The sequence below is a fragment of the Vigna angularis genome, chromosome 9, assembly GCF_016808095.1.
Source record: "Vigna angularis cultivar LongXiaoDou No.4 chromosome 9, ASM1680809v1, whole genome shotgun sequence".
Lineage (NCBI taxonomy): Eukaryota > Viridiplantae > Streptophyta > Magnoliopsida > Fabales > Fabaceae > Vigna > Vigna angularis.
The window spans coordinates 26,729,840-26,801,928 of record NC_068978.1 but is presented as its reverse complement, the minus strand read 5'-3'; the positions used below and the strand labels follow the sequence as shown (position 1 = coordinate 26,801,928).

At 31.7% G+C, this 72,089-nt stretch overlaps 7 protein-coding genes across 9 annotated transcripts in view; 5 read left to right on the top strand and 2 right to left on the bottom strand.

Annotated features, from left to right (window-relative positions):
• The window catches only part of LOC108346376 (uncharacterized), a 6,116-nt gene extending 1,389 nt beyond the window's left edge, over positions 1-4,727 (top strand). Inside the window, exons 3-4 of one of the 2 annotated variants that reach the window (XM_017585458.2) lie at positions 3,170-3,274; positions 4,163-4,727. In XM_017585458.2, the coding sequence (XP_017440947.1) occupies positions 3,170-3,274; positions 4,163-4,443 (386 nt within the window). In that variant the 3' untranslated portion in view covers positions 4,444-4,727. Of the gene's footprint in view, positions 1-3,151; positions 3,275-4,162 lie in introns of both variants that reach the window. The other variant, XM_052868225.1, reaches the window with a different exon arrangement.
• Positions 4,728-16,968: 12,241 nt separating this feature from the next.
• LOC108347228 (membrane protein of ER body 2) lies at positions 16,969-21,898 on the top strand. The gene is made up of 6 exons (XM_017586391.2): positions 16,969-17,107; positions 17,214-17,756; positions 19,117-19,158; positions 20,030-20,215; positions 20,752-20,813; positions 21,206-21,898. Exons 1-6 carry the CDS (start codon positions 17,065-17,067, stop codon positions 21,683-21,685), a joined length of 1,356 nt encoding a protein of 451 aa, XP_017441880.1. The 5' UTR covers positions 16,969-17,064; the 3' UTR covers positions 21,686-21,898.
• A 1,062-nt stretch (positions 21,899-22,960) lies between these two features.
• Positions 22,961-27,051, bottom strand: LOC108346388 (uncharacterized). 2 transcript variants are annotated; one of them, XM_017585471.2, is made up of 7 exons: positions 26,729-27,051; positions 26,579-26,635; positions 25,102-26,038; positions 24,570-24,800; positions 24,195-24,362; positions 23,778-23,839; positions 22,961-23,403 (listed from the first exon to the last, which is right to left on the bottom strand). In XM_017585471.2, exons 3-7 carry the CDS (start codon positions 25,931-25,933, stop codon positions 22,963-22,965), a joined length of 1,734 nt encoding a protein of 577 aa, XP_017440960.1. In that variant the 5' UTR covers positions 25,934-26,038; positions 26,579-26,635; positions 26,729-27,051; the 3' UTR covers positions 22,961-22,962. The 2 variants fall into 2 exon arrangements, with proteins under 2 accessions (XP_017440960.1, XP_017440958.1); XM_017585469.2 differs by having other exon boundaries at positions 26,579-27,051.
• Positions 27,052-32,678: 5,627 nt separating this feature from the next.
• LOC108347035 (cytochrome P450 81E8) lies at positions 32,679-35,348 on the bottom strand. Its single transcript, XM_017586138.2, has 3 exons — positions 34,783-35,348; positions 33,798-34,164; positions 32,679-33,445 (listed from the first exon to the last, which is right to left on the bottom strand). The coding sequence occupies exons 1-3, from the start codon at positions 35,295-35,297 to the stop codon at positions 32,837-32,839; spliced, it is 1,491 nt and encodes a 496-aa protein (XP_017441627.1). The 5' UTR covers positions 35,298-35,348; the 3' UTR covers positions 32,679-32,836.
• Positions 35,349-44,729: 9,381 nt separating this feature from the next.
• LOC128193953 (nonsense-mediated mRNA decay factor SMG7-like) lies at positions 44,730-46,256 on the top strand. Its single transcript, XM_052868153.1, has 2 exons — positions 44,730-44,744; positions 45,339-46,256. The coding sequence occupies exons 1-2, from the start codon at positions 44,730-44,732 to the stop codon at positions 46,254-46,256; spliced, it is 933 nt and encodes a 310-aa protein (XP_052724113.1).
• Positions 46,257-47,780: 1,524 nt separating this feature from the next.
• Positions 47,781-57,017, top strand: LOC128193951 (uncharacterized). The gene is made up of 8 exons (XM_052868151.1): positions 47,781-47,837; positions 47,921-47,969; positions 55,117-55,556; positions 55,630-55,756; positions 55,852-56,130; positions 56,217-56,321; positions 56,399-56,890; positions 57,003-57,017. Exons 3-8 carry the CDS (start codon positions 55,120-55,122, stop codon positions 57,015-57,017), a joined length of 1,455 nt encoding a protein of 484 aa, XP_052724111.1. The 5' UTR covers positions 47,781-47,837; positions 47,921-47,969; positions 55,117-55,119.
• LOC128193952 (uncharacterized) lies at positions 50,109-53,795 on the top strand. The gene is made up of 3 exons (XM_052868152.1): positions 50,109-52,411; positions 52,489-52,747; positions 53,058-53,795. The coding sequence occupies exons 1-3, from the start codon at positions 50,109-50,111 to the stop codon at positions 53,793-53,795; spliced, it is 3,300 nt and encodes a 1,099-aa protein (XP_052724112.1).
• Positions 57,018-72,089: the final 15,072 nt, after the last annotated feature.

The following is a 72,089-nucleotide window of genomic DNA, read 5'->3' as shown; positions in this document are numbered from 1 at the left end:
TATTTTTAGTATAGCCCTATTAATACGCCCTACTTATAAATAAGTGAAATATGCTATATTGTGTTATAGAGAATCCAGCCATAAATTGGAGCATGGGGGTGACCTCCATTTTCCCCCATCACCTCATATATACATTTACTGTTAGCCTTATGGAAAATTTTGATGAAGTAGATTGGTAAAATTTGAAAATGGTTTAGTGCGGTAACATTTTATCTATCAGAAGTAACATACCTTCATAAATAATAGGAAGGCTATTATTTAGATTTGCTGTGAATTTAGAAATGACTACAGCTTTTTGAATTAGCAAATCTTTATTATATTATATTTAAATTTTTGGCAGGGTTGTTTATACTTCAATGGCATTATGTTATGAAATTCTTAATTAATTACTAATAATACCCAGGAAAAATGTATTTTCCGTTTGGAAGTTTGTTTCCAAAAGAATACTTTGTTAATCAAACAAGTGCTTTGTTACTGAGTATTAATTTTATAAAATGTTTCACAGATTAAATAATCTAATAGTAATAGTTATAGTAACTCTTTGTCTGTAAACCCCATTTTGTTTATCTATGTGGATGTGATATTGGTATCAGTATCATCTAGTGAATTGTCATAGAGTGTGACACAGTGAGTTTTCAACTCTCAGAAGTGATGTTATGATATGGATTTGGATACTATTGAGTGTCTAAATTCCACATTAAGTAATGTAAGATGTTATGTAAAACATTTAATTGCTTGGTTTTTCCTCTATAATCCTTATCAAATTGAGGCTCTAGAATATTTGATTTTATCTTTGGACATAATGTGTCAATTGCAAAGATTCAACACCAATTTGTCTATAAGAAATTTTGTTAAGATATAATGCTGAACCCATGAATTTATCTTGCTCTCCTTGTGGGAATTTTCTAGGAGCCATGAATTGAAAAGAGAAAGAAAAGAAAGATTTTTATTGAATAGAATGAAAAGAATGAGAAATTGGACAGCACTCTCTCCTCCAAGTTTTCACCCTTCAATAACAAATCTCCCTCTCTCCTATCTTTCTTCCCCTATGTTTGTCTTACTACCCCTCTAGCTAACTAACATTAGTATTCTAATTATCCTAACTAATTTCTTCTCATCCTTATATCCTGACAATACACTCCTCCAATATCAACCTTGTTCTCAAGGTTAGAATGGTGGAAGCTTGATCTCGTGGCTCTTCATAATCACCATGATCTTTACCCACTCTTCCTAGAAGTAATTGCAATGCTTTCCTGGTGGCATGAATGATGGTGGAGATAAGGGTGGCTTTTGTATAACAGCCTTTGAACCTTCCTTCTGCCTTGGCTCCATTGCCGAGCTGTCATAGATGCAATGAAGTTTAATGCTGAAGGCTCTCCTAACAATTTGAGATTCCAGGATTCCAATGTTATTGATGTAACTCTTTGTATTTAAGAGCATAACAGTCAAGATGTCATTATTCGATTGTAACTTGGTCACCTAGCCTATGTCATGGGACAATTGATGCACCCTGCAAAAATCTCTCCCTCAGCAATTGTTCCACTAGGAATCAAATTCTTTGATTGTGACTTGACCTACCTAGCCTCGGGATTATTGTGCAACCTACGCAACAATATCCCATTGAGCAATTGCTACATCGGAAATTGAACTTGTTATCTTGGCTTTAATAATAATTATTGGATCAAATGTTGACCACTAGGCCAAAAGCTATAGTTGATAATCAAGGTGCAACTCTTTTTACTTATGAGCGTAGTGGTCCAAGTATCACTATTTGATTGTGACTTGACCCACTTGTCCTATACCTCAAGACAATTGATGCACCCTGCAACAATCTCCCCCTTAACAATTATTCCACTAAGAATCAAACTTTTCGATTGTGACTCAGTCCACCTGGTACAGTAGAGGATAATTGTGCAACTTAACACAATCTCCCTTCAAACAATTGCCTTACTAGGAGTCAAATTCATGACATTGACTTAGATATCAATTGTTGGATCAAATGTTTATCACTACGTCAAAAGTTATAGTTGATAGTCAAGAAGAAACTCTTTCTACTTAAGAGAATAACCACCCAAGTGTCACAATTCAATTGTGACTTGGCCTACACCGTGGGACAATTGATGCATTTTGCAACACACTATGAGTTTGATTCTTGGTTAGTGAGCCTTTTTTACTTCTACCTTTTGATTTCAAGAAATGAAATATATTTCTATCACACTCGGCTGCCACTCTTTGAATCAATTTACCCTTTTATGCTTCCATTAAAGGTAAGCTGTTCAAACATTTTCACCAAGAGCTAGCTTTTGCTTCAATGCATTTTGACCCACTTCCCTCCGTGCTATTTTTGTTGCTCTGTCAAATATGGATCACCCTCTTCATTCAATATCTTTTGCAGCATGTGCTTCAAATTTAAAATGTTGGCCCTCTCTTTCAAGAACGTTGAAAGTCTTCATTTCTTTGCAGTAAGTTTCCATCTTAGTTTGCTCTTGCATTATGGCAGCCAATCTTTCAAAGATGTGGCTACCATATCTATCTTTGAATCTTTTTATCGTAGCTGTGAAAAATGATCCCCAGTCTGAATGTGTTATCTTGGTGCCAATAATACAAACTAAGTATCGCCACACCGTCCGTGTTCTTGAATGTGTGTTGCAGCTCGTGGATGAATGAATATCTTGTACCACAGTATTTTTCAACCATAACCAATTGGGTCTACCCACTCAAATGTTGATTGCTCTTTTCTGCCAAATGCCTCCATCTCTAACACTTGCTCTTCCTTGAAGATCCGATAAGCTGGACCAATTTGGTAGGAACCAAGAATTGAAAACAGAAAAAAATAGAAATATTTTTATTGAATAGAATGAAAAGTACTTGAAATAGGAGAGCATTTTCTCCTCCAAGGGTTTCTCCTTTACAAAGGATTAAAAACAACAAACCTCCCTTTCTCCTATATTTCCCTTATTTATGTCTCACTGCCCACTAAGCAATCTATTAATTTTCTAACAATCTTAACTAATTTCTCCTTCTCTATCCTAACAGAATTAAATTGTAACCCTCCTCTGTGTAGATAAGTTGATTGATTCATTAGATCCTAGGTTGGGAATGGGGCTCGAACCCTAGTAGATGACTTCTTACCTAATTTAATAAGATCCAGTTCTGTCTAATTTGTTAGGTGCACGAGAATTTGTGGCTGCAACTAGAAAAACAGGACCTGACGACATATGGAACTCTGGATTAGCTGGATTTGGAACTGGTGCTCTTCTTGGGCGACTGCAAGGTTTAGTTCTGCCCCTCTCACTATTGCTGCGTTCTTGTGATTTTTGTCAGCCATTAACCATGGTGAATTATCTATCTGTTCTTCACCTTAACTTTTATTATGTATTTTAAAAAGAATTTTCTCTTGGATCTTACTCTCCGTTACACTTTTTTTTTTTGTATTTTGTGTTAACTATTTGCTGCAACTTGTTACATATATCATTTATTCAGGACATTTAATCCTTCTCAGCAATTTAGACTGAAATAACTTTGCTTGATGAGATCTGAATTGTTTCCATTTTCAGTTTTCTTTCTCAGTTGTTTTTCTTTTTTGTCTGTGAAATCTTTTTCTGATTTCTTATGTTTTTTCTAATGATTCCTACATTGTCATAAAGTTTTGTAATAATACCTAAAGCATGTTTTTCACTAGGGTAGTCAATGACAAATGGATTTCTTTTAAAAATAGAAATTGATCAATATTTTTATCTTAAAGAACTTGGACGTGCTATAGCATTGTCAATTACTTACAAGGAAGTAGAAGATGTATCATGGTTATTCCAAATACATTTTTATTTTTTTTTATCTTAGATTGCCTCGTATTTTTAATATTCTAAGGGTAAGGTTCTTGGAGATTACCACTGGGATTGATATGGAAGTTACACACCCTTGGAGAGGATGAAAGTAATGTTGAGAGCGTCTCTTAAATCTAATGCTACCCAAGGGATTAGTCTCATGAAAATGCTTGTGGGAATAATTTGGTCAAAGAGAGAGTTTTCCCAGATTGTTTAAATTTTGATAAATGCATTATTTGAATGTAAATTGAATGTAATAATTCTTGCTTAAATGTGGTCAATAGTTACAGAGGATCGGTTACAAGCCCTGAAAATTGATTTCACTTGTGAAATTTTAGGTGGTCAACTGGGTGCAATCCGGTACTCTGTCGTCTTTGCTGTTGTGGGGACAGCGGCAGACTTTACTTATTTGAAATCGAAAGATGCTTTGAGAGATTACACTAAAACAATATACCAAGACATTGAGAATTCAAAAAACAGTGGATCTTGGTTAAAATTGCCAGAATGGTTTCCAGTTCAAGTACTCGATGAGGAAGCCCTTGCTGCTAAACGAGCTCAGGAAGAGCAATTCCTTCAACAAAGGGCAAGGATCCGCAACCTTAAAGAAGAAGAACCTTGAGAACTAAATTTTTGTGGATGTTTGCCTGATCCTTGAGCGAGGCAAACTTTCACCACGTAAAGCATTTTGTATACCCAATTTTATTTTATTTTATTGAGTTAGTTTGTAATAATGTACTTTTCAAGCTAAAAAGCAATGGCTTCAGCTGAGATTTTGAAAATGTTGAGATTGAAATTCATGTACTCATTTGGATTGTCTAATGATTTTTCCCTTCTCAGGGTAGACAATGTCCAATTACTATGTGAGGAAAATCTATAAAAGTATAAATGTTGTAGTTTGACTTATGCAATCTCGAGAAAATGGCTTCACATGACATTGTTTTCTATTCTATTGTATCATTTCACCCTTTTACTCTTGATGTTGTCGAAAATAATTTGGCTTCACAAGCCCATGATCATGACAAGCCCCGAAAACTCCATTTTCCACGTTTATGCATTGATATTTACATCCTTTCGTGTGTAAACAAAGCCCTGACCAAGTTTGGCTACGACATTGACATAGTTGTGCTTCAACCTCTGCAAATGACAGGGAAAACAGTGAGAAAAACCCATCAATATTACACAATTCGAATGCTTGATATGTGTGACTTGTGACTTACAAAACCTGGTAATTTTTTAATACATTTGAGTTAAAATGCAAAAATATTCGAAGGAGTATATATCAAACAAAATGAAATTTGGTGAATGAAGAGTATTCAGTTGTGATTGTACCCCAGGTGGATAGAAGGAGTGCAAAGAACACAGAACTTAGGAGCAGAGGAAGCCATTATTGCTAAATGCAAATACAAAATGTAAAATAGGTAAATGATTTCTCTTGTGATGTGGAATGCATGGACTGAGTTGTGTTATATAGTAACACTAAGTCATTGCGACACTATTGTTTCATGCTTTGCTTGTATCACATTTGACTTTTTACTCTCTTTTCTTTATTTTGTAAAATTTGCTACATTATCTTGGTCAGGTTATCATTCTCAAAATTGGATTATTTCTAACATTTGTTTATGCATGTTGTTGGACGGGTAGAGCACATGATCTCTAGTAAAATACGATTATGTTTATTTTATTGATCAAATATGTTTTTAGTCATTAAATTTTAATATAAAATTAAAATTCTTTTATGTTTTAAATTTTGATAAAATTTAATTCTTAAATTTTATAAATGAATAAATCTAGTAATTTTAATCAAATTGTATTAAATTCTTTTGACATGTTAAGTTGTGTTTTTTTTATGATATTTGAGTTATTAATATTATTTAATACATTCTAACTTAAATATCAATATAAAATATTGTCTAACATAAAAAAATCAAAATGATTGGATTAAAAAAATTATATGTATTTATTTTTAAAATATGCAAATCAAAATATATAAAAATTTTGATAAAGATAAATTTTAATTTCATATTTAAATTTAGGGACTAAAAATATATTTAGCTTTTATTTTATTGACTTGGCTTCGTATACAATACATCTTCTACCTTCCTTGTTCACTTGTAAGGGTTTTCATAAGAAAATTAGTGTTGCATTAATCTGTTAATCTTAGGAAAAAATATTTCAAGTTGAGTATTTATATTATGGATAATGCTCAGAAGCAGGTACATGGTTTCCCTTTATTTAAGTCTACACTCACAAACTCTACAAACAAATCTTCGGCCGTTGCTTCCTAGACCACCATCTTTTCTTGAGACAACCTCATACTTTTTGAAATTTCAATAATACCCTTGATGAAAAAGTAAAAGTGGATATGACTGTTGTAGGGTTTGAAGGCAGTGGGTGTGTTCGTAGTGAGTGGTGGTGTTGAGTAGAGGTGAGTGGTGGTTCATAGGTGGTTCATAGGTGGTTCATAGGTGGTTGTGGTGTATGGTGGTGATCGTTGATCATTGGTGGTGATTTTTCTACATTGGTTAATTTTTGTCTTTCAATTTAAGTTTTGGATTTTGCATAACTTTTGAATTTCACAATTCGAAACGAAAAAATATTGTATTTTATATTTTAATTATGTAATTTGAAATATAAATTTTACAATTTATATTATAAATTGTATAATTCTGAATACCAATTTATATTCTAAATTTGAAATTACATATTAAATTATACATTCTAAAGTATATTTTAAAAAATACATTTTAGATTGTGCCATTCTATCCGAGAGGCATTTGAAAGCATATACATTTCCACATTTTGTAACACAAATTCCAGAATCACTTTCACCTACACCAAATAGGAAAATATTCAGGACGTTTACCTCTTCAATCGATCTGGTTATACAACACTCTTCTTGCCAATGGAAAACACCTAAACAATAATTCAGATTACGTAACATCCATTCCTAAACTACCTTCACCAACATCAAATAGGAAAAATTCAGAATACTTACTCTTTAATCGGTCTGGTTATGCTACACTCTGTCAATGAAAAAAAAAATTATCTTCTTGGGCAACTACTTAGACAAGGAGGAAAACGAAAATGGAGATAGAAATATATTTTAGCTTTTTATTATTTTATTCAGTAATGGTTAAAAGCGTCATTTCAGCATGATTATGGGGTGTCTCAAGAAAATATGAGATGGAGGAAGCAATGGCCCGAATCTTAATCTTAGGAAATCACACTTTCGAAACTTCTAAATTGAAATGTAATTATTAAACATATTTCAAGTTTATAAAGAGTCTCAAGTCTAAATCTAACGTTCAAATACAAAATAAAAAAAGTTTAAATTTAAAAAAGAAAGAGTATTAAATATTAAATTACATAAGAAAACCATAAAGGAGAGAAGTATAAGATTCATGCTAAAAAGAAACTTGTTGATAATACAATATTATCTTATACATTAATATAAAATGTGATTATTGTTAAACTTAGACCATATCTAAATAATTTTATTGAACTTTAGGTGTGTGAACAAGATGAATTCTTAGCAGAAATAAATTATAAAAATAATTTTCACATTATTTACTTTTAGTACCGAAAATTTTGAGTGTTGCATTGTTGGAAAACTTTTATATGTTTTTACCGGTCTCTTTTGGATATGTTGGTTGGAAAGTAATTAGGTATTCTATAATGGCAAAACCATTTTCTATCTATGAAGCTACTAGCAATGTCAATTCAAGTAAGGAATGATAGATTAAGTTCAATTCAAGCAAGGAATGATAGATTAAGTTTATATAGTACCTTTAAATTATGCTTGATCTATTGATCTTGATTGTGAAAATTTGATTGGTATGATGAATTCTAATTGCTTAATTTTGGGATTATATAAGTATTTGGTGCTTGAGGCATGTTGTTACAGTCTTTAAGTTTGTAATGACCAAGTTGGCCTATTCTAGGTGCTTTGGATATACAATTTGGTATCTTAGATTAGAAGTTAAAAGATATACTTGAATCGCTTGTGTTGTATTGTTTTGGTTTTGGGTAAAAAAAATTCTCTTTGAGATATTAAATTGATCGAAGTGGTATTTTCCGAGTTATAACGTAACTATATTGAATTCAAAATGAAATATAATAAGTGGTAGAGAACTGAACGAAAGTCATACTAATCAATCAAAACAAATAAAGTACTTAGCTTTTTTTTATGCAGAGTTGGGTGTCCCTATTGTGTCGTTAAGTGCCGATCAAACATTGTCTCATTGTCTCAATTATGCTAAGCAAAACTTTAGTACCGCTTGTCGCAAAAGTGATAGTGAACTCTTTGTTTTACTGGCGTTGAGTAGTGGATAAGTGTCGTTATGTGCCATTGCGAAAATGGAAGTCATTGAGCTCTAAGAGCCAAAGCGTCGAGTGTAATCTAGGTACCGTTAGACGCTCACTTGATATTGAATCCTTGAGAATGTTGTCATTGGGTGCTAGAAACCTAGTTTTGGGCACCACCTCAGAATTTATGTTCCAATGGTTTCAAGGCTTATGTCGCTGGGCACTAAGGGGTGTTTAATAATTTGAAACTTTATGAATTATATGTGAAAAGAAAGAAGCATGAATTGTATAAATCTTGTATATAGTTTGAAATAGTTGTAATTTTCTTTAGTTTTATATGAATGATATGGAATGAGAGGGTAATTATTCCTAAGGTGGGCATACTACTATATTGATGATATGTGGAGTATATTAACGTCTAGTTGAAGTGAGACTATTCTAATTCTACTAAATGTTGAATTTATGTAAAGGAAAATATTTAGAGTGATAGTCGAATGAGGTTCTCATCTGCAGATTTCATAAGAAGACCAAATCTTATAAATTGAGATTTACCTTGTGATACTCTTTGGTAGAGGATGTGACCTTATCATGATATAACTATAATCATTGAAAGATAGGGATGAGTATGACAGGTACGTGACCTTAAATTTTACTCAATATATTAATTCTTTAAAAATTGTGTCAGTTATATGATGTTGGATAAAAGAGCTATGAGGACTTTTATAGTTAGGTTATTATTTAGACTTTGTTTATTAACTTTGATGTATGGTTTGTGATAATATGAATGTCTTTTTTCATTAATTGAAATTTAAGCATTATTAGGATTTTAAATTACTCTAGCTTAGTTTTGTGTGATTTGTTGTGATATTGGTATTTGTATGTTATGATATAGTATTTCACAATAATGATAAAATATAGGACTTGAAAAAAAAAGTAATATCTAGGTTCCAAAGTTCATATATTGGAGAAATCATAATCTTCATCCTCAAATTAATAATAATATAATCTTAGTGGAGGAGAGAATCCGTACATAGGTAAAAAGAAGGCAAGATGTTGAGAGAGTCTTGAAAAAAGTGAGAAATAACATGGTGATTAAGACGAATAAATAATGAACAAGGAAATAATAAAATTTAGCCTGATCAACATAATTTTCAATTGAATGAATTAAGGTAAGTTGAGTAAAATTATGAATGTTACCGAAGAAGGATTGAGAAAGTGACCACCGGTTGCATTGAAGAGGAACCATTTATTGAACGCGTTTACCTGCACACAACCAGACAATTATCACGCAGTGTAGGTTTTAGGTGTATTTTGTGAAAGGTATATTTTGAATTTGAAAATTGTGAAAGGTATATTTTGAACGCGTTTACATATTTTCAGACTGAATATTGTGAAAGGTATATTTTGAATTTGAAAATATATTTCAAAATGGTTAATTTAGAATATAGAAAAAAAAATTAAAACAAATATTCTAAACATTTCCAAATCTAAAAATATTTTGTTTTCGGAATATATCTCTCACCCATTTTCTTTTATAAATACACGACTTTGGGCTTAATTATTTTTTTATTTTTTATAACTTTTTTTTAAAATTGAAAATATAACTTAAATTTATTAAAGAGAAAGATTGTTTAAGTATTTTTTTTTTAAACTAAAGAAGATGAGAGGTATTTGAGGGCTTCAACTTAGTCAAAACTAATGTTCTATTAGCAAATGATATTGTGCATGCGAATTGGCGGAGATGGAAATAAAAGATATTTGGTGTTTGCATTAGAGCTGTCAAAATGGGTCACAATTCGCAAGCCAACCTGATCCACCATGGGTTTGAACCGGGTTAGGTTAGAAAAAATTGTATTTTTTTTATGCGGGTCAGATTTCAATCCGGCTCGTTTAAACCCAGTTCATGCGGGTTGAACCCGTGGTGGGCCGGGTTGGCCCACCAACCCACCTACCTAATTTTATTTTATTAAAAATTAATTTTAATTTTATAAAAAAATATTTATTATTTTGTTTTTGCTTGAAAAAATTATTTAAGTTTCTTATTTTCAAAATTAATTAAACACCCATGTTGGAAATGAAATTTGTTTAGATTTGTATTATAGAAAGTTTGTAATTTTTTTTATTTAAAAAAAATTGTAATTAAGTGAGCCACTGAGCCAACCCATTTACCCACCAACCCGTGGTGGGTCGAGCCGGGTTCGAATTTTTCTGGCTCGCTAATAAATGAGCCGGGTTGGGTTGACTCACTAAGTGACCAACCCGTGGTGGGCTGGGTCAGGTCGGGCCGGGTGGCCCGTTTTGACAGCTCTAGTTTGCATGGCCTTATTTGAGGGTGACATCGCTGTATAATTGTTCAGCAAAATACCCCAATCTTAAGCATGAGAGTAAATTGCTTATTATGAAGGTGTGATTGACGTCTTTTACTCGTCTTGCAGCCTCGTTGTACCTCTGCATAAATGCTCTCAGAGTTTCATCCTTCTCCTGTTTAGTGTTTACCAGCTCTGCCGGTGTCATCTCCTGTCTTCTGTTGGCGGCATACTGTCTTCGGAAGAGAGTTTCCACCATGGCAAAACAATCTACTGTATTCGGAGGGAGGGTGTGATACCACTCAAATGCTTCATCTTTCAGAGATAAGGAAAAAGTTCGGCAAATGACTGGGTCGCTATCCATGTAGAATGCCATAGCATCGATGAAGTTTATGAGGTGGTTATCTGGATCTGTTGAGCCGTTGTATCTTTCTAACGCTGGAGGGGGTTTTTCCGGCATAGTAGTTTGCATGATGGCTTCCGTAAACGGAAGTAGATTGGTGAGCCGAAGGGATGTGGGTCCCCTTCTTCCCCCCAGTAGGTTCAGAATGCCCTCCATGACGACTACCTTCGTTATCATCCTGCCTGTTTGAGGCAGACACCTCAGGAGGAGGCCGTTGTGCTCTCAACGTTGCAATTTCCTCCGCTTGTTTGCGTTGAGTCTCCTACTGCTCCCGTATGGTTTTCGCCTGTGCTTCTATCTGGGCTTGTATTTCCCTGATTAAATCTCGGGTGTTATTCTCTTCCATAGTTCTTGTGGTCTTCCTTGGGTTTATCAAATCTTGGCCCCACGATGGATGCCAAAATGTTTCGGTATGATTGTTTGGGACCGAGATACGAACCTTGTTGATGATGCTTTACTACTCTTGTATGTTTGGGACCGTTGTCTTTCCTCCAATGATATTAGTTGCTCACCTTCCTGTAACTCGTTCACACTCCTTCCACCCGTGTAATGTGGCCTCTTCAATGGAAGTGTGTGTGTGTGGGGGGGGGGGGGTACCTACGAAGATACTCTGATGCTAAAGTCAAATATGACTAGTGAAACTTTAGTTCTCTAATGAGTGATTTTCTCACAATGTGATCTCTTCAATCTTAGAGCAAAACGTACCTTTTTTCCTTAGGTCCTCCTGTATTTAACCTAAAACGTAAAATAAACTGATTACCTTAAAATCCGGTTAGTTGGTAAATCCGGTTACTTGCTCGTAATCAACGTTATTAGTCTTGAGATTCGATTAGTTGGCCCCATAATCTGCGTTATTACGGTTAGATATTTTTGACTATTTCTTCCTTAACTGGACTATCTGGACTATTGGTCCAATTATTTAAGTGTTAGGTTAATTGGTCCAATCCTTGTTTAACGTAATTGAGCGTCTACCAACCTCGTTTAACATAATTGAGCGTCCACTGACCTCGTTTAACGTAATTGAGCGTTCGCTAATTCTGGCTTGATTTGGTTGACTGAGTGTCATAATGTCGCTTGACTTTTGACGAGCGCTTTGACCTGCTTATGGAGGTTTGACGAGCGCTTTCAACTCTAGGATAATTGACGAGTGTTTGGTATAGTTGATAGATGACGAGTCGTCTCTATAGTGGATAGAGCGATCGACCGATCTGTTGTGGTTGACAACTGCTCGGTTTAGATATCATACTATACATAATGCCCCCCAACTCCGAGTTAACCAGCACGGTCTGTATGGGTAAGTTAATTATAGGACTTCAGAGTTATGTTCGTTTTTAGGAGTAGCTGCTGCGCACCATTTCATTTTGACGCTTTATGTTTTCTCGCATTAGAGGCAGTTGTAACGGCTCAAAACAGAGCCGTTGGATTATGTTGATCATGCGGCTTACGGCGCTATTGAGTCAGTTTTCCCCTCATTAATGCGAAAGGATATTTGAGAAAATACCCCGGTCTTAAGCATGAAGGTAAATTGCTTATTATGAAGGTGTGATTGATGTCTTTCACTCGTCTTGAAGCCTCGTTGCACCTCAGCATAAATGCTATCAGAGTTTCATCCTTCTCCTGTTTAGTGTTTACCAGCTCTGCTGGTGTCATCTCCTGTCTTCTGTTGGCGGCATACTATCTTCGGAAGAGAGTTTCCACCGTGGCAAAACAATCCACTGTACTCGGAGAGAGGGTGTGATACAACTCCAACTCTTCGTCTTTCAGAGATAAGGAAAAAGCTTGGCAAATCACTAGGTCGCTATCCATGTAGAATGCCATAGCATCGATGAAGTTTCTGAGGTGGTTATCTGGATTTACTGAGCCGTCGTATCTTTCTAACGCTAGAGGGGTTTTTCCGGAATAGTAGTTTGCATGATGGCTTCCGTAAACGGAAGTAGATTGGCTTCCCTAAACCCTAAACAATAAACCCTAAACCCTAATCGCTAAACCCTAAACCTAAACCCTTAACTCTAATCCCTAAACCCTAAATCCAACACCCTAAACCATAAACCCTAAACCATAGACGCTAAACCCTAAACCATAAACCCTTAACCCTAACCCTAAATCTGAAACCATAGACCCTAAACCTTAAATCGTAAACCATAAACCCTAAACAATAATCCCTAAACCCTAAGCCATAAACCCTACACCATAAACCTTAAACCCTAAGCCCTAAACCCTAAACGCATACCGTAAACCCTCAACCATAAACCCTAAACCCTACACCTAAAATCATAAACCATAAATCTTAAACCCTAAACGATAAACCCTAAACCATAAACCTTAAACCCTAATTCCTAATCCCTAATTCCTAATCCGTAAACCCTACACCCTAAATCCTAAACCCTAACCCTGAACCCTAAACCATGAACCTTAAACCCTAATAAACAAACTCGTTTCTTGTAATGCATGCTAGAAAAATGTATATAGAATAAAGAGTCCTAAAATGCATAAAAATCAAAGGTAACATTATATTGTCTTAAAATCTTATTCAAAATAAATATAGTAAAAACCCCTTAGTCTTTCGCATCCTCTCAACATGTCTACACCGCATTCGTAATATTTGTATCATTATTTGTTCTTGTATAACACAAACATTATACGATCATCACAAACAATAAACAACTAAAAAGAAATGTTTGAGTAAAAAGAAATGAATAATTCATCTAACAACAATTAGTTACTATAACGAGTTCACTTCTAATATCATCCCTGAATTGATCTACTCACGACCCTTTCGAACATACTAATACCCGCGATAGAGTGGTCGAGTCATCCGACCATCACATTATAGACCTGTCTCTTCTACTTCCTAAAAACTTACGAGTAAGAATTTAAGTGAATCTGATACTGTACAGTACATTAAGATACGAGCCGAAACTATAGAACAAAACATTTCCCTCTCTACTGTCTCGTACAGGCAAGATGGTATGATACTCAAACACATCCTCTAATACAGTCTCTCATTGGCGAAGATAACATTTTTCCACCTCACGTAGGCAAAATGAACTCTTGAACTCATTGGGTATCACAAAATTCCACCACCAACCCGCTTCACTGTTGTACAACACACCAGCCCGAAACATAGTACCACACTCTGTTTATATGTTGAAAATAAAATAAATTTATTAACTTATTTTTCATAAAAATACAAATAATGGTTGTTAACTGGTTCTACAGCTATACTAAGATTATATCAAGTTGTGCCTAGATTGATTTCGCTTTCGCTGTTTCTCGTTGACCCTTAGGCCCTTATTATATTCTTCTCCATCTTCTTTAATAAAATAATAATTTCTTTTCAAAGTCGAGAAAAGGATAGTGATGGCGACGTGATGTTTTTTTAATTCGTTTTTTCTTTGTCTGCATAAGTTTCTTTTTTTTTGTATATAAAAGAATTTAGAAAATAAAATAATTTTGACTATATATTAAACGAGATATTTTAGATGACTTTCCAGAAACTATGAGATGTTGTATTATACTATTCTATTATTGTATTATAAAGCAAAACATATTCCTCAAATCTTATTAATTATGTATCTTTGATGATAGTTAAAGATCCAACTGGATCCATTTTCTGTTGTCCTTTTCTTATAATTTTGGGATTAAATATGTAAATAATAAGGACTTTGATTGTTCTTCGTCATAGGTTTCAATAATTATATATATATATATATATATATATATATATATATATATATATATATATATATATATATATATATATATATAAAACCTCAGTTGCACAGCTCATGTTTTGATCGTGTTTTTATTGCACTAATCGTGCTATTTAAACAACCATTAAAAAAAAATATATGATTAATTAAAGGAAAAAGTTTTGATAAAGCATATTTTTAAATATATTTAGTTTTCCTCGATTAAATTTATATTTCAGCAAGCTATAGAATAAAGATTCGCATTACACATAAACTTTGTTTAATTTATAGCAGAGAATTTTCGATTTTAGTTAACAAATAGTACCAAAAAACTAAAAGATTACACTCAAATGAAACCCTTAATTAAAAAACAAAATTTTAACATCAATTTTTAAAAATGACTTTATAAATTATAAAGTTGAACTTTTTTCATCTAAAATAATAATTATTTATATCGATTTACCGTTATGATAAATATCAAAATGCAGAAATAATTAATGAACTGCAAAGTAAAATATAATTATTTTAAATAAAAATATAATATTAACAATATATTATTAAATAAAAAGCTAAAAATAATATATTCAATTCTTTACTTACAGCACATGTAAGCATATTACTTAATTAAATTACATGTCTAATAGATAGTATTATCTTAATTTGAAATGTTTTTATATTTTAATTACATTCATTAATACTTTTATTTTTAATATTAAAATAGCTATTAACAAAAATAATAAGTTATTAGGAAATTTAAAGATTTAAAATTAATAAATATTTTTTAAAGACTTAAAAATATTTAAACTTGTACGTATAAAGAAATATATCTGAAGTTGATAGGTGTGAATGAATGTTAAACGTGTGATATATATTTACATGTGTTCACACTTTACTATCACATTCAACCCGAAAAAGTCTTTCAACGCAGCCTATTGTAGGGTTAATAAATTTATTTCTTATAATATTTATTTACGTTTTCTTTGTATAAATTAAAAAAAATATTTTATTTTAATATTTTTAATATAACTATAGGTGAGTCATTCATTATATTTTAAATTTTTTGTTTTAAACTATATTTATTTTTATTTATATTATTATAATTACTTTTTTTATATCAATTAAACCACATCTACTGGACTCCTTTAAAATTTGTTGGAGGGAAAACAGGTGGGAAAGTATAATTAATATATTAAGGATGGAGTTTTTGTTTTTGTTTTTGTTTTATGAATGGAAGATAAGAAAGAAGCAAATAAAGTTTTAGATTAGTTAAATGTGTTTTTGGTATGCATTGATGATAGGTGTAAATTTTATTAAATGGTGAAGTTGAGTTGTGTTTAAATTACTTTATCAGAATGATTTATTAAAATCTAGTACAGTAAAATTGGTTAGGTTTATTGTACTAAGCATAGATAACTCTACTAATGATATTATTAAACACAGTAATATATAATGAGATAAACATAATCTTTTAATCACGAGAATCCCTGTAGAAAAGATAGCAGTACTTAGTAGAGTTCATATTCTGTCCTTTTTACGTACTTTTTCGCTATTTTGTGTTTAATGAAGCATTAAATATATACCTACACTTGTTTTAAATATACTGCTTTTCTTTCTCTCATTGATCACATCAGTTTTCACACATATTGTTGTTCTATATTAAATACATGCAATAAATTCAATAAATAATAAATATTTACCTCCTAAATTGTTCAATTGATTGACCAAGGGTATTCTTAGATTAATCCTTACTAAAATGTTCTTTTAACAGCACTTCTACCTACCGGTTGACAACTCATTTTTAGAAATATTTTAATAGTTAAAATAATTTTTTGTATTTACAAAAAAGAAAGAGAATAAAAAATAAAATAGTAGATATAAAATGTGGCAAAAATTTGTCGAATATAAAGAGAAAATAATAGGGGCATTTATTCTATTTTAGAGTGTTGACGTTGTTTGTGATTGAGGACATTATCACACTATTCACTTTTAATTTTTTTAATAAAGAATTCATTAAAACATGGTGGAACACGTACCTTAAACTTAGTGAAAGACTAATGATTCTCATATTGCATATATTTATAAGTATTTATTATTTATGTAGCATGTAAGAGATATTTTAATATTCATTCGTAAAGTATAAATTTAATTAGAATTAAATTTTAATTTATATTATTTTTTATATATTTTTTATAATTTATATTAGATTTTATTAAAAACTTATAAAATATCTTCTTTTGAATATATATAGATATTTACAAATATTTTAAAATTTTAAAATGTTCAGAAATATTTTTTAAATAGGTATCATTAATTAAGAAGATAAATAATAGATTATCCTTTGTAGTATGTTGCTATCCCTAAACGTCAACTTCCACGTTTTCCAAAGCTATATATTCTTTTAATGAAGGGTTGCGTTCACACCTTGGAAATGAGTTGGATGAGAAAATGCGTGGTGAAAATGGCATTATAAATGAAGTTGAAAGTATGCATTTAGACGCACAAGCATTTCCATTTTCTTCAACCTTGCCACAAAAATGGATGCTGAAACGTTGGTAGTAGCACAAACCAACAGAGAAGGTACAAATTTTAACTCCATTACAACACATTCTTTTGTTTTTTAAATACAATGTTATTTTCACCAATAATAGGGCTAATCGGAATTTTCAAACACTTTTATTTCCAGTTGTTCTTCCTTTTATATCCAAAACAGTGATCCCAGAAAGAGGGAATGAAGCTGAAGACGGAAAACATGAAGTTGAGGAATCTGCTAAGCTATATTTGAACCCTTCTAATTCTTCTATTTACATGAAAAATGGACCAGCAATTGGCATAGCCATGTCTCCTACAGAAGAAGTTCGTGAAATATATTTGAAAAACATGTTCGTGATGCCACCAAACCATGAATTCTACTGCCCCAGTTGTGAAGTTTGCATCAGCAAGGTCTTGCTTTGCACTACACAACCAGCTATAGCTCCTTCAGTCACATATCCTTCAGCTACAGTTCCTCCAGTACAGGTTCCTCCTCCTACAGTTCCTCCGGTTACACCTACTGTTCCTCCAGTTGGAGTGCCAGTTACAGTTCCTCCAGTTACGCCTACTGTTCCTCCAGTTGGAGTGCCAGTTACAGTTCCTACAATTCCTCCAAGTACAGTGTCTCATGAAGATGAAAGCGACGTTGAATGTCTGGTACGATGCTCAGAATGTTTCACGTTACTCATTCAGAAAGGTAACTCGTGTTTTGTTTACCGCTATGACTGTGATTGGTGTTTCTGTATATTATGAAGTAATTAAAATAGTATACTTACTAGGTCAAACATTTTAAGATGCGTGTAAATAGAAGAAAAAAAATGCAATGGCATATGCTAGGTAAAATGTTCTAAATGCATGCCTAATTAGTTTTTTTTTTAATTAGGGAAATTGATATATTTTAAATATACACAATATGGATTAGTGGTGTTCTAAAATAATGATGTTTTAAATCTTTTTCTAAACATAGTAGAAACAATTTTAAGAAAGAAGTTTAATAATACAACTTTTCAAAAATATGCAAGAAAGAATTGAATCGTATTTTAAATTATGACTACTACGAGTTAAAAAAATAAATCGTGTTTTCAAACATATGTTACTCATATTCTATTATTTATTATTTGTAATTCTTGTATTTGATTTTTTTCAAAAAAAATATCCCGAAACGTTTAAATAACTCTTCTGTAATATGTTAAATTGAAAAAAAAACGTTATAAGTTAGAAATTCATTAAAGTGAATTGAAATGTAAAATCCATGTTTATTAATTTTCATAACAAAATCATTAATATGACACCATTCATTTCAAGCAATTATTGTAGAGCAAAACATGGAAAGCTGTTTCTTTGAATTAATGAATGCTATTAGTCTTTGATTGCACTCTTTATTAAAATACTACAAAATTATCATATATCGTTGAAACAAAACTTTGTCCTTAGCTAGCAAATATCGAGACTATTGTTTTAATAGAAATTAAAAGATTAATATTATAGTTTATTAACTTTTATTAATAAAGTTAGTTCACTATACTGTTAGTGTTGATTTATAATATTTTTATAACTAATTAAATCCTTATTAAAGAAAAAAATACACTTACGAAGACATGTCTATCAACTATAATATTTTATAAATATATAACAACCATTTTAGAGAAATGTTGATTTCAACATTCATTGATGTTACTTCTCTATATACTTCCAAAGCATCAACCTGCAGCCTAATTTTACTATATTTTCTTTCTATTTTAATTTTGAAGATTTTACGTCAAACTTGTATTCGCATTAGTGTGGAATATATACATTTATATTATATTATATTATATTATATTATATATATATATATATATATATATATATATATATTCAAGTGATTAATCAGATCCGGCAACTTAATTAAATATATTATCAGTTGTTCAAACCATGTGAAATTGAACAGCAAAACGCGTAAAAAATACTCAGAAGTAGAGTACACGTTCTAGAATTTAATACTTCACCTAAGTGCTTAATTGATATTAACTATTATCATTGACTTTGACTTTTTCGTTTCTTTGTTTTTTCATCAGGCAAAGATTTCTTCACTGGGTTGGTATCACGAGCTCCTGGAGGTAATGAGAACTTAACAATCACATATTTTTTCATTTTTTACTTACGTATCATCGATTAATCGAAATTTATACTTTTTTTAATGATGTAAAAGTCAACAGAGTTAAGCTGATAATCTATTTAGTTTCTGTTTAAATTAATCATTTGAGCAATTGGACACAACACTTCTGAATTAACACAATTAATAAACTTCTTGTTGGCTGAGTTAATAAACCCTATAATTTTTTTTATTAATAATGATAATTTTTTCAATTCCATTCTAAGGTAAATTTTAAAAACATATATTTTTTAAGAATTGAGAGTGCACCTTTAGTAATGGGAATGTAAGTTTACTGAAGTCCAAAAACTCTCACTTGAACTTTAAAATTCCAAATTATGAAGTTAATTAACTGAAATATTCTAAATTTCCATAATGACTAGGAAAGGATGAATGAGATAGCAACTAAATATAGTTTTTTTATTCTTCCAGACAGGCTAGTTGCACCAGAGAAAAGGATGCGTAAATAACAAAACAAAAATGCTTAACATTTTGTGAGACTACTTGCCATAATATATATATACATATATATATGATGAAGACACCACTCATAATCTTGAAAATCATTACCCTTATAAAAGGAATGTTTCACACGTAAATTATAAAATCGATACGTATAGATATTGAGTGAAGACATTAATAAATAATAATTTAACAGTAGGTGATACAATAAATTGAGCAATCAACGAATTTTGTTACATTAGATTTCAAACGAAGTTTGTAAGTTTTTATATTATGAAAATTTGTTTTAAATCTTCTACAAAAAGTTATATTTAATTCTTATATATATTACTGAAGCATTATATTGATTATGGAGTATTTTGGTTGAAATTCAGACAGAACCTCTGGAGATATAGCAATTAATGTAAGAGATCCATCTAATACAGTTCCACAAGCTATCATCACAGAAGGGAGTAATAAGGGTTGGGAAATTCTTAAAAGCATAGTCTATGGTGGTTTGGCTGAATTATTAGCAAGCCTCAGTGTTGTAACATCTGCAGCAAGTGCTGATGCTGCCACAGGTATGAAATCAATACTTTTGCATTTTACTTTTTCTTTCGATTACAATATATATATATATATATATATAGGATGCATCTAAATCATGATTTTACTTGAAATTAAAAATACTGTTTTTTCGTTTTGAAAAAAAAAATATAATAAATAATGTCCACTAGAATATCAAACAAGTGTAATTTATGCATAAATTAACAATCCCTCACATTTTTTTTTCTTTTAATGAAAAGGGTAATGTGGATGTTATAATGAATAAAAAAATGAAATAGCTTTTTTTATACTTTAAAATTAGTTCATGTATTGAATCAACCAAGTATTCCTTATATATTAATTCATTCTTTTACGAAATTAAATAAATAATTTAATTTAAATTAATTTTGACTTATAGATAAACTAATTTTAGTATTTGAAAAAGAATAATGCTTTTCTATTTTCACTATCATGCCAAGTTTAAAACATTATTGAAATTATATGATATCATTGACCAGAAGTTGTGCTAACAATTTTATATATATTTTATTTTCACAAATTGTGTTTGCAGTGAGTGTTGTTGCTCTGGGTATTGCAAATCTGATTGGTGGACTTACAGTGTTGACTCATAATGTAAGTTTTTGTTCATTGCATGATTGCTGTAATTCCTTAACTTATAAACTTTAAACCTTAAATTACAAACTCTCAAAAAATTTATTTTAAATTTATTATTTAAAGATTAAAGTTTTCTTTTTTTAATATTTTGAGAGACTAAAACATATTCATAATTTGGAAAACCACAATTACAATTGTAGGTTAACATTCTTAACAAAATTACAGTTTTCTTTTCATTTTTTATTGTCAATAAGAACAAATATAAATTTTAGCATTTTTTCTCTAGAAAAACCTACTGAAACAAACATTTTTATTTTTGACTATCTTCAACCCTAAAAGAACACAATAGTCTCCCAAAACAACACAAATTTTCTTTTGATGAAACTAAGTGTTCCTATGCATGCATACAGCTAAGGGACTTGAAAGCTTCAAAACCAAGAGAAGAGGGAAGTGAAACAAATGAAGCAGAAGTTGATAAGTATTATGAACAACTGGGAAGGAGGGAGAATTTCTATCTGCATGCATTTTTTGCCATCTTATCATTCCTTATATTTGGGTTAGTGCCCCCAATAGTGTATGGCTTCTCATTTGGTGAGAGTGATGACAAGGATCTGAAGCTTGCAGCAGTTGCAGGAGCTTCTCTGATTTGCATCACATTCCTTGCCATTGCCAAAGCTCATACCCAAAGAACCAATAACACTTTCATGACATACTTCAAAACTGTGACATTTTATGTTACTTCTGGAGTATTGGCTTCACTACTTACTTATGTGGCTGGAGCCCAGATCAAGAAACTGGTAGAGCAGCTTGGATGGTTTCAACCAAAACCAAACTTTGCTTTGCCTCTTCCTCACATCACTGTTGAGAATTCTGGATGGGGTTCATACTGAAAAGTTTTCATGCATTTTTTTGGTAAAAGAAGAGATGATAGTGTTTTCATACTATCATGGGAAGTAATTTGTACTGTTGGACAGTGTATGCAATTTCAACCTTTCAAGCTTTCATCATTGAATACTGATGCTAGTCAAGTTTATAAATAGGTGCTTGTTCTTCTTTGTTTTTCTAATATTTGGATCGTTTTGAGGGCATTTTTCACTGTTTAATTGTTCTGTGTAAGTTTGGTGGCAATTTCAGCAGTTTAGTTATGAATATTGAGTAACTTTTGATGAATCAAATAATGCAGGCTTATTTGCAAGTTATATCTCATGAACCTCATTAAAATAAGATTAGAAACACTTCCTGTGATATAATTGATTTACGCCAGACTATTTGTGTAGTAGATTAACTCACTGAATTGATGCAACTCAGAATGTCATAAACAAACACCACAAAACTAAGAACCTGAAATAAGGTTAAGGAAAGAAAGAACACGACACAAAATTTTCTAAGATGGGTTCAATCAGAGAGTATTAATGAACTATAATCTATGCCCACACAAAAATTCACTATTAAACCAAGTTTCTCTTTTTTAACAGAGTTACATAGAAAACTCCATAAACTATAATTTAAATCCTTACTCTCTTTCACTCAACCAACCCTCACATTTTACACAATATGTTTTTATACAACTAATTCCATTAATCACTTCAACAAATCCATAATTTCAAACACACGATTTCCTTATCTAATTTGAACTATTAAACTATGATGCACAAATAGGTTAGATGTATTAGATACGACATATTTATGATAAGTTGATACATTCATATAAAAAATGATAAGACACAACATGCATATTAAAAAATACAATATGATATATGATTATTATTGTGTGAATCCAAATTAAAATTAAATTTATTAAACATTATCATCATAAATGTTGTGAAAATAAAAAAAAACTACATATTGTTGTCGAGTATTACAAATTTATATATTGAATGTTATAATTTGTATTGATCATGTATTATTTATATACAAATATCAATTAAGATTCTATAATTATGATAATACAAATAAATATTTGTCTAAATAAAATGCTGATGAATAATTACTTTAATATTTATGATAAAATTAATATTATAAATCTCCAAGATCATCATGATTCATATAATATTTGATTATGTCTAACTGATGACTCCGGCGACAACAACCATTTTAAGTAGTTACACACTCATTTTACACTGAATAAAAAATAAAATCAATCAATTAAAGTCCTTAACACCTTCTTTTAGTATGATCCCCTCTGGGTTGTTGAATGCCTATCCCCAAGAATCATCAAAGAAAAATTTGATGCTGAATCAAACCATCCAAGCTTTTCTATAAGTTCCTTCACAAGATCACCAGCTATGTAAGAAAGCAGTGAGGCCACAGCACCAGTGCTGACATAGTAAAGCACCGTTTTGAAGTATGTGAAGTAGCTGCTTGGTCTCTTGATATATGCTTTGGCAATGGAAAGCAGAGTGATGCATAGTAGAGAAGCTGCAGCAACAGCAGCTAGTTTGAAATCCTTGTCACCACTCTCACCAAATGAAAAGCCATATACCACTGGTGGCACTAATCCAAACACAAGGAATGATATGACTGCTATAAAAGCATGCACAATGAAATTATCCTTCTGACCCAGTAACTCTATGTACCGATCCACTTGTTCAGATTTCAGTTCCTCGAGCTGAAATGTAACAAATTCAAGTTTCAAGTGCAAGTAATGACCAACGTTAGGTAATATATTGATCTATATATAAAGGGAATCGATACATTTTGGTTGATTATTTTCAAACATCATGAATTATTCCATGCATGATTTCAAGACCCTGAGCGGTTTTTTTTTTTGGTGTGGTATTACATTATGGATGAGCTCCGAAAGTCATTCAAATTAACTGGAAAAGGCCTTTTTTTGGTTTTATCAAGTGAAACAGAGCTGCTAGAAGAAATCCTAGCCATCTTTTAGTGCTGGTATCTATAGTTCTGTAGCGAGTTCAGTGATAAAATAGGAACTGGAATATAAAAAAAATGTCAGAATAAGTTTTAAGATATATAACTCACATTATGACCAAGTATGAAAAGTCCACCAATCAGATTAGCCATAGACAGAGCCACAATGTTCACTGCAAAATAAAAAATTGTCATTAATGTTGCAATATTAATTCCGAAAACTTACTCTTCTGTTATTTTTTCCTGCGGCCACATTATTAACAATGTTTGTTTGAAGAGCAACAATGTTGTTCATGATGCATAAACATCTGTTGACATCTTTCTATGTGAAAATTTATGAAAATGTTTCATCTTTTTCTTGATAAATGTAAAACAGGTGTGATTTTATAAATATTTGAGAATACTAAATATCAGTTTACACCAAAAGAAAAGTATAACTCCATATAAACAAAATAGCACTGATCTTCGAGTATTATTTTAAAGAGAAATAAAAGAGAAGAATGATGAAATGAAAATAAAATATCCTACATGTGGTAGCATCAGCACTAGCAGCAGATGTCACAACACTGAGACTTGTTAATGATTCAATCAAACCACCGTACACAACACTTTTAAGAATTTCCAATGTCTTAGTACTCGCTGCTACACTTGGTTCACTAGATGTAGTTTCAGCAGGAACAACTTCTGCAGCTGGTTCTGCAGAACAAATTAACATCATCATTTCATGGCAATATAAAGAAAACTTCTATGACCGATCTTCGAAACCAAGCACAATCATCATGAAAATGAAGACTAAACTACACCAATTCCTTTTATAAACCCAAAAGTTGGATCACCCAACAGTGCTTTCTGGCAAAACTATAGTGAAATGAAAAATAATTTACTCATAGTTGGAGTGCTTACGTTTGTTATCTTCATCAACTTTAACCTCGATGTGTTCTTGCTGTTTCTCATCAGGAAAGTCAATTTTAGGTTGCTTGGGTATAGAGGCCTTAGGATCATCACCAATAACTGGCCAATTACTCCAAAAATGCTTCTTCTTTGGTGCAATTTCACCTTTACCTCGATCTTGGGAGGTTGCAGTTAAGTGACTTGATGAATCTTGTGGTTTCTCGTTTTCAGTTCTTTCAAGTCCTAGAGAACAATTAGGGAATACTCCGTCATTGTTGGTAAATTTGTAACATATCTTTTGTGTTTCTTCTCAGCTAACATCTAGACATAAAATCTACTGACAATACTCACATTTTTCAACGAAGTTTTTATTGTTAGTTGAAATTTATGAACACTCAAAGCAATGGACCCCACTATCTAATTATAGGGTCTTACTCTATAATTAGTAAATCTTATATGAATATTAACTATCAGTAAAATATTTTGGAAAAAACTAGTTACATATTAGTATCTTTTAGAAGAAGAAAATGTTCCTAAGGATTACCTGTGCTATTGATTTCATCTTCCCCTTCAGTGGTTTCTTTTTGTGCTCCTAGCACAGGAGGGACCTCTTTGTCAGTGTTTTGAAAACTTTGTTTTCCTTTGTCATCTGCACTTTTAGTGGCTGGATTTGGGATACTTTTGGCTTCAGATTGAGTGACTTGTTTCTCAGATTCATCAACAGAATCTTTGGGAGAATTCATGTAGTCAACCTCACTTTGTTTCTTGGATTGATCAGGTTCTGTAGCCTCATATTGTGGTGCATCTTTAAATGTTGGTTTAGGGTCTCTAGAGTGATCCATGAAACCAACCTCTCTGTCAGATTGATCAGATTCTGAAGTCTGGTGTTGTGGAACACCTTTGAACTTTTGGTTAGGACCTTCAGGGTGATCTATGTATTCATCCTCGCCTTCAACTTCATTCTTTTGCTTTCTGGATTCACCATGTTTTGGAGTTAGTGGACCTTTGAACTTTTGGTTAGGACTTTTTGGGTGATCAACCACACCTTCTAATTGATGATTTTTCTTCTTGGAATGATCAAATTCTGGAGTCTGGTGTTGTGGTTCACCTTTAAATTTTTGGTCAGGACCTTCAGGGCGATCCATGTGCTTTATATAACCTTCAAATTGATTCTTATGTTTCCTAGATTGATCATGTTTTGGAGCATCATGATGTGGTGCTCTTTTGATTTCTTTGTCATGACCTTTAGGGTGATCCATTCCACCAAATTTATTACCTTCTGATTGATGCATTTGTTTCTCAGGCAGATCAGGTTTTGGAGCCTCATGTTGTGGTGCACCTTTAAATTTTTTGTCAGGGCCTTCAGGATTATCCATGTAATCAAATCAACCTTACCTTCAGATTGATTTATCTGTTTCTTGCTCAGGTTCTAGGGTACTAATTTGAATTTTTTGTAAGAGACTTTAGTGCATCAACTTCACCTAATAAAATATCACTATTATTGATGTTGTTGGGTTAATTAAGGATGTGTATTGTTATTTGATGAATCAATCACACTAAATTGATTTCATTTATAAAAGAGTTACATAGTTTATCAGCCAAAATCAAACTTTGATGAGACATACAATGAATTACCTGCTATGAACAAAACTATTTTGTACAAGGAAATAATACTACTGCAATGGCCACTGTTCGAATGTTCATGACAAACTGTGTTCATAGTTTGACATTGGCATCCATTGTACAATTAAATAATCCATGAAGTTATGAATAGAATTTTGATTGGCAACACTGTAAATCATTTCACTCAATCAGCATAGTTCAGTCGGTATTCAAAATTTATATGAAGTTTTCTATATTCATATCATCAACATCTTAACAAACCATGGCATGGGGATGTATCTCTCAAGAATAAGATGCTGATTTTCTAAAACAAACATCCTTGTAATAATTCGATGTACAAATTTTGATGGCAAGAATACAAGAACAATGTTGTTAATGAAATAGACTCAATACATTACCTAGATCGTTTAATGCTGCAACTTTATCAGATACCAACCCAAGGAATAACCAAAAACCTGTTCAAAGCAAAGAAGAATTCAGAATTCAGAAATCAGGCCATTTTCAATAGAATAGATGAACTAAGAACTCTCATAAGAGAATAAACTGACAAAAACAACTAGCAGAAGTATCTGATTAACTAAGAGAACAGAATCAAGATCCGCATTATAGAATTAGTTGCTCAGTTAGTTGGTTGCAGGTGTTGGTAGTTCTGTTCCAACTAAGGGTCAACCGTTGAACTACAAACAAAAAGTAAAGAAACTGAGAGAGAAAGAGAAGTTTTTGTGGATATTTTGTAGCGATAAATTAGCAACTGATAATGTTTCCTAGTCATTTTCTGCAGAACATTCTTTATGCACTCTTTTTTTTTCATTTATTTCTTGAAAGAAAAGGACATTGTGGTACTTAAAATAAGTAAGAAAATATGCATAAATCAGAATCCATGTTCTTGAAAACTTTCCAGGCCAATAACTTTTTTTCTTAGGAAACGGGTAAATTATGTGAAAAGTTTATATATCCATGTTACAAACTTCGATATAACATGCTTTGTGTCAACCTCAATGACTTGCATGGAATAGGAAGAAGATTCTATGTTGTTGTGGAAGAAATTAAGTTGGGCCTTCATCGTCTTGGAACTGTGAAAATATGGTTTCAAACTTAAGATATTACTTTCTGCACCTCTACAATACCAGGAAAAGACTTCAATACCCTTCACCATTGCACCACATCCCACTACTGCCACGGTCGCACCACTGCTGCAAAGGAAAAAAAGAAGAGAGGAATAACAATGCAGAGGAAGAAGAGAAAAAAATGCAGAAAAAAAAAAACTCATTTTCGAATGTTTTTTCCGAAACATATTTCATGTGCCTCGAAAATCTCTTTCTGAAACATATCTAATGTACAGATATTCTAAAACAACCCATTTCGAAAGGCGTTTTATAAGTTTTGAAACACTTTTAAAAATGTCATTCCGAAAAATTTATTCCGGAAGCCATTTCATACGTTCAAGAAATTCTAGTCAAGAAGCTATATTATGAAAATTTTGTTTTGAAAATCTTATTTTAAAAGTTATGTTCTGAAAAGAAACTTCCAAAACATTATTCTGGAAATTCTGAAAAACTTCTTAAATATGTAATTTAGAAGTCACTTTTCCAAGAGAATAAGATGGTCGTTTAAAAATTTAGAGGTGCATATTGGAGGTGTTAGGAGTATGAGTCTCAAGAGTATTTTTTGTGTAAGGATGTGCTTGGTGATGAGATAAATAAACTTACTACCTTATAAGTCACTTGATCACTACAAAAATATGTGGTAAGCATCTCAAGGAAGGTTATTTCACAAACTTCCAAGTTATAAGTTACATTGAGCTTCTAACATGTAAGATATTGAATTTTCTTCCGTTATTACCTCTTATAATTCAATATATAATTTTTAATATTTTGATTTTTTGTGTATATTATTACTCATTTAAATTTTATAGAGATAATAAATATTTGTTAGGTTATTTCCTAATTTTTTTAAGCTAATATTTTATTATATGAAGTTATAAGAAAATTATATAGTGAAAATTGTACCACCCCTTGTAGGTGTTGTAGAAAAGCTGACAAAACAGTATTTTTCGAGGCGTGTTGTTTCACTATCCTTAAGAACTTATCTGCGGTGTATTGCGCAAGTCTCCCAAAATACAATAGGAACTTCCCAAAATATTTCTGAAGATCTCAAAACTAGCAATGATATCTAAAGAGAGTATAAATAAACCCGGATTTTCTTAGAAAGAAAGAGAGAAGAGAGAATGAGAAAATGAGAGGGTGAGAGAAATGGTTTTTGTGTGTTTTGGAATAGAGGAAGACCTCTATTTAAAGATCTAGAAGGGAAGAAGGAGTAATAAATTTTTGACCGTTGAAATTGAAAAAGGAACATTGCAGTGAACGTTGCCCAAAAGAGACATTACTCTCAACATATAATTCAACATTGCAAAAGTTTCTTTTGCAATAAAGTAATATTATTACAACAATCCCCCACTTTCACACACACCATAGGAAGAGACATAATTGATTAAAATCAATTTAATGCTATCAGAACTAACAAGTGACTTGTTTTTACCCATACGAACCTTATTCATGGGATCTCCAATCACAAACCATCACTTGTTTGTTTGCAAGTTGCTTAAGTCTCATTTCTCTCGATGTTTCTAATATCATTTGTCTTCCCAATGGTTTTGTTAGAGGATCTGCTAGATTTAGTTCTGACTCCACATGATCAATGGAAATAGTTTCACTCTTTAGCAGCTGCTTCATTAAATTGTGTCTCAATTGTATGTCTATTATTTCCATTGTAATTATTGTTTTTAGCTATAGCTATTACCGATTATCAATCACATCACATTGATATTGATGGGTTGGTTTCATTCCTAGAGGAATGTTCGCTAAGAAGTTTTTAAACCACTCAGGCTCATTGACAACCATCTCAAAAGCAACAAACTTAGATTTCATTGTTGATCTTACAATAATTGTTTGTCTAGATAATCTCCATGTAATCGTATTACCCCCAAGTGTGAATATATAACTACTAGTAGATTTTGTCTCATCTGAATCATAGATCCAGTTAGCATCATTGTACCCTTCTAGTACAGTAGGAAATCAATTATATTCAATGGCATAATCCATTGAACCTCTTAAGTACTCATAAGCCTAGCAAGTGCATCCCAATGTTCCTGATTTGGACATTGAGTGTACATACTCAGTCTACCTACTACATAAGCAATATCAAGTCTAGAAAAGCTCATTAAGTGCAGTAAGCTCCCAATTATCTGGGCATACTAAGGTTGAAATATAGATTTTCCTTTATTTTTTATTAATTTAGAATTAGCATCATAAGGGGTACTCACTGGTTTTAGATCATAAAACCCAAACTCCTTAAGAAGTTTCTCAATATATTATTCTTGGGATAATAATATATTATCTCCCTTCCTTATGATTCTAATACCTAAAATCATATTGGTTTCACCCATGTCTTTTATTTCAAAATTTGATCCTAGAAACCTTAGTTTTTAGAGATTATCAGATTGCATGTGTCAATCACTAGCATGTCGTTCATATATAAATATATAACGACATATTCTCTACTTCCAAATTTAGAGGAATATCATTACACTAGTGCAAAATTGGCCTTTAACGACGTATTCGTTTTCATTGTCGGTTGGAATGGAACTAGGCGGACCCAGATTCGGTTTTCGATTGAAATGTCATAAGAGGTCCAAAAGACACAACCTTTTCTATGTCGAAACTAGCAAAGGAAGAAGGTGATACTACGCTACCCAAAGACACGAGCTGTAGTAGAGGTCGGTTAATGCCATATCCGACGTCTATAGAGCCCTTAGACGTCGGTTAATGCATGTCCGACGTCTATAAAGACGTCAGACCTGTGGAGTCCGACGTCTGATTAACGTCACCTACAAAGACGTCGGGTCTGGATCTGACGTTAAAAGGCCAAAATAACAGACGTTAAATGCCCTTTCTGCATTAGTGTTAGGTGAAAAGCCAAAGTTATTTCTTCAAGTATTTAAGTAAAATTACCTATACCCCCACAATTTTAAAATATTTAAGATTGGTAAACGAGAAAATACCTAGTTGTGCTTCTCTCATTTGTAGGTAAAGTATACGGAAAATTACTCAAGTATCCAGCCTCATCTTATTTCTTTTTCTTTCTCTAGAGATGAAATATTCTTCACCTTTCCTCAAACATTACAAAGGAACGACACATGAAATTAGGATTCATCATCCTAACTCCAACGAACTCCAATTTGTCATTTTTTTCCCCTCTTCTTCATCCTCATTCGCGGTCTCTATAAATGCGATCAAAAGTCATCGTTGTTGTGAGCATCTTGCTAGCGTCCAGAAGTTCTGTCTAGAGAAGACCTCGACTTTTGACACATCCGTAAGTGGTTCCACAATTACCGTCTGAGTTTTGGAAACAAGTTTCGATCCTCCGGGATTGAGTTGTTTATGTTAGCCATAAGTTCTTAAGATTGTTGTAGAAAAGCTGACAAAACAGTATTTCTGGAGGCATGTTGTTTCACTATCCTTAAGGAATTATCCGCGGTGTATTGCGCAATTCCTCCATGATACAACAGGAACTTCCTAGAATATTTCTGAGGATCTCAGAACTAGTCAAGATCTCTTAAAATAGTATAAAATAAACCCATATTATTTTTTTAGAAAGAGAGAATGAGAAAATGAGAGGATGAGAGAAATGGTTTTTGTGTGTTTGTGAATGGAGGAAGACCTCTATTTATAGAGTTAGAAGGAAAGAAAGAGTAATAAATTTTTGACCGTTGAATTAGAAAAAGGAACGTTGCAGTGAACATTGCCCAAAAGAGACATTGCTCTCAACATATAATTCAATGTTGCAAAAGTTTCTTTTGCAAAAAAAGTAATATTATTACAACAATAGGTTGCACACATAATATATATTAAGAAAAATGAGAAATGCTTAAATGTACAAAAGATGTATGTATTATAGTTCTTTTTTCAAAGTTTATCAAAAGAAGTTAGTTTTTGTATAATTCAAAATTAAAAGAAGAACTATAATTACACACTACACAATATATATGTACAAAACCACTATTCAAGACTCATACTAATGATGTACATCCTTCTTGCTCAGTCTCATTGTCATCTGCAATCTTATTTGCTCATGTCATAACAATGATCATTGCAAAAGAGAACATTGCAACCAACACAAAAAAAAAGAGGTTAAGCTAAAAATAGTTTTGAACGTTCTAGAATTAATACCACACCATATACATATAACTTGCAAACATTTATATTAGACATACATTTAGCTCAAGAAATACTATTTAATAAAAGAAGCATAGACACAAACATCCAAGACTCAATTTATGCATTGACTTTAATCCAAGAACTCTTGCACCTGTCATAAAACCTCTTAATCGATTGCAACAACTTTGTCATTGCATCGCCGATATGGGCGATGGATGTTAGGATTCACTGTTATTATTGATCACTTGCGTATTGCTTTGTTTTCGCTTGTGGTGCATTGTTTGTGTTGACGACAAACCAAAACTCAAGGTTTAATTATTCACGGGTTGGAGAGCTAAAGAGGTTAGACCACATCGAATGACTGTTAAAAAATCTAATATAGCCTTCTTGATTAATCGGGTTAGCGAACCCAACTCACATTTTCACCCCTAACTATAATGAGCATCCAAATTAGCCTATTGTAACCTTATTTCATGTGATATGTAGGACTCCTACCTCCCTCTCTAGTGTTGACTGGGGTTTATTAAAATTTTAGTATACTTTAGTTTTCAAACAACATCTAAATAGAGAAAAAATTAAGACCCAATCAAAACTCCCCTGTTCCTCTATAAATTCCTACAAATACGAAAACTACATAGATTTTTATACAAGAATAAAAGTCCAAATAATCTACCTTCCTAAGTAAAAGATTTTTTTCTTCTATACTTATTATTTTTAAATCCTCATAGTCATGGATATTAAAGGCCCATTATGAAGTCTCTTACATGTTCTTCATTAGTTAAGATTTTAATTTTATCATAAATCTTAAACTTCTTACTTTAAATTAATAGACCTCAATGATTAATTACTTATGCCAGGACTATTTAATTATATTAATATTTATTCAACTAGTATCTTAAAGCATTATATGTCCAAAATGAAAATATATAAAATTAAATTGTTAATTAACATGACAATATTATGTCTAAAAAAGTATGTAATATTTAATGATTACACTATCATATGTCCTTTTAATATCTAACATATATATAAAAAATTAATAAATAAGATATATTAAATTTCATTCAATAAAAAAATATGTATATATATATATATATATTAATCTATTCAACTGATAAAATGACATTCATAATAATTTATAATCAAAAAATAAAATAAATTAAAATTATAAAATATTTGTTTTAATTATCATAATTTTTATTATTATAAGAAACCTTAGATTATAATCACATATTTATAAAAACAACTATTAGATAACATAAATAAAATAAGAAGTTATAACTTATCACCATGGAAACACATTTATTTTCAATCCATCACATAATCATTACATAGTCTTAATTCAAGATACATTTATTCTTCATGCATTATAATATTTCATAATTCCATAGTACATTTATTTTCCACACAATACATTTATTGTTTAAATAACATCATAAATCAGTACATATCCTTAACTGCGGGTGATCGATGAAGTTGGCACATAGCTTCCAATGAATTTTTTCTTGAAATAGTAATTCCATTTGCTTCAGACATATCAATTTCTTCCTTACCAATTCGTTTCCACTCAAAACATTGAAGTAATAAGGCTATGGATAAACCAACTGTGCGTTGAGCCAAGTTTGATCCAGGACAAGCTCTCCGTCCTAACCCAAATGAAAGTAACCTGTTTACTTCATTTTCATTTTCAAACCTTTCAGGCTTAAAGTGTGTTGGGTCACTCCACATTTCTGGATCCATATGAGCAGCCCAAGCATTCACCAACACAATTGTGTCTTTTGGGAGATTATATTTTCCTACGATGCAATCTTCTGAAGACAAATGTGGTGACCAAATTGGAGCAGCAGGATGCAATCGAAGTGTCTCATAAACAATACATTGAATGTAAGAAAGTTTTGACATGTCGGATTCCTCTATAAGACGATTAGGTCCTACATAAGTGTCTATTTCATTTTTTGCCTTCTTTATAACTTCTGGATGGTTCAATAAATTGGCCATTGCCCATTCTAAAGTTAAAGCTGATGTATCTGTTCCAGCAAGTAGTAAGCTCTGTAAAATCAATAAAAAAATATCAATGCACAAATACAAGAGAAAAAAATCCTTCTTAGTTTCTTTAAAATTAATTACTAGATAACCAAAAAATTTATTTTCTTGTTTTGAATCTAAAAATAATGGACGAAAAATTTGTTATTGGAGTAAATATATTTGTTGTTGTTTTAATATTCACATTATCATTTGAAATTATACTTTAGATTAAGTGAAAATGTTTCTTTATATATAAAATGTACATTCACATATTTCTATTAATTATTTAGGTAATTATGTCCATCATGATATTTTTTATCACTTTCAAGAACACATAAAAATAAGAAAAGTTATAGTTAAAGAAATAGTTAATTACCAAAGAAAGTCCTTTGATGATTTGATCGGTGTATTGTTCAGGTTGTGATTTTTGTTGAGCAAGAAGATGATCTATCATAGTATTTCCATTGTTCTTTCCATTACGATGCTCTTCGATGAGTTCTTGTAAGAATGCATCGGTTCTCTTACCAATTCCTTTTAGCTTCTTCTCCAAATTATCAAAATCAAACCATCTCACGAAAGGCAAGAAATCTCCACGATTATTGACTCCTGCTAATATCACTAACTCTTTGATGATTTGTTTGAATTCTTTTGCTTTCTCGACATCGTTCACGTCACAATCATCACCAAAGAGCCTTTTCCCAGACACGATTCTCATCATAGTATTAAATGATGTTTCCATAAACCTTAATTACAAGATATTAGCATTAGAAATTATAAAAAATATAAAACATGTTTTGTTTAGTTACGTATAACGATTTCTTATTTATTTTTTTCCCTTAGTTCCTTTTATTGTCTTTGCATGGAGAACCCTTCAATGGTTGAGAAACATTATAAAGACACAATTTCACATTAAAATAACTCAGCAGGACACATTTTTCACATTACAATAACTCATTTAAGTATTTGAAATAATTATATTGTGTATTATTTACAAGTGAGATTACTAAGTATTAAAAACACCAAAGAATATTTGTGTAACTTCAGCAAACTTCAATCATGACCAATATCATTTACTTAAAATTATATTAGTAATAAAAACAGTTTCTTTTATTAATCAGTGTTATAAGAATAACATTTTTACACTTTCTGAAGAAACTATAGAAAGAAAAATATATACAAAAATGTTAAAAGGCATTTGCAGACAGTATATTTATTTAATGTATAATTTTAGTTTACTTATTTTAAAATAAAAAATATTTAATCTCAAGTTCTTAGAATGGGCTGTTTTATGCCGACTTCTATATAAGACTCTTTAACCATGTTACGTAAAAAAAAGCTTGTTTGACTTCATGAAAACTCACATGGCTTTTAGATCCACTTTCGTGAACTGGTGTGATGAGAGCTTAGCGAGCTTTTGCACCAGCCTCATGATTTCGTCCCTTCGAACCTCGTAGAAGGAGTTTAAACGGGTCGCTGAAACAACCTCCAGCGACAAGATGCGGCGGAGGTGGCGCCAGTGGTCGCCGTAGGAGGAGTGAAGGATGGTGCTGTTATTGTAGCTGATGTATTTGCCGAACAGAAAGTGAGGTCGGTTCGCCAACACGATGTCATTTTTGGTGAAGCATTCTTGCACCGCGGATTGTGAACAAACGACGACAACGAGTCGGGAACCGAACCAGAGAGAGAAGACTGAACCGTATTTTTGCGACATCTGAGAGAATGTGCGGTGGTAAGGCTGTTTGAGTTGGAGGAGGTTTCCGATTATAGGGTAAGAAAGTGGTCCTGGAGGAAGGTTTCTAAATCTTCTTGTTTGGAACAAGAGCTTAAGAGAAAAAAGAAAGAGCAGAATGAGCAAAGCAAAATACAACAGAGCCATGCTTGAAGCTTTTTCTTGTGCTATTGATTGTTGTTGGCTCTCATTTTGATTGCCATGCATGTCAATTTATAGGCTTAACTAATAATGGAAATACGAAAAAAGAAAACAGTCAATAAAATATGACGGGGCAGAGGGTTGTTCAAATTGAATACCCTCTCTAAAATTATACACGTGGTCAACAACTTCTTTAATAATATAATAATATATATATATATATATATATATATATATATATATATATATATATATATATTAAAATTTTAAAGTCCATGAAACATTAATAATGTAATATTATAATTTTAAAGTATAAAATAATCTTAGAAAAATCAACTATAAAATTAAAAGTAACATTTTTCTATTATTGTTTGGTAGGGATAAGAAGCTTTGGGTTGCCACGTAAAATTTATATTCTTATTTCTTTCTTAGTATGAACATACAACTCGTTCAAAGGAAAAAATGACAAATCTCATAATTGGATTTTGGGTTGGATTCTATCCTAACTGGGATTGTGTACAGTAGCGTGAGTTGCCACGAGTAAGTAGGAACGATACTGAGATTTCCTTACGTAGATCTAACTAAATAAAAAACTGATACTTTCACGTATCTCCTTAATATCTCAAAACTTTATTTTAATTTAATTATTAAACTCTAAAGCAAATAATAAATACAATAATTTGTAACAATTGATCCAAATAAAATTTACTACACAATGGATTCCATTTCAACTTCCATAACTATGACTTTAATAATTTTTTTATGTATAAAGGCACACTTCAAAGCAAGAGTGTGTCAAATAGAAATAAAAGCAGTTAAAATTAAGTTAGTATTATTTGGGTGCAATAAACTGCTCGATAATAAAAGTTGTTATGCTATTGGTAAAATAGCTTGTTGGTAAAGAAAAATGGATACTATAATGGGTGTTGTTGGGTATAATAAAGTGTAGTAATATATTATTAGTATTATTCGGGTACAATTACTGTGAAAATGGGTCACAACTTGCGGGTCAATCCGACCCACCACGAGTTTGAACCGGATTAAGTTTGAAAAAATTGTATTTTTTTTATGTAGGTCATATTTCAACCCGGCTCATTTAAGCCCGACTCATGCGAATTGAATCCGTAGTGGACCGGATTGGTCCACCAACCCAATTTTATTTTATTAAAATTTAATTTTAATTTTATAAAAAATATTTATTATTTTGTTTTTGTTTGAAAAAATTATTTAAGTTTTTTACTTTCAAAATTAATTAAACACTCAGAATAAAATTTGTTTAAATTTAAATTATAGAAAATTTGTAATTTTTTTATTTAAAAAAATTTGTAGTTAAGTGAACTCATGAATCAATTACTAATCCGTGATAGGTCAGATTGGATTTGAATTTTTTTAACTTATAATAAATGAATCAGATTAAATTGACTCAACCAACCCGTAATAGATTGGATTGGATCGAGTCACCATTTTAACAGTTTTAATTCTAGGTACAATAAATGGTTCAGAGAAGAATAATACATATATTATTAGTACAATTGGTTACAAGACAAAAAAAAAGTAGCTATCACGTCCAGGTGTCATGCATAAGGGTGGGTCCACAGCTACCCGTGCCGCAGCTACCGGCTCTATATGTTGACTTCACGTAGTTGGGCAATTATTACTGCAATCTAGCTAATATTTTTTTATATGATGTCATAATACATGTAATAATACGCATTTTCATTAAATTCACAACGCCTAATAGTCTATACCATTTAAAAACCAAAACTAAATTAATTTAATGTTGAAACTCTAAAGCAAATAATAAATACAATAATATGCAACAATTGATCCAAATAAATTTTACTACAATTAAGAGTAGCAATGGAATCTATTTTCAGCTTACATAACTAGGACTTTAATAATTTTTGTATGGATAAAGGCACAGTTCAAAGCAAGAGTGTGTCAAATGGTATTAAAGCAGTTAAAATTAGGTTTAATAGGTTCGGAGGTCCCTATATTTGTGGGTTCGTTTCAATTGGGTCCTCCAATTTTGAAAGTGATTAATTTGGTCCCTAATTTAACAAAATTGAGTCAATAATACCCTTTCCGTTAAATGCAATGGACGTCATTAACTTTTTAAACATGTGGTATGTTGAAGCATCCTTCAAATAAAATTGTGCCACCTGCAAATAAAAGGATGCCTCAATATGCCACATGTTTAAAAAGTTAACGCCGTCCATTATATTTAACGGAAAGAGTATTATTGACTCAATTTTGTTAAATTAGGGACTAAATTGATCACTTTCAAAATTGGAGGACCCAATTGAAACGAACCCACAAATATAAGGACCTCCGAACCTATTAAACCTTAAAATTAAACGAGTAATGATTATTTATTACTGTTATTTAGTATTATTTGGGTGCAATAAAGTGTTGGATAATAAAAGTAGCTATGTTATTGAAAAAATAGCTTGTTAGACAAGAAAAATGGCTGTATTATTACTATAATGGTTGTTGTTTGGTACAATAAAGTGTTGGAGATAGAAATGTTTTACTATTATTGGTATTATTTGGATACAGTGAATTGGTTAGACAAGAATAATACATATATTATTACTATCATTAGTATTATTTGGTACAAGTAAATGTAACTATCACGTCCGGTGTCATGGCATGCATAAGGGTGGGTCCACAGTTACCCGTGTCGCAGCTACCGGTTCTATATTTTGACTTCAAGTAGTTGGGCAATTATTAATTCAATCATTCATAATATCTAATGTCGCAATACAGGTAAATAAATTAGTGTTTTCTTAAACATTTGATTATAATATTTCAATATAAATTTTAGATAAAATATTATGATTCTTTTATTATTAGTAATATTTAAAAATGTTTTTCAATAGGAATTAAATTCTAGAGCAAAAGTATTTAACTACTTTCTGGCACAGAAAAAGTGTAAAAGGGATTTTAGCAATTTTAATTAAGAATTTCTTTTTAGAAGATACAAAAATATATACTTCTTGTATTTTTATAGCGTGCTTTATTAAAAATAATATTTTACATAATTTTAACAAAATATAAGAACAAAACGCAATTTTTTAAAATAATATTTAACCAAACCTTTAACGGGATATATTACTACTTCAATACATGTATTTTGTTTGCAAACTTTTAGTGATCTCATTTAGTGTAGTTAACAACTCAAAGTAAATAAGCATAAGTATTAAAAGCTCAAAATTTCCAATTACATGGCTGGCTAATGATTGAATATCACTTCAAATCTTCGAATTATATTGTAATTGAAATAAGTTTATTTGCACGTACACTTTCACATGATTTTCCCAATGTGTTTGTCATTATATTTTGATAGTCAAACCTTTCTCATCACCTCCTTGTTAAATGACGAATACAGTATAATTACGTTGTAAAAATTCAAAATAATCTTAAGTTTTAGAGCAAGATTTGAAATATCACAACGGTAAAATTACGATTATCATAATCTCGTGGTGTCCATAATGTCATAGAATTTATATTTAGCAATTATTTTACACCTTAGTATTTAATTTAATATTTAATTTTTCAAATCATAATATCGTACAATTTTTTTAAAATAAATATATTTTTTAAGTAAATATTATATTCTTCAAACTAATATAAAGTAAATAAAATAACGTAGCACGAATATAAAAAAAATAGCTATAAAATACAAAGACGAACCGTAATAGAATATGCATAAATAATATAACTTTAACATAGTGTAAATTAATATTATAGAGAAAAGATAAACGTAATGAAAATAACATAATAATTCTTTTACAGTTAATAACAATATTTTAAAAATAAAAATTATAATGAATGAACTCATTTGATTTGTTTTTAGTGATGGAAAAATTAAAAACTTTAAAATAGATGTTGGAAGTTTCACATCGACTAGAAATAAGGTAAAACTATAATATATAAGTGATGTGCAATCCTTATCTTAGAAGTCGATTTTGTAACATTGAATTAGACTTAAATCTAGTTTCTAATATAGAATCAGTGATAATTATTAGAGGTTATTCTAGTTAGATATGTGATGTGTATACTCAGAACCGGTTTTTAAATTTCATATGATAAAGTTTTTATAAATTAATTTTAGTTTATATATGAATTAATTTTATTTTTCAAATTTTATGTTTTACTACGAGCAACACAACCCCACACGGGATCTAGGATTAAGTGGCATTTAAGATCAACCAACTTTGATTGTGACGTTTAATGCATGAAGAACGTGGAGGTGTTAGGCAAAAGTAGCCTTTTTGCAGACAAAACAAAACCACAATTCAAAGACTAGTCTTTGTGCTGATGACATAAGTAGTTTTTGCAAAGTTATAATTAAAGTATATTGATTATATATATATTTATTATATAATTATTTTTTATGATATTCCATAATTTATATATTTATATTTATTTTTTATTTATGTAATTTTATATATATTTTTAAATATTTAAGGTGGTCATTAATGTTATTTCTTTATAAGTCACATTGTTTTTTTAACTACAAAATTTACATTAAATAAAAAATAAATAAGAATATTAAGTAACTATTATAAATATAGAAAATAATTATTCTAAATTCTCATATTATATATATATATATATATATATATATATAGTATTATACACTACATGATTTGGACTTTAGGCTTTATTTTAGGGTTTTTAGGTTTTCCTAAAATTATGTGCTTATATAAAAAGGCACCAAAAGCTGATGCAAACACTTTTGAGTCATACTATGTGCATTTTCAGTCTTTGAGAGAAGATTCTCTTAGTTTTTGGATTAGAATTCTAATTCTTATAAAAAATTAACATCTTTATGGCGAATCTTCACTTGACTTATTAATCTGTTAGATTGTGACATCCTCATCCATTTCTTATTCCACATTCTTCTTTGATTTATTTTTGTTGTTCCTCTTGAGGATTCAAATTCATAAAACGATCATACTCTTTTTTGGATAGGATAGTATCATCTGGTATTCAAAGTCGGGTTATGCTTTGAATTTTTTTCTTAGATACCAAATATCTAATTCTTATAAAAAATTAACATCTTTATGGCAAATCTTCACTTGACTTATTAATCTGCTAGATTGTGGCATCCTCGTCGATTTCTTATTTCGCATTCTTCTTTGATTTATTTTTTATGTTCCTCTTGAGGATTTAAATTCATAAAACGATCATACTCTTTTTTGGATAGGATGGTATAATTTGGTATTCAAAGTCGGGTTATGCTTTTGAATTTTTTTCTTAGATACCAAATATCATTTTAGAGCAAGGTTCTAGTTTAAATATCCTCTTTTATGTTATTTTATATCATATTATAAAAGAACCTAAAAATTATTGAATGTTTGTGTTTTGTGTTTTATTTTGAAATTTTGTGTGGTTCATTCTCCTTAGAATTTTATAAAGAGTAAAATCCTTAATATTTTATTCAATTTTCTTGAGTTTTTAATTTTTCATGTTCTTTGTTTAAATTGCACATTTATACATTTGATTAGTGGAAATTATCTGATTTTTGTGTTTTTCTGTTAATTATAGTCTAAATTAATTGTTTACCTTGATCTTGCATGAATTTTCGTGTTTAGAGGACAATTTGTTTAATTTTCTTTATTTGTGTGTTGAAGTGAAAAATTGAAAAACAAAGGAAAAGAAAATAATTAAGGCATCCAAGTAAAAAATGAAACAAATATATATTAAAAGAAAAAATAAAGTAAGGATCCAATAGTTAAATAAAAAGTATAGAGTTCAACACAATTTATTATTTTGCATTGTTTATTATTATTAATCTATTTAATTATATTCAATCTTTATTATAGAGCCTCTACAAAAGTGTGATGTAATTACATTATTGTGATGATGTGGTGCACTGATGTAAAAGTGTTTTATTATGTAGATTTTTTTTTTAAATAAGAGTTTTTGACGTGGTAAAATATATTTCTAATCGAACCAAGGAATTTTTTCCTAATCGAACCTTACAGAGGCTCATTCAGATCTGGTTAGACTCCCTCCACCACCCACTCCACTCGGCTCACTTTCCTGTGGGCCTCGTCGCCGACCGCGGTCGTGTAGCTTCGCCGACCCCAATCACTCCTTGACTCTTCGTGTTCTTCATCGTCGTGATTGAGTTTATTGTGATTCTGCATTTATTAACGAGAAGCCAAAGATTTGTGAAACCAATATATCTCTTAAGATTATACTTTTGTTGGATTTATTTGTACATTATTTTTTTGAGGTTGCATTCTTCATTGATTCCTTTTGCCAGGTTTTACTTTTACCTTCATTGATACAAGCAACAGTGACATAGGGGTACCCAGCCAAAGCAACTCTGTATCTCTATTCAACCCAATTGTAGAGAAAAAAGCTTTCTTCCCCTCGACCTAACTTAGGCCTTCTTCAAGCCCATCACCAATGTTTCCTTCTTCAGAATGGTCATCGCTCAGACCATCCTTACCCAATACCTCACCGACGAGCTCGTCCTCATTGATACCAACACCGAAAAGCTCTGCGGCAAGATGCTCAACCTCCAGCACGTCGTTGTCTTCCTCCACTGCATTATGATCCACGCCTCCACTGACTCTTTCGTCATTGCTAGCTCCGATTTCTGCATTGTCATCGGTGGCGCTGGCCAAATCGCCGGTGAGTCTCGCCTCAACTTGCTCCAGTGGAACCTTTCCCTCTTTCACACCATCATAACCCCTACTTGTTTGTCACTCCCCCAACACCGCTCTCCTTACTCAAAGCCTTTGAAGAAAACAAAATCCCTAAATTTTAACATAAACTAATTAATTTTTGTCATGTCATAATCCCTTAATTTAAATAAAAATTCCACATAATCAAACAATGCACATCAGCATATTAAGTGTGCACCACATTAACATTTGTTAACGCCATCTGTTATCAGTTAACGAAAATAGCTTAATTGACTCAATTTTTCAAAAATTTGGACACAATTGAGACTGTTTTCATCAAGAGGGCTCACTTGAAATTCTCTTACAAATATAAAGATGATATGAGGGTTTAAACCATAATACATTGCAATACATGTACTCTAAAAGGATACAGGCAAAAGTAATGAATGATCTTGGAAACCAAAAACACATTCATGAGACAAACTAGAGAAGCAATAAAGCATGTCATACATATTTTCTTTTTAAACAAAAGATGTATTAATATTTATAAGATAAAATATAATTTATTAAATGAATATATTATATTCTTCAAACAGATTTAAAGTAAATAAAAATAACTCTTTGGCACTAATATTAATAATAACTAGTAGTAATACAGTAAGAATGTAATAATCTATCTTTTAAAATTATATAAAATAATATTATATAGAAGTGTCCAATAGGTTCAAATCTCCGAGACAGACCGTAAGTTTGAGATTGGTTTGAAAAAAGTCTAACTTTTTTAAATGTGAGTGAATCGGAATTAGCGGGTTTAATAGGTTGAAACTCTGTTGACATGGAATTTATAAACAATAAAATTTTATTATTTTCTCTTAATTTTTTTATTATAATTATTTATAACTCCTAATTGTGTGATTAGTAACAAAAAATGATTTTAACTCGCGCATTTGACATTGGTTTAGTTGTAACCGAAACAACAAATGGTACGGTGATGTTTTTGTAATTATTACAAACGTATATGTCTCGGTTCAAAAAAAACTGACACTACAAGAAAATAGCTAGTTACCCGCGGATCATTATATACGGATTTAATCCGTATGTAATAAACGTATTATATACGGATTTTACATACGGATATTGGGAAATCCATTATATACGGACAAATCCGTATATAATTAAAAATAATTTTATATACGGAGGATCTGTATGTAATTGGCGTACGTAATAGTAAAAATGAAACTGAAAGCTCCAAAATTTCCCACACTCTAAAAAAAACATATCTTCTCCCTCTTCTGTCCTCGAACCTTCAGTCCAGTTCTGCCTCTTCTCCCTCTTGTCGAAGCTGCAGTCCACTTCTTCACTGCACTCTCTTCTCCGCTGTGAGTCCACCTCGCCTGCAGGGAGGCTCTTGTTCAGTGAAACCCGCACTCGACGTCACTGCTCGTAGATTCGGATTTCATTTGTCGAACACGGTGAGTAATCGAAGCTTTGAGGATTATTTTTGTTTTCGTTTTCTCTTTTTGTTCTTTGGAGGTTTGAAATTGCGACTTTGGAAACCCTAGGTTGGTTTCTTCGAAGTGGTAGAGATAAGCTGGAGTTGTAGTTGCGTTTTGGTCCTGGTAAGTTTGAATCGTTTAGATTTGAGGTTTATTTGAGTTATCTTTTCTCTCGGTGTTGTTACATTGTCCTATTTTTGCTCGTTGTTGTTTCGAGGTTTGAAATCGCGAATTTAGAAACCCTAGGTGATGGGGTCTTCGAAGTGGAAGAGATAAGATCGAGCTGCTATTGCCTTCTGCATTTAGTAAGTTTGAAATGCTTATATTTTGGTTTCGTTTTATTGGTTGTTATTGAAAATGGGTCTTGACGAAAACTAGTCACTGAAAATGGTTTGCTTCGTTTTGGGTGCTTTTATTGCTTTCAGATATTATTCATCATGGTTTTGACAATCATGTTAGTGGATCCTATTTTGTCAAAAAAGTGGTAACATGGTTTGAGTTTGTCATCCTCTGTTTGAAGTTGTTTCCTGGTTAGGTCATTTAATCATTAATTAGATGTTTGTGATTTTATTCTGCTATAATATCTGTTTATTTTTTTGTTGAAATTTTATTTTGACTTTGATACAGGAGCTGAAGTGGTTGAGAAGTGTGGGGTACCTCATTGGGAAGGCTTAAAGTGTTGTACAGTGAAGTAAAAGAGCTAGGTACTGAAGCAAGGTATGTTTACTCCTGAGTTTTGCTGTGTTGTTTCCCCCTCTTTTATGTTTAAAGTCCTTACTTTACTTCTTATGCAGTTTAGCATTAAATTGTATAAAGTTCATTTGAACTTCCTGGGAGCATTTTAATAGAACAATAGAGGAAGCTGCTGGATCAATCTCAAGGTTAGGAGAATTCTGGTGGTGTAGAGAAAAGAAACTAAGAAGAGCCAAAGTAAGTGGCGCTAAACATTATCTTTGATTCTGTGAAATATGGTGTTATGATTATATAATGGGTGAATGATTCTTTCTAATATGATGAATGCAAATTAACATGTACTTTGATTAGAATAAGGTTTTAGTTATGTTTAGCAGTATTTGTATGTGACGTTGTGAAATTGGTCCGAATAGGGGTTTCAAGCAGAATAGGAAGAGTTTGATAGGTTCTCTAGGAACATTCAATTAATTGATTGATTAAGGTGCAATGTTGTATGATTGCTGGAGAATTTCACCTGATATAGTTTATAATCTAGAAAACCACACCATTAACTGACATTTTGGTTAAGAAATGAATATTTAGTAACCAAGGTAAGTAGTTCAATGCGCTTGGAATTGGTTAAGTGCAGGTTTGTTTAACGTGATAGGAGATATTGCGGTGTTACCTGTGGTTGCAAGTTTAATATATAGGTTTGTTAAGTGCAGGTTTGTTAAGAAATATGACATAACCTCTTTTTTAAATCCAACACCCATATAGGAAATATTAGAAGACCGCTCCAACTGCTCCTCTGATATTCCAAAAGGTATTCTCATAGTAGTGTTAAGAAACTAGAAGGCATGAATATTAAAAACTACTAAAATATATAAACTGACTGGTAAAGAAATGCACAACTAGCTAAAACTTGGAGCACTCAACTTTCATACTGAAGAACCACTTTTCAGAAGGTAACAACTCTCTAACTTGTGGCTTATGACAGTAGAAATCATAACTTTCTATAGAGATTTCACCCAGTTTACTATTTCAAGTTCCCTCATTTCCCATAGTCACATTGAAACCTATTTCTACCAAGAGAAAACGAGAGAGGACCTCTGTATAAAAACTCATCCCTCTACATTTTCCCTTTATACTTCCTAAAGAAAGTAAACAAATTAAATAAGGTGTATGTAACAGCAAAGGAGATGGGAAGTACATTGTCATTACATTTGGTGTAGAGGGTGTTAGAAGTGGATCATGCCTTTTCTGAGAAGCATAACATTGAGTATGCTCTGTGGCAATTGCACTATAAGAGGATTGAGGAATTGAGGACATACTTTAATGCTGCCCATACTTCCGTAAGCTCAAAATCATCTCTGGGAGGGAAAGGTTCTGTTCGACCTGACCGGATAACTAAAATAAGGCTGCAATTTAAGACTTTTCTTTCAGAAGCAACTGGATTTTACCATGATCTTATTATGAATATTAGAGCTAAGTATGGACTTCCACTTGGTTACTTTGAGGACTCTGAAAATAAAATTGTAATGGGGAAGGATGAAAAGAAATCTTCTGATATGAAGAAAGGTTTAATATCCTGTCACCGTTGTTTGATATACTTGGGTGATCTCGCTCGCTACAAAGGCTTATATGGTGGAGGCGACTCAAAAAAGCATGAATATGCAGCAGCTTCTAGTTACTATCTACAAGCTGCAACTATTTGGCCTTCAAGTGGAAACCCCTATCATCAGCTTGCCTTGTTGGCTTCATATAATGAGGATGAGCTGACTACTGTTTATTGTTATTTTCGGAGTCTGGCTGTGGATAGTCCATTTTCAACTACCAGGGATAATTTGATACTTGCATTTGAGAAGAATCGCCAAAGTTACTCTAAGCTCTCTGGTGATGTTAAAGAGCATGCAGTCAATGGAATGGGAAAAGGGGAAGCAAAACTTGTGGCCCGGGATACTGGTTTGAAAAGATCTCCTATCAGTCGACCTTCTAGGCACCTTGGACCTCCTCCTGGATTCAGTCATGTTTCTCTTAAACAAGATATTGAACCCTCAAGTCCACTTCTAACAGAGGGAAAGAATGGGAACATGTGTTCCTATTATTTGTTGAGCTGGGACCGAATATTGGATATTCATCAGGTTCCATGACTCACCAAATACCATATAATTCTCCATATGCTCTTCTCTGTACTGTGAATAGGTTGTTGTTTCTGAATTAGAAGTTAGAACAACACAACAAAGTTATTATGAGTTGTAAAAAACAACATCCATGCATGTACCACAAGCTATTAATCAAAATAGTTTATATTTGTAAACAAGAGTCGTCCACTATAACTACACTAGATTCCCCCATTTGAAAGGGTGTGTCTCCAAGCCAAGCCATTAGGTTCAGAACATGAAACTTTTAAATCTCCTCAGTTATGACATCTGCTATGTCCAACAAGTATCCTCTTTTGATGTAGTATATGAATTGGGCTTAAGCAATGGTGAAGCTAGGTACATGAGAGCTAGGGGTCACATTAGAAATGAGAAAGGTGACCCATATTTGTGATAGTTTTCATGTTTTCCCTTTGGAAGTCTTTGATGTTGTCCAGACCTCCATATCATAAGGAACTGATATTTGCTGTCAGGGTTCCTTTTCTTACTAATATTAAGTGAAATTATAATTTTATAAAGTTATATATATACATACGAGTGAGGTAGAATAGAGCATGACTGGTTGAATTCCTCACACTCTGATTTCAAAAATCTGCATCAATATTCTTCACTGGTTTGAAGTTGTGCTCACTGTTGTTGGTCAGATTTTGTGGTTCTGAATCTTGGTACAAGTGTGTTTACTATTGTTATACATGTTTCAAGTAGTAGCAACTCTTGTTAATCACTAAAATGCAAAATGCATACCTGAGTTCCCTACTTTCAGTAGCTTGTCTTGTCTTTGTTTCACAATTCTCCAATTCAATTTCTGGTCTGCTTTGGTCAATACTGTTTCTGCTCAGTTTTGTTGTGTATAAAGCTTGAGACAAGTTTCTTTTATGATTTTAAGCATGTCTCAAGGGATAGCAACTCCAATCAATCACAGAATTGAAAAAGGAATGGTTGAGTTGATTAAATTCTGGATTTCAAAACTGTCACAGTTTTAAATAAAGTGTTTGCACCGTGCTTGCTGTCTTTGTGTGGTTTTAGGTCACTTTAAATCTTCTAGCTGATATCCTGTAGTTAGATCTAGTGTTTAGGCATTCTTTGAGTCTTTATTTGAACCAGCCAGCTTTGAATGTACTATTTTATTAAACCTGCAAAAGTTTTCAATGCATTTTTCGGCATTTTAAGCAACTGCTGCTATCATATGAAGCCACTGGCTGTGTCTATTTATTCTAACCAATTGAGCAAGTCTATGTTGTCATTTGAAAGTTGTGTGCAATGTTCAAATGGTCCTTGAGAAGCCTATATGCTCAATTCACCTTTAAACCATCACATTTTGCTGCATTTTAAGCTACAACTGTTGTGAATTATAGAATCTGATTGTTTCAGTGGAGTTTAAACATTTGTGCATGTGTCTTTTACCGTTTGAAAGTTGTAGTTACTGTTCATTTGGTAAATTTGACACCAGTAAGATGTGTTCATTAATCTGTTCTTTTTACTGTTTATTGTGTGATTTAAAGGAGGTAGTGTACGGAGGTGTGATTAGGGAAAAGCCAAGAAGCAAAGAAGATTGTCCACAATTCCTGAAAGGTATGCTTAATGTTATAGTCCTAGCATTTTTGAAGTAATAAGTAGTGTTCTTTGTCTTGACTGTGATTTATGTTAATCATCAGGTCAAAATTTCCCCCAAAGTTGTAGTAAAACAGTGAAATCAAAACTCAAGTAAGTGGTTCTAACCTTTTATTTGGATTTATTTTCCCAAAATAATGTTGGAGTTGTGATGTTTTCTTGGATTTGAGTCAATGAGTTTGTTTTCTTTAATTTATTTATTTATCTTCTATTATATGTTATATATTTAGCATTTATAGATATATTTATTAATTTGGTTTCTACTATTGGCTATGATGCCTTCTGCCATATTTTTATTTTGTTTTCTTGTACATTAGAATGAGTGCTGCAAGCAGCACCATTGCTTGCTTTGGAATCCTTACTTATTACTTTGGTTCTTTAATAAACAATACCCCAAACATTCCTTTTCCAATTTATAAATGTAGAGTAGAAGCCTAGTTTTTGAATAATGTGATATAGGAAACAATGACCTTAAAGTCCAATTTCCCATCTTACAAACTTCCTTTCCCTAACAAACAGTGACCTTACAAACTTCACCACTACCCTCTAATATCAAGATAATATCTTTAGATATTTACTGTCTTTCTACACTCCTCCATAAGAGGATGTTTACTGAGTGTCAGCTTGTTACAAGAAAATAATTCACTGCCCTGCAAGTTCAATGTTTAAAAACATAAAAATCAAAATTGACTGAAAACAATGGTTGGAGAAACAACTCTGGGATTTGGGACAAAGTTAAGGCCTTTGCATTTGGAATAAAGTTGGGACTTGTGAGTTTAGAAAATAGTTGGGGTCATTGCAGGAATTACTAGGACCAATGCTTTTGGCAATAGTTGGAGCTAGTGCATCTAGCAACTAGTTGGGGACAGTGAATTTAGGGAAAACAACCAGGACCAATGCATTATGGAAAAAGTTGGGGCCAGGGCATTTAGGTTACCCATCAGGGTTATTGCATCTGGGGAAAATCTGGGGTCAATTCATATGAGAAAACACCTGGATCAGTGTATCTAGGTAAAAGTAGAGTTCCACATAAATGCTCTTCACCTACGTAGAATCTGTTGGATGATTAACAAAATTTGATCAAGGATCTGTTCTTCTTATCTGTCTACATATGGAAATAATTGAACATATTTTCTCTGTACATAGTGACTCTTCAATAGTTTCTTCACATACTCCAACTTTTCTTATAAGGAGGAGATAAACTCACTCATGACAGCTCGGAACCTTGTAGGTGTCAGCTACAATTTCTAATAACCTAATCCATTAAGTCGAAGTTCTTTGAGCACGCACACTCCAATAAAATCAATTCTGTTCCTGTGAAGGATTCACCTCTTATACTGAGTTCTTCTTGCTTTGACCTCCTTTTTACAAGCAAAATTTATGCTTGTTTTCCTCTTAGCATTTCCTAATTTGACAGTTTATTTTTTAATAACAAAATATCCATGGTGTCACTGGCATTTTTTGGCTTTGTCTGGTAATGACATATGGTCACATGATTCTGCCAGTCTTGTTCCATTTCAAATATTCAAATTTTTTTTCACCTCTTCCTAATCCTCCTCCTCATTTTGTTGAGGCTCAATCAAAGTATGCCCCTTCTCAACTCCAACTCCAAAACTTCCATCTTCTCTTCTTGCCTTGCTAGCTGATTTGTAACATGTCCATCTCCTCACTCCACTAACACTATTATTCTTTCATGATCTTTTTCCACACCATTGACACCAAAGTTCTCCTTTCTTCATTATTTGTACCAACCCATGTACCCCAACTCACTCAAACCTCACTTCCACTCCTCTCATACTTAAAACTCGTTCTTTTCTCTTCAAACAATGGAAGAGAATACTCAATACTCTCTTACCCGCACTCTTGGTCAAAGAGTATAGATAAGTGCCCCAACAATGTATACTTAATGCAAGAGGCTAAAAACAAGATATCCACAATATACATGGTTTGAAAGTGTATCCATGACACTTTTTCATTTACAAACAACACCCCAAAGTATCCAACCATGTGTACTCTTTATAACAACATCACTTTTCATAAAGCATGAACATCTATACCCCATGAATATGCCAAACCTTGTAAACTAACATGACTAAGTACTTACCTAACATTACCTTCCAAGGAGCAGTGATGGAAATTCAATTACTTGATTGTTTAGTGTTGAACTTTCAATTAATTTAGCCTTGTATTAAGTAATGGCTAATTTGTCGTTAATTGATATGTATACAGAACATGGATCAAGTTCCACCAAATCGTTCATGGATGTACGATAGGTGTTATAGAGGAAGAGGTGCGTTGAAAGAGTCATTTGTTTTGGGTGTTGAAGAGTTTATAATTAAAGCTTGTGAACAAGACCGTTATCAAAGAGATGGGGGGCTTCGATGTCCATGTTCAAAGTGCGATTGTACAAAGATTTTGAACGAAAGAGTTGTGAAGGTTCACCTGTATAAAAACGGTTTCAAGCCTAATTATTTCATTTGGGAGGATCACGGGGAAACCATGCAAGAAGCTGATTTAGATAATGATGTCACTTTCAGGGGTGTGGAGACAGAAGGTGAACCAAATGAACAAGTTATCACGATGGAAGACATGGTCCATGATGCTCTCATACAAAGACAACCCTTCCAAGCATCAAATTCTTCTAACATAGAAGAGGCTCCAAATGAAGAAACTCAAAGGTTTTATAACCTTTTGTTGGAGGCAAATACGCCTTTGTATGAAGGAGCATCAGACTCCAAATTATCAATGTGTGTGAGGCTTTTAGCTTGCAAGTCGAATTGGAATATTCCTAACCAATGCATAGATTTTTTTGCAAAAATGCTTTTGGATGTAACACCACACAAATGTGGTTTACCGAAAACTTACTACGATGCAAAAAAGATAGTGTCGAAGCTGGGATTACAGTCACAGAGGATTGATTGTTGTGTGGATGGTTGCATGCTATTCTATGATAATGAATATGGTAAGATGGATGGAGCGTTAGTTGAATGCAAATTTTGTGGGAAGCCAAGGTATCAACAACACAAGACAGGAGCAAGTTCAAAAAAAAAAGTTCCCGTTAAATCCATGTTCTATTTGCCAATAATTCCAAGACTTCAAAGAATGTATGCCTCAAAAGAAACTGCAACAGAAATGACATGGCACCATCACAACAAGTCGTCAAATGGTGTTTTGCGTCATCCATGTGATGGAGAGGCGTGGAGGCACTTTGATAGAGTACATCGTGATTTTTCCATTGAGCCACGCAATGTTCGACTTGGTTTATGCTCCGATGGTTTTAATCCATATGTGCAGGCATCATCTATACCATATTCGTGTTGGCCAGTAATTGTCACGCCGTACAACCTGCCTCCAGAAATGTGCATGTCTAAACCCTACATGTTTTTGACTTGTCTCATTCCGGGGCCATTCAATCCAAAAGTACGCATTGATGTATACCTAGAGCCCTTGATAGATGACTTGAAAAAGTTGTGGAGTGGTGTCATAACATACGATATTTCAAGGCGACAAAACTTTATCATGAGGGCAATGCTAATGTGGACAATTAATGATTTTCCTGCTTATGGTATGCTGTCTGGATGGAGCACCCATGGTAAATTGGCTTGTCCACATTGCATGGAGCATTCAAAGGCTTTTAGATTATATAATGGGCGAAAAAATTCGTGGTTTGACTCCCATCGGAGGTTTTTACCAAATGACCATGCCTTTAGGAGAAATAAGAATGCTTTCAAAAAGGGGGAAGTGGACATGGAAGACGTGCCACCATATTTGACGGGAACAGAAGTTTGGAATAGAGTTAATGGTTATCCTAAAGTAACTGAAAATGGTGCACCAAGAATAGATGGATACGGTGAGTGGCATAATTGGACGAAAAAAAACATCTTTTGGGATCTACCATATTGGAAGGATAATTTGTTAAGGCATAATCTTGATTTCATGCATATTGAGAAGAATTTTTTTGACAACATTTTTAATACTGTGATGAATGTCAGTGGAAAGTCAAAAGACAATGAAAAGGCCCGAATGGATTTAGGCTTGTATTGTAAACGAAAAGACTTGGAGCTCAAAACTCATACAAATGGAAAGATGTACAAGCCAAAAGCTAATTATACACTTTCAGTAGACCAATCAAAACAGGTCTGTCAGTGGTTGAAAGATCTTAGGATGCCTGATGGATATTCTTCTAACTTGTCAAGGTGTGTTGATGTGAATAGGGGAAAGGTCATTGGGATGAAAAGTCATGACTGCCATGTGTTTATGGAATGCTTACTTCCTATAGCGTTTAGTTCTTTACCGACTCATGTTCTCAATCCCATTACAGAAGTAAGTCATTTCTTTAGAGATTTATGTTGTACAACATTGAATGAGGTCGACCTTCGGAAGATGGAAGAAAACATTCCAATCATTATTTGCAAGATGGAGAGAATATTCCCCCCCTCATTCTTTGATTGTATGGAACATCTCCCTGTACATCTTCCATATGAGGCAAGACTTGGTGGACCGGTCCAATATAGGTGGATGTACCCATTTGAAAGGTGACAATATCTCATTCAACAGTTGAATTTAGATGCAACACATATTGAAACTAACATACCACTTTCTTAAATTGTAGGTTCATGGGATATGCTAAACGTTCAATTAAGAATAAAGCTAGGGTTGAAGGATCAATAGTGGCATCATATTTGCACAAAGAAACAACTCATTTTTGTTCACACTACTTCAAGAACTTTATGTTAACACCACAAAGCATGAGAAACGAAGTAGACACTGAAGTTGAAAGGACAACATTATCAGTGTTTGACGAAGGTGGTCGTCATTCCGGGAGGGAATCAACTCATTGGCTAAGTGACGAAGAATTGAGATCAGCTCATGTTCATCTCTTGATCAATTGCAATGAAGTTCAACCTTATCTTCAGTAAGGCTCCAAATAAATTGCATTTGTCTATGGATTTTGTTTTCATCATATTAAATTGATATTGACTGAATATTGTCATACCTATGGACAGCTCATTCTTACATACCTATCAACTTTCAGAGTCAAACAGTTCGACACATATACATGCAAATTTCCCATTGTGGTTCAGGGATCAAGTACAACTTATCAAATTCTTTGACATAAATTTGTTATTCACATATTGATTCATTTTTAATTATATTGAATAGGTTCATATATTTTTGTAGGTTCATAACGATCCTTTAAGTGTCAAAAACCAACATCTTAGAGATTTATCACTTGGTCCTTTAAGATGTGTGAAGGAATGGCATACCTACTTTGTCAATGGATATAAATTTCATACCCATGCATGGAGCCAGGGCAAGAAGACTATAAATAGTGGGGTTCATGTTAAAGGCCTTACAGAAGGGGGTGAAGATGATTTCTATGGTGTCATTAAGCACATATATGAGCTCGAGTATAATACCTCAACCATTGAAAAGAAGGTTGTATTATTTTATTGTGATTGGTTTGATCCATCAAGAATAGGGACAAGAGTGGATTCAAAGTATGGCACTGTGGATATTCGAATGGATAAAAGATATATCTTGTTTGATCCTTTTATAATTGCACATAATGTAGAACAAGTGTATTATGTACCATATCCTGCATCGCGCACCGACAAACGGGGTTGGTGTGTTGCAATAAAGACCAAACCTAGAGGTCGTATAGACTCTAATGAGGTAGATGCCATTAAGCCATACCAAGTGGAGGAAATGTCACATGTTAATGACATCATTCAAGTTGAAGAAGTTATCCGATTGCAAGATATAGAAGCCGGTCTTGAAGAAGTGGACCCCAACAATGTACCATCAGTTCAACGCTATATGGATGAAGAAACAAGTGAATCGGAAGAAGAATGCAGTGAAGAGGGACAAAGTGAAGATGAGGATGAAGATTCATTTCACAGTTCTAGCAGTGAATAGAGTTACGATGTGTTGGTGTACCCATGGGTGATCATAAACCCATACTTGTAGAGGGGAGAAAGAAGAAGTGATGAATTCATTTATGTAATTTCAATTTCCGTGTTATTTTGATTAAGGGTGGGCAAAGCACACTGTACTACATTGTATTTTGATTAGTACTGCAATACTATTTTCATTATTCAGTATGAAAACCATTATATTAAGGTAGTTATCCAAAGCATTAAGGATAACACAATAAGATATAGATTTTTCGCATATGCAAATACAATACACAACAAGTAAGCCAAGAGAAACCACAGGAAACACCAAGTCTGGTTACTATGAAAGCCAAGCATAAAACACAAGGAATCTGGGGTGTAGTTTGGTTATCCCTTTTTGTTTTGTTTAGTGAGTTGCATACTAGGCACCTTTTTGCATTCCTGTATCTTTGGTGGGTATTGAATCATGAGCAGGGTTTATATTTTGAATCATAATCAGGTATATATGTTGACCTGGCACATGTGGGAAGCTATTTGTATGAAGCAAGCTTCTCTTTTGGGCTCTTTAAACATCTTATGTAGAGGGCTAACATGCACATTTTTTGTAAAAGGGTTAGAGTACCCCACAAGTGCTCTATTTCTATTTATTTTTTCTTTGCTGATAAAAAAACCACAATAAGTAGGATTGTAAGTTATTGATATTCCCTCTGCTCTCAAGTTTCTGGGACAGCAAGTTTCTGTAATTAAGCAAGTGTGATGTTATTTGTAGTTTTTCAGCAGAGAATACTCTTTATACAGAGTCCTTTAAGCCAGGACTCGAATTTGAATATCCAAGGTTTAGAGAAGTACTGTATGGCTATTAAGATAGTGGAACTGCCGTCCTTTACTGAGAAGAGCCTGTGGGATGGATGACTAGGGCAGAAACATACTTTGGAGCAGTGCAAAATACTTTAGAAGTGCAGATCAAATTGATTATGAAGGGATTAACTATTAGTTGCTTAAATATTTTGAGAGAAACAGATGTTGTCACTTGGTGGAAATTAAGGATTCTAATTGCTATGTTTGGAGGAAGAAGGTTTGAGAACCCATATATGAGGAATTAGCAACCTTGAGATAATTAGAACCCATATATGCCACTTACCACCCCAACAGAAACCAACAAATCCCATAGCAGAAGCACCTTTCCTTTTCAAGGCTTCAATAATAGCTTTTGCAATTTCAATACATTTTCCCTGCACATTTAATAGGTAATATCATAATAACACAAAATGTTCTTTTCTTACTTTTCCTTTCCATTCAATTGTAAAAATAAATTGACCCCACAATTTTGTTTTTTGTTGAAGAATATGGCATCAGATGGTTGTGACCCTCCTATTCCACCTTCAGCAAAATCAGATAAGGAGAAGGGCAAGAAGAAATCTTATATGGTCAAGTTGTTAAACCGTTTCAATAACGTAAATGCTTCAAGTAGTCAGCCATCTACACCTACCTCTACCTCCACTGCTAGATTTGTTCCACCACCATTACAAGTTCCTGGTTTGACACCTACTCCACCATCAATTCCACCTTCGTTGGAAGTTCCTCCTTTCACACCTAGTTCACAACAATTTGCTGCTGATCAATGGAGATCACCCTCCCCCCATGTTGGTTCTAACCCAACAACTCCCACAAATATGCCATCACCATCTCCTATAGGGGATAACCCTCCACGTTCAAGTTCAGCAGCCAATTACTTTGAAGATGTTTCCAACAATCGTCCAATCATTACACCTATTGGAGGAGGGTAAGAAAACATCAATTTAATGTTCCAAGCATATACTGTATTATTCTAATATTTGACTTTTATTTTGGTATAGGTTTTATCCAACAAAAACAGCATCCAAAGCAATCACAGCCACCATCAAGGCACAGTTTGATGAGCCATGGGTGACATGGGGACAAATACCTCAGACACGAAGAGATGTTTTCTTTGAGCGTTTTAAGGTACACTTGTGTTCATTTACATTATGTACTACAGTTAATTTTAAATGTTAAGGTCCTCAATTATCTTATCCAATATTCATCTTTCTTGTCAACAGAGAAAGGTTTCATGGAGGTCTAACCATGAAGAAAAGGTGAAAAAAAATTTCCACACAAAAGCATCTCATAGATTATCTGAGATGTTTAAAAAAGCTCGAACAGAAGGAAAAAAACCTGATTGGATGGGGGATAATGTTTGGAATGGTCTTTTGGAGAAGTGGAACATGCCACTTTATAGACAAAAATGTGAAACGGCCAAAAAGAACAGGACATCTGACAAGGGTGGTTGTTTGCACACTGGGGGATCCATTAGCGTGCATGAGCATGCAATTCGTCTGGTACATATAAATTTATTTTTACATTTCTATACGGATAAACTTTAAAAATATTTGATGTTAACAACTAACATCTTCTTTGCTTGCAGTCACAGGAGCTTGGTCGGTCAGTGCATGTTGATGAAATATTTCAGCAGACACATATTCGAGCATCAACAGGAGAATTTGTCGATGAAAGGTCTAGGCGGACACATGTTAGTTTCTACTAACTTATTCTTTATTAGGTTATATAATTCTTAGGTCTATCTATTTAACGATATTCATTTAACAGGAAGAGTTTGAAGCCAAATTTTCTCAAATAAGATCTGAGACAGCATCCGTTGGGGCTTCAACATGTGCTCCCCTAGACCCTGTAGATGAGGAAAGATTGAGGAACCAATGTTGGTTGGATGTTGCTGGTGGAAGGTACAAGGGACGCGTATACGGCATTGGAAATGTCAGTGCTCAAGATGACTGTGTCGATAGTTACATACAACAGACACAGGCATCTTCTTCTCAGCAACCGATTGCAGAGGACATTCTTAACCTCCACACACGAGTATCAACCCATGATGACCAACTTCGACAGATGAACTCTCAATTGCAAGGCTTTATTGGTGTCATGATGCACAACAATTTCTTCAATCCCAGAATCAGCCACAAGCTAATGTTCAACCACAACAACCACAGCAACCAACAGATCAACCACAACAACCAACAGATCAACCACAAGATGATACTGTTTATGGAGATTACTAGTTATGTTTTTAGAAGTAGGACATGTGTATCACTCACACTTATTCTCTCAATGACTTTTTTCATGTTATTTGAACTTATTATGATTAACAATTATGTAAACTTTCTTATTATGATTAATGTGAAATGCATGTTTGTAGGTTTTAAAGACTTAATTTATTTATCAAATTTGTGAATGGATATAATGTCCAGGTCTTGTGAATTGTCTGTGTGGTATGGGCAGGTCTTGTAAATTGTCTCTTTTTGGATGTTGGATGACCAGGTCTGCTATTCAAGTCAGCTGTATGTAAATTATATACGGAATATCCGTATATAATTTATATACGGAATATCCGTATATAACTTATATACGGAATATCCGTATATAATTTATATATGGAATATCCGTATATAATTTACATACGGTTTATCCGTATATAATTTATATACGGATTATCCGTATATAAGTTACATACGGATTATCCGTATGTAATCTTATCTACGACCTTTTTATATACGGATTTTTGACCGTATATAATCCGTATATAACACCATTTTTTATACGGATTTTCGGTGTTATATACGGATTTCGGCCATATATAAATGCGATTTTTCTTGTAGTGTGATACCTAAAACTCGTGCGGCAATGTTTTTATAATTATTGCAAATGTCTATTACCTCAGTTGTTTAAATAACCGAGGCATAAAATAGCTGAGATTTTTATTTTTTATTTTTTTGAGAGGGTTTAGGCATCACTTCTTTATAGAATCGAGGCTGCAGAACCTTAATGCCTCGGTTAAAAAAATAACCGAGGTAATAACATGTGTTTAGGGTTAAATCTCGCGAACAGAGGTATTTATAGACAGAAGTTGTGTTGCTTCTCTCTTTTCTCCCATTTTCTTTGATTGGCAAGAGGGAGACTTCATTCTTCTTCTCTATTCTGATGAAGGCGCGACGGAGGGATCCTCAATGGCGCGACGGAGGCGCGAGGGAGACGCGACAGGGGCGCAAGGGAACAATGGTCGTTCTTGTTCTTGTTCTTCTCTTCATTCTGATTCACAGCGAAGGAGGAAGCTTCCTTCCCTCCCCTTATTCTGATTTTGATTGGGTTATTTTATGTTTGATTGATTCTCTACAAGAGTGGTGGTATTTGATTGATTCTCTGTAGGTGGTCGTAGGAGTGCACCGTCCTCGTTCTTTGTTCTTCGCAATTGAAAATCTTTGATGATGGTGGTGTGAGATGGAGCGGTGGGCGTTGATGGATTGCGGTCAAGGGCTAACAGCTAACCTAGCGAATGGTGAAAACAAAAAAAAAACACAAAAAAAAATCCCCTCTACTGTCCCGGTTGGATTTGAACCGAGGCAAAAGCACACACAATTTTGTTTCGATTCAGAACCGAGGCAAAAAGCATACCCCTTTTTACCTCGTATGTATATGTCTCGATTGCGAAACCCCTGCGTATAAACGAAAATATGTCGTTTCCTATGTATTTTAAGAATTTGATACTTTTAAATACTAGAAAATTATTAAATATTTTTTGAATAATTTATTTATTTGTCTAATTATATAAATAGGCATTTTAATTTTAATAATATCTTTGTAATCATATTTTGTAAAACATATAAACATTGTATTGCTATAAATAGATAAATAGAGTTAGTTCATTTCAGTTATATAACAATAATAAATCTATAAAATAAATTAGAAAAATAAAATAATATTCAGTGAGTTAATTTACTTAATACATCAATCACTAATAAATTAAATCAAATTACAAATTTTATGATTAAAATAAAAGTAGGTTGAATTTAATTCACTCACTTTTAACCAAATTTATATAAGTCAGATTAACTTAATAATGATTTCATTATAACTAATAAGATTTTAAATATATAAATTGCTGTTAATGAAATCCTTTAAACTTATTTATAGTGATTGAGAAGTTAATGAATTAAAATAAAATAGATTAATTAGTTTTGTCACTTTTAGGTAAAAGTTAAAAGTAAATTTTTTTTGAAAATATGGTGGTGCTTTTTTTAAATTAAATAAAATATAAATAAAATATTAGTTTATATAGAAACTAATTTCAAATTTTAAATTTATATATTACAATGAGAAAAAATGAAGATAAAAACTCCAATATAATTGGGGATTGAATTGTGTTTGAACTTACGAAATTATGATTATAATGCATTTCCGGTAGATAGGAGTATAGAGTCACTTCAATGTTTTATATGATCGGAGTTACAAAAAGAAAATTATAGATAGAGGACTTTTTTTTTCCTATTTTTTGTAGGTACTTCGAATGGAATGGAGATGTAAGGTCCTAAATGCGTGAGAATGACCTGTGTTTCACCTACTTTCCAATTATTAAAGTATGATTTTCAATATTCTATTTTACAAAATTGCTAATGATTTTCAATATTCTATTTTACAAAATTGCTAATAATTTTTAATACTCATGATCAATTTAAAATATAATTTTAATTGAAAATAGAGTAAGAATATTTTATTAGAATGGAAATATGGTTTAAATCATTTTAATTATATATCTTATTTTAATTTTGAGCATGGATTTGGACAAGTGATAAGATTCTTAATTTAAAATATATTGATTTATTGGGTTTTTGATTATTTGTATTTTTGGATTTATTTTTAAGGTGTCATAAAACTTTAATCAATTTATTTTCACATATCCATCAACTCAAATTAGCTGCACCTATAGTAATACATCTCAAAATAATCCCAATTATTACATATATTAAATAAAATATTTTTTAAAGTATAAAAACTAATTAAGAATACAAGATTAAAAATTAAATGAGGACATAAATATGCATTCATCACTCGAGTAGGAATAATTATGAAATATTTTTAATATTAAAAGAAAGCATAAGCATAAGCATGACAAAAATATTTTCCCAAAGGTTAAATCTAGTGCTATCAAAATGAGTTGTAACCCGCGAGCCAACCCGACCCACCATGAGTTTGTGCAGGGTTGGGTTTGAAAAAATATAAGTTTTTAATGCGGGTTAGTTTTTAACCTGACTCACTTAGAACCCGGCTCATTCAGGTTGAACGTGTGGTGAGCTAGGTTGGCTCACCAACCCACCTAATTTAATTTAATTTAATTATTTATTATTTTGTGTTTCAATATTATTAGTTAGCATTTTTTATTATATTGTAGATGGGGATAAAAAAAAAGATGAGAAAAATATTATAGATTGTTAGAGCGATGCAGCAGAATAGTTAACGCGTTCAACAAACCAAGAGGGAGTGAATTGATTTCTTATCGCAAATCATTCTTTTAATAAATTTTCTCATAAATAAAAATTTCTTTAAACAATTTAAACAAATTTAAAGAGTAAGGAAGAGATAAAATTGCAAAGGTAATTTTTATCCTGGTTCGGATCAAACAGATCCTACATCTAGTTGTTAATCTCAATTGAGAATTAACGCTTCATTAGCACAAACCAGCAAACTGTTACAGTAACAAAGAAAATAAAATAGTTTAAGGTTAGAACACCTCTCTTATTCCCCCAAGAGATGAAACTACTTCCCATGTGACGCACAAGGGATGAACACCTCCTCTGAATCTTCACAAAGGATGAACACCTCCTCTAAATGCTTCCCAAAGGATGATAGACTTTCAACTCAACAACAACAACAACAACACTCAATCACACTCCCTGTTAAAGTTTTCGCTCTATGCCAACAACAACACTTAATCACACTCCCTATGAAAGTTCTTGCTCTATGCCCACAACAACCACACTTAATCAAACTCCTTGTGAAAGTTCTCGCTCTATGCCAACACGTCAAGTTCTCAAGGCCACAACACAAGGGTTCAGCAAACCCTAAAACTCTTATCACCGCAACCTGCAGATAAGAATTTCAAAATACACTTTTTGTAGGTTTTGTATTTCGTATGTTGGAATGAGAGTCTCAATCTAAATATATAGAAATCTCATTCAAGGATACCTCCAAAAATATGTTGTCAACTAATTTACGTGTGATAATCAATTATCCCATTATGTTAATTGATTATGCATGTAATGAATGCACAACGGTAAAAAATTGCTTAAAAATTCTCATAATTTCTCATGATAATCAATTATGGCAAGTCATAATTGATTATTGATAATCGATTATTATAAGTTGATAATCGATTATCATCAGTATAAAATGAGCTTTTCTGATTCAAAATAAATTTTAACGCAACCTAAGACAAACAATACATAGAATCAAAGATAAACCACATTCTATACATAAATTTACTAAATTACAAAAGGTTTAATATAAAAACAAGTCTTCATGAAGATCTTCCTACAATAAGAGCACTTGTGACTTTGAGACATAATCAAAATTTATGTTCTTCAGCTTTGTGCTAACATAGATTTATCTATTCTAGACTCTAATATTATAAATGGACAAGTGATAGAAAAATTATCAATACTAAAAACTTATTTGTTCGCCTTCTGTGCTTGTTTTTGGATTACGCTTGAATTATATGATTTTTTTTAATTGTCTTTGGAGTTTAACATCATTTTAGAGTGGAATTTATTTAGATTTAAATTAAAAAAATATAATTTTTTATTTTAAAAAAAACTTATAATTAAGTGAGCCAGTGAGTCAACCCGTTTAACCCACTAATCCGTGGTGGGTCGGACTGAGTTTGAATTTTTTCAGCTCACTAACAAGTGAGTCGGGTTGGGTTGGCTCACTAAGTGACAACTCGTGGTGAGCTGAATCGGGTCGAGCCAGGTTACTCGTTTTGACAATTCTAATTAAATCAAGTGTTATAAGATGTTTCAAATGTGAAGGCTATGGGCATGAAACTCATACGTGTGCTAATTGGAATTCAAGTCCCAAGACTACTGATGAAGACATCAAGAACTACATTCTATATTTGAAAGAGGAGGAAGAAAGGAGTTTTCAAAAGTTAGATGCATTGAAGACAATAGTGAAAGCTTAAAGGAGCACAAGAAAAAGAGTACTTATAGAAATGGAAGAAAGAAAAAATAATGGAAAAAAAAGAGAAAGAAAATAAAGAGGGTGAAGAAAAGAAATAATAGAAAAAGAATAGAAAGAAAAGAGAGAGAGAAAGAAAGAAAGAAAAAGAAGAAGAAGAAGAAAGAAAGGAGAGAGGAGAAAGAAAATAGAGAAGGAAAGGAGAAATAAAAGAAAGAGAGATAAGAGAAAGAAGAAAGAGGAAGAAAGAAGAGAGCATCCTAATTTATTATTAAAAGTAAATACTATCTGACCTCTTTTTTTTATTGTCCAGGAAAGATTTGTTTATCAAGGAACCATGACATCAATAATGGAAGGAAGACACAATGACAAAAAAGGAAGACACAAGCTTAGAACTTAAGAACATGTATTTGATAATCTCTTAGCTTGTTTGTTAATTCATTTAGATATTCAAAGCCATTGTTTTGAAACAAGCTTAGAAATGTATGCACATGAGTTAGCTTGTTTAACCATCTCTAAGCAACTTACGAATAATCAAAGTTAACCTTATATTTTGATTATTTAATTGGGAAATATTCTTTTGATTTTATTTGAGCATTATTGCGTCTTTAATTTAAAATTGTTTAATGATTTTTGTAGAAAGGTATTTGACCCTAGAGGTAGACCTCCAAACCTTTGATAAAAAGAGATTTTCCTCTTTCAAGATCCAAATCTCATTTTAGTAGAATTTATTATTTTTCATTATTTTAGATTTGTGTCTTTGATTTATGTTTTTGTGGTGCGTATGATCTTTTAGGATTCATGTCGAATTCTCTCCAAGCAAGGTAGAATGAAAAGGAATTTGCTATAAATTTGAGAATAAATTCTCTTTAAGAAAGAGGGTATGATAAATGACTACCTCTTGAACATATATGAGAAGAACTTGAGGAAGAACACTTGTAATTCAAAGGATTTGTGACAAGGTCAATGATCAAAACATGCTTCCTTGAATTTTTTGATGTTCCATGAAGGAGGAAACTTAAAGAACATGAAGAATAATTTAGAAAATTAAATAAATTATAATTTTAGTTTGATTTTACATAATGTTAAATTCGCTGGGTGAGCGAGCCTCTCTAGGCAAAAGTCTATGTATGTAATTTTTATTTTCTGTTATTTTTATGTGTTTTGGGCTTTATTTTAGGGTTTCTAGGTTTTCTTAAACTTATGTGCCTATATATAAGGGTACTAAAAACTGATGTAAACACTTTTGAGTCATATTATATGCATTTACATTCTTTGAGAGAAGATTCTTTTGGTTCTTGGAATAGAACTTTTATTCTTATAAAAGATTAATATCTTTGTGGCAAATCTTCATTTGACTTATCAATATGTTAGATTGTGACATCCACATCACTATCTTATTTCACATTCTTCTCCGATTTATTTTTATGATCGTACTATTTCTTGGATAGAACCGTATCATATAATCATTATATTTGTTCGAGTACATCTCGATCACTTGGGTCAGCATGTCTTCGACACAAACATATATGGCCAGAATGAAACCATAAGAACCAAACTGTTTGCTATTGATGAATTATGATTAAGCTAAAATAAAGGGTTTAAGCGAGATTAACATGTAAATAGGCTATGTGGCCTAAGCTCATCTAGGTAAGAGTCGATAAAGAATATGAATAACACATCTATAAAGCACATTAATCATGTTTATTAATTATCGCATTTATTACCATTTGATGTATTTAATTTTCTGCATACAAACACAAACACTAATAAAAAAACAGCATACAACGTCGAATATTTTGGGCCTTTCACGTCGAATTCGAGAACGACGTCATATTGGGAGACATTAAATTGACGTCGAATTTAAAAAATTAGACGTTAAATTAACGTCGTTGCCAATATACGACGTTAATAAATTTTTTATTTATTTGTTTTTAATTAATTGTGATCTTTTTTTACAACTCTACATGATCTGAAAAACAGAAAAACAACAAATTTCAGTTTTTGGTATTTTATAAAGCATGAACTACGAATTAGTAATATAGTATCAACAAAAAACAACAATAACAAACATCAAACAAGTTCAATCAAATAACAAACAAGTTCAATCGAACAAAAACAACAAAAAATTCAGCCAAACAACAACAAACAAGTTCAACAAAAAAAACAACAAACAAGTTCAACAAATAAGTTCTTCAAAACGAAAACGAAAGTTAACCTTCAAAAGATGGGTTCATCGGAATAAAGTGTTGTCACCAGTGAGAGAGAAAACAGAATGCGCCTATGAAAGACAAGAACATAAAAATAATCCGTCAAAACAAATGAAAATCATACCTAAAGTAGTTAATTAACATGCATTTCAAATGAAAGAAATATTACATGTGATGGTCGTCAAACTTCGTTCGAGAAAAGTTTGAGCAGAGAAGAGGGTCTCGCGTGCTAAGATAAAGTGAATGAATTTTCAATCTTCCACTCAAATTTTTATTGAATTCACTGACCTTTTGACGTCTAATGTTGGGGTATTCGACGTTTTATATCCTTTTAAGTCGAATTATAATTCTAAATTACGTATAATAATTGCATTTATTTATAAAAATGTTATCGGTTATTTTTAACGTTAACTATTGAGTGGTTGAACGTTGAACACGTGACATTATACATTTTTTTTTGCACTAGTGAAAATGTAAAGTTGGAATTATGAATTTGGAGTAGAAAATGTAAAGTTGGAACTGCAAATTTAGAGTAGAAATCTTTACATACTATTCTAAAAGAACAATTTATATTTTAATTCATTTAGTCTTGTAGATATCGTAGGAGAGACTTTGGTAACGTTGAAATCTTGTCAATTCACTACAATTTGACCCATGGTACAATTTTAATGCTGTAACTTTTTGTAAATAATTTGATTTTGCATAAGTGAAGAAGGATTACTATTTACTTTAAATGAATAGTTGGTAATTAAGAAATGAAATATCTCGTCAGAATACCGAAATATTCTCAGCTCTAGAAATGAGGTGTAATTGTATGGTAGCAGCCGAGTTGTCATGATATTAAATTTATGTAATAATAATAATATAAATATAATGTTAAAATAGAACAATATTATAAATAACTGTTAAAAGATTCAATAAATGACAAAAGAAATTAAAATATCAACTAAAAAAAAGAAAAAATAAATGTTGATCTGGGTACAATAAATCAAAGGGACTGCAGCTACGTACGGACAGTGGGTCTGCTTCACGTGGTAAATGAATACGAGGGGTCTACTATTACCTACTCTCCGTATTTTAGCATAGTATTTTATATATATTTTTATTATAAAACTATTAAAATTATTAATACTCTTTTTAATATGGAAAACTTTTTTTTAACGCTCTGACAACATTTTGACAATGACAGTTTTTCATTGATACATTTAAAATATTTTTAAAAAAGTATTTAAAATGGGTCAATAAATTTTTAACATATTATTAAAAAGTTGTTAACTTTTAATTGTTAACATATCATTATCTTTTAATATAGAAGGTACAATATCTCCACTTGATACATTAGACACAAGATCTCATTTTTATTAAATTTCATACAAAGTGATATTCAATATTTATAAAATGAAGAAAGAGTTATTGTAAACGAACACTCAAAATCTTAAGAAAATCATTTTTTTTATCATGAAGAAAATAAAATACAAATCAAATTGTGACACTGACACTTTTTTGTTTTAAAGCCTGTATAAGGCATACTGCTTAGCATAAATTAGGTAAGAGTTTGTTATTCCACGACACAAAAAAGACAAAAAAGTAATATAAAATTTAAAATAATATATTGCATTACATGTGGTCTAAAAGGAAACAGGCAAAAGGGATGAATATCTGGAAACCAAAAACACACTAATGAGAGAGATTACAGAAGCAATAAAACTTCTATAACAAAAAAATCCGTGTACGCGATAACTGATGGTTGGTATTCGCGATAGTTACTACATATTAGGTTTTTTAATATTCGCTTATCAATTACTAGCTACGGTATAATATTATTCGTACTTGTGGATATTTATTATTTATAAAAATTAAAAATAAAAAATTTAATTTATATTTTGATAAATTAAATTTAATTAAAATTAATATTAATTTATATTTTATAAAGTTAAATATAATTAAAATTAAAATTAAATTTTAATTTATATTTAATTTAATATATATTATATTTTATATATTTTTTGTAATTTTTATAATTTTATTATAATATTTTATAAAAATATATTATTTTAAATATTTGCGGGTATCGACGGGTATTCATGGATATCCGTGAGTTTTAAAATATCCGCGAGTATTTTTTAAACGGATATCCGTACGGATAGCGGGTCGGATAATGGGTGATATTTTTTTTGTCGGTTCGGAGTGTGGGTAGGCACTATCCGTGCCCAACCCGATCCATTGTCATCCCTACTTGTCATACACATTTTCTTTTTAAATAAAAGATGTATTAATATTTATAAGATAAAATATAATTTATTAAATGAATATTATATTCTTCAAACAGATTTAAAGTAAATAAAAATAACTCTTTGGCACTAATATAAATAAGGCTTAATACCTCTTTTGGTCCCTCGAGAGAGAGGGAATGTTCAAATTCGTCCTATCTTTCTTGAAAAATTAAAAAGGATTCCAACTTGTGAAAAAAATATTCAAGTTAATCCTTTTTGGTTTCAATGTCAAATTTTTAACGTTGCAGCTTTCACCATGTACAAAACATAATGACGTGTCTAGTTTATGTCATTGCATGACAGTGTGAGGTTAAATGACGTGTAAAATTTAAATTTAAAAAAAAATTGACAGAGGGTAGGGGCTGCTTTGCTCTGCGTTGAAGAAGATGCAAATGTTGATGGCGTGATGAAGACTGGTGATTAAGGGTTTGCTTGCAGGTTCAAAGAGTTTGATGTGCTGATGGCGAATCTTGGTTGGGTGATTTTCGCGAGAGGGTTGGACGTTTTTTATTCGTGATGAACTCATGATTAGGGTTCCTAATTTGGGATTTTCTGTCCTGCGATTAGTGGTAGGCTTAAAACTTAGAGTGATATATAACAAGAATAAAAAACAAAATACGAGGGTGTTGAATGTGTTCAGTGAATGTGTTCAGTGAATGTGAGATACGAAAGGTTCAGCCTAGCTCGATTGCACATTGTTAATCAGCAGAATTGTCTTTTTGGCCAGTTACACCGAGTTGGGAATTCTTTGAAGTCAGGTTGAGTCTTACTCCATGCTTAGCAGTAGATCATTGATAAGTTCATAAATGTAATCAATTTCTAGAGTCATTTGTGAGCTGTTTTCGTGATTCAAATTCAAATCTGCAGAATTGGTTTCAAAGTGAATTCTATTTCTGTACTTTTGCTGTCATTAAGTTTGATTTTCAGAATCTATTTGTGAACGAGATTTTGTCATACCAGTGAGCCTAGCAAAGTCAATTTTTGAATATTAAGGCACTATTATGGTCAGATACACTTAATTGGTGCTAGAATAAAAAGTGACTTGCAAAACCAATTTATGCGTGTAATTATTTTATTTTCCAGTTGAACCATTAGGTGCTGATTTATGATCTGCGTTGTTTCTTCTTCTAAGGTGAATTGTAGTAAAAGCTATAGTCATTGTAATGGAATCATTTAAGCTGTTAAAATTGACGTGCAACGTTAAAAAGCAAAACAAACTTGTGTAGTTCACCATAGTGATGTTTGAATCCAAAATTGAAAATTTACAGAATCACATAGTTCATTGAAGGAGCTTGTAGTGGTGCTTAATCTCTTCCAAGGTAATTAGGGCTCTGGATTTCAAATACACGAAAGAGACATTTCATAAACAAAGTAGAAAAAATCGAGAAGTGTATAAATGATAACAAGGGCTTAAATTACTATATTCCATATGCAAAAAGGAAAAATAGATTATCCATATCTCTACTGATAAGAACAGTTTTAACAGCATAGGACCACAAAAATATAACTTTCCACCACCATAACTAAAACCTATAACAGTTGTAAATCTCACATTTACTGAACACATTCAACACCCTCGTATTTTTTTTTATTCTTGTTATATCACTCTAAGTTTTAAGCCTACCATAATCGTAGGACATAAAATCTCAAATTAGGAACCCTAATCGTGAGTTCATCGCGAATAAAAAAAGTCCAACCCTCTCGCGAAAATCACCCAACCAAGATTCGCCATCAGCACATCAAACTCTTCAAACCCGCAAGCAAACCCTTCATCGCCGGTCTTCATCGCACCATCAACATCTGCATCTTCTTCAACGTAGAGCAAGCAGACCCTACCCTCTATCAATTTTTTTTTTTAAATTTAAATTTTACACGTCATTTAACCCCACGCAATGACATAAACTAGACACGTCATTATGTTTTGTCCAGAGTGGCAGCTGCAACGTTAAAAATTTGATGCCGTATCAAAAAAGGATTAACTTAAACATTTTTTTCACAAGTTAGGACCCTTTTTAACTTTTTAAAAAAAGTAAGACGAATTTAAACATTCCTTCTTTTTTGAAGTACCAAAAGAGGTATTAAACCTATAAATAATAACTAGTAGTAATACATTAAGAACACAAAATCCATCTTTTAAAATTATATAAAATAATATTTTGTATAGAACTGTCCAAATAGGTTCAAATCTCCGAGACAGACCGTTAGTTTGAGATTGGTTTGAAAAAAGTCTAACTTTTTTAAATACAAGCTAACGTGAATCTGAATTAGCGGGCTTAATAGGTTGAAACTGTATTGACATGTAATTTATTAACAATAACCTTTTATTAGTTTTTTATTATTTTCTCTTAACTTTTTTATTATAATTATTTATAATTCATAATTGTGTATCTTAATAATTTGATATTTTTAAATCGTAAACATTATTATTTTTATATCGTAAACATTATTTTCTCTATCTTATTTCACATTCTTCTCTAATTTATTGTTTTATACCTTCTGAGGACTCAAATTCAAAATGATCGTACTATTTCCTAATGAGAACTGTATCATATAATCATTATGTTTATTCGAATACATTTCGATCACTTATTTCAACATGTATTCGGCCCAAACATATGTGGCCAAATTGGAACAATACAAACCTGTTGCTATTGATGAACTATGATTAACCTAAAAATAAAAAGGTTTAAACGAGATTAGCATGTGAACAAACCACGTGACACTAGTAAAAAATCGCATTTTTAACTTGCACATTATGCTTAAGTTATAAAAAAATCGAAGCGTATCAAAACGCGGTGGCAGATTCATAATTTTCAAAACACTATATGTCTCGGATGTCAAGCAACTGATGCCTAAAGAGCATACTGCCTCAGTTGGCAGGGTGAACCGAGGCATAAACCCCACAAATATTACATGTGGCAGAGATACTGCCTCAGTTGGCAAGATGAACTGAGGCATATATGGCTGGCGAGCCTCTTGGGCTTAAACCGCGAGAACAAGCATTGTCAATGGGTTGTTGCCAAGAGGCTCGCGATTTGGACCTTTTTGGGTCTGTGAGATTAAAATTGGTTGGTTTGTGTAGAAGTAGCGTCAATGAGATTAAAAAAATTAAAAACATTTTACTGCCTCGGTTGCCTATGAACCGAGGCAAAATTCGAACCTTTTTGCCACGGTTCATAACCGAGGTAAAAAACCTACTTCTTTTTGCCTTGTTTATATATGTCTCGGTTGTGAAACTGTTTCCTTTAAGCAAAAATAACGGTTGTCGTTTCCCTTAACTACACTAATGTGACCTAAGCTCGTTTAGATAAAAGCTCATAAACAATAATATAAATATCAATTTGTAAGGTACATTAATCACGTTCATATAAGTAATTTGAATGTCGAATTATCTTCTAGAAACACAATCTTCAGCTCAGGGATAACGAATTTATGAATTTCGGTATCAAAAATGTAAAGTTGGAACTAAGAACATTTTGGAGTAGAAATCTTTACATAGTATATTATATTCTAAAAGAACAATTTATATTTTAATTCATCTAGTCTCGTAGACATCGTACGAGAGACTTTGGTAACGTTCAAATCTAGTCAATTCACTAATATTTGACCCATGGTACAATTTTATTGCTGTAGCTTTTTGTAAATAATTTGATTTTTCATAAGTGAAGAAGGATTAATATTTACTTTAGTGGAATAGTAGGTAATTAAGAAATGAAATATCTCGTCAGCATACCGAAATATTCTCAGCTCTAAAAATGAGGTGTAATTGTATTGTAGCAGTCGAATTGTCATGATATTAAATTTATGTAATAATAATAATATAAATATAGTGTTAAAATAGAACAATATTATAAAAAACTGTTAAAAAAAATTAAAATATCATCTAAACAAAAATAGAAAAGATGAATATTGATCTGGGTATAATAAATCATTGGGCACGCAGTGGGTCTGCTTCACATGGTAAATGAATGCGAGGGGTCTACTATTACCTACTCTCTATTTGAGCATAGTATTTTGTATTTTTTATTTATTATAAAATTATTAAAATTATTAAAATTATTAAGACTCTTTTTAATATAGAAGGTACAGTATCTCCACTTCATACATTAGATACAAGATCTCATTTTTATTAAATTTCACACAAATTGATATTCAATATTTATGTAATGAAGAAAGAGTTATTGTAAAAGAACCCTCAAAATCTTAAGAAAATATTTTTTTAAAACCTGTATAAGATATCCTGCTAGCAAAAATTAGGTAAGATCTGTGCAAAAATTTAAAAATAATATATTGCATTACACGTGCTCTAAAAGGATACAGGCAAAATGGATGAATGATCTGGAAACCAAAAACACATTCATGAAACAGATTAGAGAAGCAATAAAGCATGCATACACATTTTCTTTTTAAATAAAAGATGTATTAATATTCATAAGATAAAATATAATTTATTAAATGAATATTATATTCTTCAAACAGATTTAAAGTAAATAAAAATAACTCTTTGGCACTAATATAAATAATAACTAAATGCAATAAGAATGTAATAATCTATCTTTTAAAATTATATAAAATAATATTATATATAGAAGTATCCAAATAGGTTCAGATCTCCGAGACAGACCGTTAGTTTGAGATTGGTTTGAAAACAATCTAACTTTTTAAAATATCAGCTAACGTGAATCTGAATTTGCGGGTTTAATAGGTTGAAACCGTGTTGACATGTAATTTATTAACAATAACATTTTATTAGTTTTTTATTATTTTCTCTTAACTTTTTTATTATAATTATTTATAATTCATAATTGTGTATCTTAATAATTTGATATTTTTAAATAGTAAACATTATTAAATACTTTTTGAATAATTTGTTTATTTGTTTAATTATATAGATAGACTTTTTAATAATAATATTTTGTGAAACATATAAACATTGTATTGTTATAAATAGATAAATACATTTACTTCATTTCAATTATATAACAATAATAAATATATAAAATAAATTAAAAAAAATAAATAATATTAAGTGAGTTAATGTACTTAATTCATCAACAACTAGTAAATTAAATCAAATTACAAACTTTATGATTAAAATAAAAGTAGGTTGAGTTTAATTGACTCACTTTTAACTAAATTTATACAAGTCGGATTAACTTAATAATGATTTTCATTATAACTAATAAGATTTTAAATATGTAAATTCTTTCAAACTTATTTACAGTGATTGAAAAGTTAATGAATTAAAATAAAATAGATTAATTAGTTTTGTCACTTCTAGATAGCAGTTAAAAGTAAATTTAAAAAATATATGGAGGTGCGTTTTTTAAATTAAATTAAATATAAATAGAATATGAGTTTATATAGAAATTAATTTTAAATTTTAAATTTATATTTTACAACGAGAAAAAATGAAGATAAAATCCCCAAAACAATTTAGGATTCAATTGTGTTTGAACTTACGTAGCTATGATTATAATGCATTTCTGATAAAAGGCTAATAAAATGAAATGAAAACTAATAAAATATTTTGTTTGCATGACGAGTCAGTATAATTGAGAGAATGATTCTCAATACATAGGTAAGAAAAATTTCCTCGAGGGCATTTGTTAGGGTGAAATAAATCAAATTGAGATTTTGATGATGTTCTTTAGCAGATAAATTTATATAATTTCAGAAGTACTGTCATTAAACTTAAAATCATAAGTTGAAAGTGAAATAAATTGCTATAAAATTTGTAGAATCCATAGATCAAAAAACTCCAAATCAGACGTTTCAGTGCTTAAAAAACTC

Bases quoted from the DNA above. Each gene is read 5' to 3' on its own strand.
- LOC108347228 (XM_017586391.2), top strand. From the start codon at position 17,065: ATGGATGCTGAAACGTTGGTAGTAGCACAAACCAACAGAGAAG. The intron at 20,216-20,751 runs GTATGAAATCAA...TTGTGTTTGCAG, and splicing joins AAGTGCTGATGCTGCCACAG to TGAGTGTTGTTGCTCTGGGT. The intron at 20,814-21,205 runs GTAAGTTTTTGT...GCATGCATACAG, and splicing joins TTACAGTGTTGACTCATAAT to CTAAGGGACTTGAAAGCTTC.
- LOC108346388 (XM_017585469.2), bottom strand. From the start codon at position 25,933: ATGGATAATCCTGAAGGCCCTGACAAAAAATTTAAAGGTGCACCACAA. The intron at 24,363-24,569 runs GTAAGCACTCCA...TTTGTTCTGCAG, and splicing joins AGTTGATGAAGATAACAAAC to AACCAGCTGCAGAAGTTGTT. The intron at 23,404-23,777 runs GTGAGTTATATA...GTTACATTTCAG, and splicing joins TTTTCATACTTGGTCATAAT to CTCGAGGAACTGAAATCTGA.
- LOC108347035 (XM_017586138.2), bottom strand. From the start codon at position 35,297: ATGGCTCTGTTGTATTTTGCTTTGCTCATTCTGCTCTTTCTTTTTTCT. The intron at 34,165-34,782 runs GTGAGTTTTCAT...CTTGTAATTAAG, and splicing joins AAAGTGGATCTAAAAGCCAT to GTTTATGGAAACATCATTTA. The intron at 33,446-33,797 runs GTAATTAACTAT...TTGATTTTACAG, and splicing joins TCATCAAAGGACTTTCTTTG to AGCTTACTACTTGCTGGAAC.
- LOC128193952 (XM_052868152.1), top strand. From the start codon at position 50,109: ATGGATCAAGTTCCACCAAATCGTTCATGGATGTACGATAGGTGTTAT. The intron at 52,412-52,488 runs GTGACAATATCT...CTTAAATTGTAG, and splicing joins TGGATGTACCCATTTGAAAG to GTTCATGGGATATGCTAAAC. The intron at 52,748-53,057 runs GTTCATCTCTTG...ATATTTTTGTAG, and splicing joins AAGAATTGAGATCAGCTCAT to GTTCATAACGATCCTTTAAG.
- LOC128193951 (XM_052868151.1), top strand. From the start codon at position 55,120: ATGGCATCAGATGGTTGTGACCCTCCTATTCCACCTTCAGCAAAATCA. The intron at 55,557-55,629 runs GTAAGAAAACAT...ATTTTGGTATAG, and splicing joins ATTACACCTATTGGAGGAGG to GTTTTATCCAACAAAAACAG. The intron at 55,757-55,851 runs GTACACTTGTGT...TCTTGTCAACAG, and splicing joins TTTTCTTTGAGCGTTTTAAG to AGAAAGGTTTCATGGAGGTC.